The 61310-nt window shown below is 29.9% G+C and overlaps 1 protein-coding gene across 1 annotated transcript; it reads right to left on the bottom strand.

The window, feature by feature from the left end:
• Positions 1-634: 634 nt before the first annotated feature.
• LOC111626774 lies at positions 635-38184 on the bottom strand. The gene is made up of 4 exons (XM_023370272.1): positions 38068-38184; positions 2008-2124; positions 1833-1937; positions 635-1752 (listed from the first exon to the last, which is right to left on the bottom strand). The coding sequence occupies exons 1-4, from the start codon at positions 38182-38184 to the stop codon at positions 1513-1515; spliced, it is 579 nt and encodes a 192-aa protein (XP_023226040.1). The 3' UTR covers positions 635-1512.
• Positions 38185-61310: the final 23126 nt, after the last annotated feature.

The raw sequence follows: 61310 nt of genomic DNA, 5'->3' as shown, positions 1-61310 counted from the left end.
CATCGATCTTACGACCTATTACTGTTGGTTTGTAATTATTTATGTAAAATATAAACGATGATTGGTTTTGAAAAAGTTTGAGGTATTTTTAAAATTTCACAGTCATTGTTGTACCCCTTGCAAAGAGTATGTAGGCTACTCATAGCCATAAAATTTTATTCATTGCAGCAACTTCTAATTATTCGCCTTACTTTTCCATCCGATTATTTTCCTTTTTAATCAAAATTTATCTGGAGTCTTCTTATATTTCCAACGTTAGATAAAGAATGTCCTTTATCCACACGAATGGTACGAAATTGTAAAACAAAACATTTCTTAATTATGACATAATGACATATATTATGATAAAATACACATCGGATCAATTCATTTTATCTTAATTCATTCAATTATGTCAAGAAATTTTGAAGTTATTTAATATGAAAAATGTAAATGTCTTCGTTTGTTTATGGCATTACAATTTACATTATCCGACGGATATTTTGACAAAATATATATTTTAAAAATACTTTTTTTATATTTATACAAATTTATATAAAAATTTTGAATTTTTTTAAAATATTATACATATATAAGAAAGAATTCTTGCATCCNTGTCAACTGTATAAAACTATCCTAAAACATACCAGTAGGCTCTGAATGGTTGGGTTAGGTTATGTTATGAATTTACTTGCAATGAGACTTGATAGGTGCAGCCAAACATATGTAGCATGCAGATGGCTAACAGACCAAAACCAGCCCTGAATATGTATAGTGTACTAATTGCATGTTATATTACACACATACACTGATATATATAATTTACTACAAACTAAAACTTTTCCTGGTGATAGGTAATGAAAGAAGCATAGAAATCACTATATATAATAATTAATTCTTATAACAATAAAGAAACAAGACATCCAATAAAAAGAAAATAGTAATTTTCATACTTTTTCTTCCACTATTATACATAGGGATTGTCCATAAATTACATAATGCTATTTTTATACTTTTCAACTACCATCCCACCCCCTATAAAGCTCCATAATGCCATCAGACATACCCAACCATCTAAATTATATGATGCATATCCTTGATTGATCCCTTTGTGATAAGGAATAAAAATGGCACAAGGTACCAAATGTTACATCATTTTATTAATTAATGTAATATACTTTGTTTAAACAATGCATAAACAATACAGTTTACTATACAATACTTCAAAAATGAAGATGAATCATTGTTACTTGCTGATTGAGACCTTTCCATTACATAATGTTTTTGTAAACACTCTAACCTCCTTATAACACATTGTGACAATTACCTGCATACTCACCTACCCATATCTGAGTTATATAATTCATGGACACTCCATATAGTATAAAGCAAAATTGTATAAATTATCAAATTCAAATAAAAATAATCAAATTTTTTGCAATTTTGTATATTAATTTAAGTTTAGAAATAAACTGAATAAGAAATTTTAAGTGTAATTTTTAAAGAAAAGATATTTTAATTCTTTATTAATTATTACTTATTCATATTTAAAATGCCAATGCCAACACCAATATCAATTTTACTTACACCAAACTGTAACTGCATTTTTGAAAAGTTGCTAATAGATACAGGAAAATAAATGACAGTATTTTTAGATGCAGAAATTGAATCAGATATATCTTCAGTTTGTGGAAATGTTTTTACTTCGTGCACTTTTTCAAAATTTTCAATTAGATATTCTAATTTTTCATCATTCACTAATTTGTGAGAATTCTAAAAATTAAAAGTTTATGTGAATTTATATAAAAGTTAGAAATATTTAAGAATAAAATATGATTTGAATTTTCACAAACCTCTACACATCTGAATATATTATTTGCAAGTGTGGATAATATATTTAAATATGTTATTTCATCTTGCATATTTAACCAAATCTTATATAAAAGAATAAATGATGGCTGAAAATAAATATTATTAATAAATCAAATCTGATAATTACTTACTACCAATAAATGAGCTAAGAGATACCAAACATTGTTGAATAGGCTCAGCAGTTGCAGTTATGATCTGATGAAGATGAAACATGGTATTTTCCAACTCTTCAGAAAATTCTTGAGTTTTTTTATTACTTATATCAGTTTCTTTCTATGTGCAAAAGATTATATTNGGAAAATTTAATATCGATTTTTTAAATTTGATCAATAAAATTTAATTATATTTAGCTTAATTATAATACGATTTAATTATATTAAAAGTAACACAGACAAGAAACAATTCTGTCGTTTAATATTCTATCAGAAGGGAAATAAATACGATTTATTTACTGATAATGTTTGTATTTAATAAAACATGAGTACTGTTTACACATAAGGCACATAGGAACTTATTTATACCTTCTGTAACTAAATAATACTCATTTAATAAGTAGAAAATGCGATTGAAAAGGCGTTAAGGGCGCATTATAGATTCTTTAGACGTGCGGAAGATAGATTTTTCCCTGTAGAAATTTTATCTTTAATAAGAAAAAAAAAAATACTACATTTGAATGATTTTTCTCTCAGAATTTCTCAACGGTTGTCTTAGCAACCGGAGACAAGACAGAGGATACGAGAAAATAAAAAGTTTCAGCCTCTTGACACGCAATGATTCCTCATTTTTCTTCTAAGATACTATGAAAAAAAAAATATTTTTTTCCACTCTCTTCTTCTCGGATTCATTTTTCACAATAAATTTCCATTAAAGAATTTAATTTAGCATTAAATTTCATTTTGTTACTATATAAAAATATATAAAATATTTTCGAAAAAATTTTATATAAAGGAAACAATCTATCCTCTTCTCTCTTTCTCACTCTCCCTATTTTAAATTAAAGAAGAGCATTCAACAAAGAATATAATTTAAATACTGGATATTTCCTGTTCTACTTATCAACCTGTCAAATTAACTATGAAGACAAGCATAATGAAATTTGTCGAGAGGAATTTTTTAAAGAAGAAAGAAAAATCCATTCCAAATTTGATTGAAAGATGCTAAAATAATGAGGAAAATTTTATTAAATTTAGGAATCTTTCGCGCTTCAAATTGCATATATTTAAATTTCTATCGATTGTTATTCACGTTTATAAGCATCTTAAACACGTTTTCTTCTTGTTTTTTTTAACTTATTAAGCGTTAAAAATCGATCTAAATTTCGCCATTATCGAGAAAATCGTGTAGAATTTTAAGGTTAAAAGTAAAGATAAGAAATTACAGTCATTATTCAATTTTAAGAACGTATAGCAATTCAATCGGATAATATTTTATCAGAAATGAAAGTATTTTTGTACTTTTTTATGCCCGTTCTTCTTCCTCTTCCCCCTTTTTTTATATATATGATTACTATTTGGTTCGTATCAAATTCAGTATTTTCTCGTAGAGGGGTGGTCAGACGTCGTTAAAGTTATGTCAATTGGCATCCTGCCATCCTCCCGTTCTCTATCGTCTTGACATTTGTCTGTATTGCGACTTATTATTGACCAGTCTTGTCATTTAATCCCGTTGCTTGGCAACCGACTCCTACAATCAACCATCTTTCATCTTGCTCTTCTTCTATCGGAGCGCTCTATATGTGACTATATAAACTAATTGTATTAGGTCTTTGGTAAACCGAGATATCTATTATAGATAACGCGAATGAATGCTGTGGTAGAATATAAATTAATTGTTTATTTTAAAAATAAAAACAATGATATTAGATAAAATATAAATTGGACTTTTTAAATATATATTTATTTTTTAAATGCTTTTAAAATTTTATTAAAATTATAAAATTAAAATTTTTAATAAGAAAAGTTTTTGTTGTATAAAAATTGTTTTAAAACAAATTTAGGAAGAAAATTGAGATTTAAATTATTTTTGTCTCACCAGATGGCAATGCTGTTAAATTTTAAGATATTTTTGAAAATACATTTTTAAAAATATTAAAAATTTGCATTAATTAATATTCACTTTCTATACGTAGATTTGCGGCATTTGAACACTTTTAAGTGTTTAAATGCATAAAAATAGTATTATTTAAGTTTCGAGAAATCTCGATGAGGTAAGACCGAATTTAGACTAGTTGAGGCTTTAAGATAAGAAAGGCTTTTATTAAATAATAGTAAATGTAAAAGCATGAGAGTCTAAACCAAAGAGTGCGGCCCTAAGCCATAGTGTGATGTCCTAAGCAGTAAAATGAGGCCTTAAGCAATAAAATGAGATCCTAATCCACAGAGGCCTTAAGCCATAGAGTGAGGCCCTAAGCTATAATTTGTTTATCTTATATCGAGCCCTGAAGAGATTGTCAAAATAAGAAATATTTTAAGAGTGTAAACAATTTTATTTTTAAGTTTCTGGCTGTAATATTTCTCCACTCACGAAATAAGAACATTTTTAACCACACATTAAAAAATGTTTTAGTGTAACCCAAATATTTGGCATCTCTTCTCAGTCAGCATCTTTTCTCCTCACAAATGAAAAAAAAAAGAGAGAGAAAATTTTGCGAATTATAAAAAAAATATTTTCCCATATTTACTATTATTATATTATATTTATTTTTATTTATAAACAAGAGAACGAATTCATTTGTTATGATAGAGCGGATGTAATTAATAGTGATGGAAAGTATAGAGATAGGAGCATTTTTAATGAGGTCGGATCCTTCTTACCACCTCGTTAATGGAGTCTAGCAACAATAACATCTGTTTGGCAGGTAAAGATGTTGTTACTATAGTAACAAGAAGAAGAATTGATACTGTAGAAAACCCCTCGAATCAATTGTCAAGGTAAAACTTACAAGACTAGAAACTATTCCAAGCATCTCGATTTGTAATTAATTTCATTTTAAAGGATTTAAAGTATTTAGAAACTGAGAAATAACATTTTTTTCCTTTTTTGTAATTCGAGATAGAAAATTGCAATTACAGTGCAAATTTTTGAATGGAATTATTATAGTAAATAAGATGATGAAGATAATGTTATCGGTGAAAAGAGACGAAAAATTTAGATTTAAATTTAATTTTTTTATCAATTTTATTTTAAAAGTAGCATTTTTCTTCTTTATATTTTTTCTAGATTTTAATTTATTTTATTAATACAAATTTCTCCAGTTTGCACCCTCTACCTTGACTTCGATTAAGAAAAAAATTGAATAAAAAATGTACCCATTTTGATACGAAATAATTAAATTTAATTCAATTAAATTTAAAACTAGAAATTTCGAATTATGTTATAATTTTTCTAATTGAAACTCCATTCTTGTTCGCTGCTTATTTACAATTTTAATTATGCTAATCATGCGATTATGTACTTAAGTAACTTAAGTTGTGCGCGATTTAATGAAATTATTCGAATTTCTTCAATTTATTATGGCATAAATTCACACTATAAAAGTAATTAAAGTGTAGAAAATAATAACCTAACTTAGGAAAACTAAATTAGAATAATGATCAAGTAGAGATAAGAAGGAGTAAGAAGAAACAAATTAGTAGTGAGTAAGTAGCTTGCAGTACCTCAAATTTTCAGGATTCTGGAGTTATAGTCAAAGGAATCGACAATAAAAAAGTATCGTAACTTGGTTCTAAAAGTGTAAATCGGGGTTATAAAATGGAAATGGTACCATACAATATCGGAATTCATTTAAAACTAGATCAAAAGGGATTCTAAGTTGGATTTATCAAACGTTTAAGCGAATGAAACACATAAATAAAAGAAAATTGCATTAGAAATTCTGCAGTCTCTTCTCATAAAATCATCCAGTTTGACCTAGATACAGTTGAACCTTCAATAGCGGCCACCTCCCAACGACGACCACCACTAAACAGAGGCTATTTTTAAAAACAGATTTTTTTTTCTAAATAAAAATTCATACAAAATAACTTCCGAATGACGGTCATTTTTTAATGTTCCTCAATGGCAGTTGTTTAGAGATTTGTCTGTATAAATATTTGAAATTTTATTAAAACTGGAAAATATAATTAAACAGATCGAAATTAAAAATCTAGAATAAAAAAAATTATATTATTTTTTACTTTTATGTGCAATTTGTGTCTGTAATTTTCACATAATATAAAAGAATCTTAGTATAAAATTACAAGAAATTAATTAAAATTTATAAATATTTTTCAAATTTCACAGATTTTAGATTAAATTTTTAATTAAAAATTAATCACTTATAACAGAATAATTTTAAAATTATTTTATTCGAAATTATTAAATAATTTCATATATCAAAATTAAAGAGCTGCTGCATGTGAAAAATTAATTAATTAGGGAAGAATTTAAACGGAATTTAATTATCTTACATTCATTAATGTAAGCGTTACTAAATTTTATATATATTGTCCCTGTGAGCACTAAATATTCGAAAACTTACACCTAAATAGGATACGTTTTCTATAGAAAGGCCTTTCGGGAGACATCCCCTTAGCAAATCTCCTCAAGAGTTGAGATGCTTTATTCCATCAATCCTACACAATTCTATCGTGGGTTCGGCAAGACCCACAATGGGATGGCGAGGTACGTGGCTCAGCATATACGCTATTGAACGCCCATGAAAAAATTCCTGGGCCTCGAAACATTAATCGACTCGTCCATCCGACCGTCAATATAGACTATATATTCTTTATTTAAGTGTACGGGTTTGGTTTTAATTGAGGAATTTTCCTTGGGGGATGCTTCCCGGGAGGACTTTCTATGGGAAACTGGCCCCTATTTAGGAGTTAGACACGTGAAGAAATCCGGAAAACTCCAATCTGATGAAGCTTGAACCCGCGACCCACGATGGGCGTATGGAAAAAAGACTTTACTGCTCGTAGGACAGTAAGAAGATTGGATTGAACTGATGGTTTAAGATAAGGCAACATTTCATTTTTGCGATATGTCGAGGGGGAGGTGATTTCCGTGAGGACTTTTATCGGAAACTGTTCCTTATTTAGGCGCGAAGAAAATTCGGAAATCTCTAAGCATCCAGTCACTTGCTGAGGTGCGAACCCGCGACTAACTACCAGTGTTGAGGGTTTTATCCATTCGGCCACTGATTGCCACTTAAGAGAAAGGAAAACTTTGTTCTAGGTACAATAGTCGATTGACCAATAATCCGTTTCACAACTGCAATAAAAAAATATTAGATCACATTTTCCATTAACAGATTAAAACCAATTTTATCCAAAGAAATTCTAAAAAAACAAAACATTTTCAAATATACAACAGAATAGAAAAGGGAGCGAAGAGAATAAAAGAAAATCGATGAAATTCCTTAAAAATTCCTGTTGTTTTCAGAATAGTTTTGGTGGTAATCAAATTTTAAAGTATAAAAATGAAATGTGAATCATTCTGGAAAAATGATATCATTTCCGTGACCTTTTAACATACTTGCCGGAGAAATGCAATTTGATAGACGTATTCAAATAAAGCAACAAGTTTGTTTAAATTCGTTTGTTTGTTTTCATATTTTGACTTGTTTAAAGATAGAGTTTAATATCCAGATCGAATCTACTCCAGTTGTTTTTTTCAACCTTCCATCAATGATTGCTTTAGGGCAAAAGATCTTCAAGAAAATTTGCATTTTGCGCTTTTATAAATAATATAAGAGGTTATTGTCATAAATTATAATTTTGATTTTAATTCCAAATAAATATTTATATCATATAATAATGTGTTCCTGCCCTCTTAAAGTAAGGGAAGTTTATAGCCTAATTTTCATTTCGAATAACTCTTTTTAGTGATTAGCTATACAATAATTGAGTATATCAGCATTAATCTTGACGAATGAATAACTATGAAACTACAGAGGCATCTTTCTTCTGGTCCAGAGGATTGGGGTTCGAATCCAGAGCAGATTCTCAAAAAATCAGTCTATCATTCCGATAAACAGAGCTCGAATCCAGGTTTTATAAAACCTGGATTTCGAGCTCTATCGGAATCCAGGTTTTATAAAACCTGGATTCAATTTTATAAAACCGATCAGTCGCTTTGAAGATTTGTGTTTTAATCTAGATCATAACCTCAAATTTTTACGAGTGTTCTGACCCAGATATGATCTGTACCTGGCCATCTAACAGCCTCCACTGAGGGCATAGCCACCGTCATTACGAGCATAAAAATGGACCTTTTTAGAATCCATAAGGCAGAATCAAAATCTGAAAAAATAAATTAAGGAAAAGGAACTAAGGGAGGCTTTTAGTTGCATCCTCTTAATCAAGAAACAAGTCAAAAACAAAAAGTTTTGGAGACGAGAAAACAAATATTTCAAATTGATAGCAAATAAAATTGTTTATTAACTTTATTGTTAAGTTTTAATCCAACATTTTTTAATTTGTAGAAATATGGATTGTAAGGTTTTTAATTTGTAGAAATATGGATTGTAAGGATAAGGCAACGCGACACACGAGCGAGCTGCCAAGAGGGGTCCTCCCGGGAGTGCTTTCTACAGGAAACTGTCCCCTATTTGGTTAGACACAAATAAAACCGGAAAACTGAGGTCAGCTCGTAGGTCAGGTGCGAACTCGAGACCAATCGCTTTCAATGGTCATATCTGCTGAGTCAATTTGCGAAACGTGAGCATTTATACGTAAACGCCTAAATAAAATTTTAATGCATTTGTAATTTACTTCATGAAAAAAAATTATATTCTCATACATATTCAGAAGATGAATTAAGATTGACCACTTTAAAGTAAAATGAGAAATTAAATTAATTGTTAGTCCAAATGAAAAATATGATAATCACTCGCATTTTTATAGTATATTTAATCGAAAACTTTTATTATTTATTTACATTTATAATCAAGCGAGGTAAATAATGGATTAAGATCCAAGTTGCTTCGTATTAACAGAAACTAAATTTATGGTTGATTTATTAATCTCTACTTAATGTAAAATCCTAAATAAAAGCAAAATAAAACAATTTTTTCTTAATTTTTTTTAGTCGACAGTTTACTTTTTATGAAGGTTCAGTGAAATTAAAGTGCTTTCATCTCTTAATTAAATGCTTTCCAAGCGGTCTTCTTCTATAATGTTATTCTTATGAAATCAAATGCAGTTCTATTTATGAAGCTGTTTTTATAAAGAGTTTTCTTCGTATAACAAATAAAATGTATTGTTGTTGTAAAATTACTATTTTACTATCCCTGTTGTTATGTATAACAGAGGAAAAGTATGACGATCGGTCAAAAATGATTCCTCAAGATTTTTAATGTTTGGATTTTTGTACTAAGATGAGGGTTTTCTTTTTATGTACGTATGGATGTTAGTGTATATGTGTGGGGGAGAGCACGAGTTTGCTCACCCACTTTGAAGCTTAATAATTCTTGTATCTTTTGTCAAATATCTGAAATTTTGCAGGGAGATTTGTGTATTAGGGGATTAATGCTACTAGATTTTGGTAGTTAAAGTTCAAGAGGGTGGGGAAATAGAAGAGGATCGTGTGTCGTATTTCGAGTGGGGTCGGACTTAATGACGATTTTACTCGTTATTAGCATTTACAATTTTTTTTTTTTTATTAAACTCATTCCCACCCTCAAAATTAAGCTTTTTGCAATTTTATAATAATTAAAAATATAAAACTTTTTTTGAATAAAATGTCATAAGAGATGGCTCCAAACATAATTTTTAAACTTTTGCCGGAAAAATTAAGCAACTCGTTACGGATTTTTTTTTTTACCATTGCATTTCGAACTTAATTACAGAGTAATATATAGCAGTTTATTTTTAATTATTCCTAAGTTTTTATTCGTGATTTNCTTTCGCACTCTCCCTATTTTAAATTAAAGAAGAGCATTCAACAAAGAATATAATTTAAATACTGGATATTTCCTGTTCTACTTATCAACCTGTCAAATTAACTATGAAGACAAGCATAATGAAATTTGTCGAGAGGAATTTTTTAAAGAAGAAAGAAAAATCCATTCCAAATTTGATTGAAAGATGCTAAAATAATGAGGAAAATTTTATTAAATTTAGGAATCTTTCGCGCTTCAAATTGCATATATTTAAATTTCTATCGATTGTTATTCACGTTTATAAGCATCTTAAACACGTTTTCTTCTTGTTTTTTTTTTAACTTATTAAGCGTTAAAAATCGATCTAAATTTCGCCATTATCGAGAAAATCGTGTAGAATTTTAAGGTTAAAAGTAAAGATAAGAAATTACAGTCATTATTCAATTTTAAGAACGTATAGCAATTCAATCGGATAATATTTTATCAGAAATGAAAGTATTTTTGTACTTTTTTATGCCCGTTCTTCTTCCTCTTCCCCCTTTTTTTATATATATGATTACTATTTGGTTCGTATCAAATTCAGTATTTTCTCGTAGAGGGGTGGTCAGACGTCGTTAAAGTTATGTCAATTGGCATCCTGCCATCCTCCCGTTCTCTATCGTCTTGACATTTGTCTGTATTGCGACTTATTATTGACCAGTCTTGTCATTTAATCCCGTTGCTTGGCAACCGACTCCTACAATCAACCATCTTTCATCTTGCTCTTCTTCTATCGGAGCGCTCTATATGTGACTATATAAACTAATTGTATTAGGTCTTTGGTAAACCGAGATATCTATTATAGATAACGCGAATGAATGCTGTGGTAGAATATAAATTAATTGTTTATTTTAAAAATAAAAACAATGATATTAGATAAAATATAAATTGGACTTTTTAAATATATATTTATTTTTTAAATGCTTTTAAAATTTTATTAAAATTATAAAATTAAAATTTTTAATAAGAAAAGTTTTTGTTGTATAAAAATTGTTTTAAAACAAATTTAGGAAGAAAATTGAGATTTAAATTATTTTTGTCTCACCAGATGGCAATGCTGTTAAATTTTAAGATATTTTTGAAAATACATTTTTAAAAATATTAAAAATTTGCATTAATTAATATTCACTTTCTATACGTAGATTTGCGGCATTTGAACACTTTTAAGTGTTTAAATGCATAAAAATAGTATTATTTAAGTTTCGAGAAATCTCGATGAGGTAAGACCGAATTTAGACTAGTTGAGGCTTTAAGATAAGAAAGGCTTTTATTAAATAATAGTAAATGTAAAAGCATGAGAGTCTAAACCAAAGAGTGCGGCCCTAAGCCATAGTGTGATGTCCTAAGCAGTAAAATGAGGCCTTAAGCAATAAAATGAGATCCTAATCCACAGAGGCCTTAAGCCATAGAGTGAGGCCCTAAGCTATAATTTGTTTATCTTATATCGAGCCCTGAAGAGATTGTCAAAATAAGAAATATTTTAAGAGTGTAAACAATTTTATTTTTAAGTTTCTGGCTGTAATATTTCTCCACTCACGAAATAAGAACATTTTTAACCACACATTAAAAAATGTTTTAGTGTAACCCAAATATTTGGCATCTCTTCTCAGTCAGCATCTTTTCTCCTCACAAATGAAAAAAAAAAGAGAGAGAAAATTTTGCGAATTATAAAAAAAATATTTTCCCATATTTACTATTATTATATTATATTTATTTTTATTTATAAACAAGAGAACGAATTCATTTGTTATGATAGAGCGGATGTAATTAATAGTGATGGAAAGTATAGAGATAGGAGCATTTTTAATGAGGTCGGATCCTTCTTACCACCTCGTTAATGGAGTCTAGCAACAATAACATCTGTTTGGCAGGTAAAGATGTTGTTACTATAGTAACAAGAAGAAGAATTGATACTGTAGAAAACCCCTCGAATCAATTGTCAAGGTAAAACTTACAAGACTAGAAACTATTCCAAGCATCTCGATTTGTAATTAATTTCATTTTAAAGGATTTAAAGTATTTAGAAACTGAGAAATAACATTTTTTTCCTTTTTTGTAATTCGAGATAGAAAATTGCAATTACAGTGCAAATTTTTGAATGGAATTATTATAGTAAATAAGATGATGAAGATAATGTTATCGGTGAAAAGAGACGAAAAATTTAGATTTAAATTTAATTTTTTTATCAATTTTATTTTAAAAGTAGCATTTTTCTTCTTTATATTTTTTCTAGATTTTAATTTATTTTATTAATACAAATTTCTCCAGTTTGCACCCTCTACCTTGACTTCGATTAAGAAAAAAATTGAATAAAAAATGTACCCATTTTGATACGAAATAATTAAATTTAATTCAATTAAATTTAAAACTAGAAATTTCGAATTATGTTATAATTTTTCTAATTGAAACTCCATTCTTGTTCGCTGCTTATTTACAATTTTAATTATGCTAATCATGCGATTATGTACTTAAGTAACTTAAGTTGTGCGCGATTTAATGAAATTATTCGAATTTCTTCAATTTATTATGGCATAAATTCACACTATAAAAGTAATTAAAGTGTAGAAAATAATAACCTAACTTAGGAAAACTAAATTAGAATAATGATCAAGTAGAGATAAGAAGGAGTAAGAAGAAACAAATTAGTAGTGAGTAAGTAGCTTGCAGTACCTCAAATTTTCAGGATTCTGGAGTTATAGTCAAAGGAATCGACAATAAAAAAGTATCGTAACTTGGTTCTAAAAGTGTAAATCGGGGTTATAAAATGGAAATGGTACCATACAATATCGGAATTCATTTAAAACTAGATCAAAAGGGATTCTAAGTTGGATTTATCAAACGTTTAAGCGAATGAAACACATAAATAAAAGAAAATTGCATTAGAAATTCTGCAGTCTCTTCTCATAAAATCATCCAGTTTGACCTAGATACAGTTGAACCTTCAATAGCGGCCACCTCCCAACACGACCACCACTAAACAGAGGCTATTTTTAAAAACAGATTTTTTTTCTAAATAAAAATTCATACAAAATAACTTCCGAATGACGGTCATTTTTTAATGTTCCTCAATGGCAGTTGTTTAGAGATTTGTCTGTATAAATATTTGAAATTTTATTAAAACTGGAAAATATAATTAAACAGATCGAAATTAAAAATCTAGAATAAAAAAAATTATATTATTTTTTACTTTTATGTGCAATTTGTGTCTGTAATTTTCACATAATATAAAAGAATCTTAGTATAAAATTACAAGAAATTAATTAAAATTTATAAATATTTTTCAAATTTCACAGATTTTAGATTAAATTTTTAATTAAAAATTAATCACTTATAACAGAATAATTTTAAAATTATTTTATTCGAAATTATTAAATAATTTCATATATCAAAATTAAAGAGCTGCTGCATGTGAAAAATTAATTAATTAGGGAAGAATTTAAATGGAATTTAATTATCTTACATTCATTAATGTAAGCGTTACTAAATTTTATATATATTGTCCCTGTGAGCACTAATATTCGAAAACTTACACCTAAATAGGATACGTTTTCTATAGAAAGGCCTTTCGGGAGACATCCCCTTAGCAAATCTCCTCAAGAGTTGAGATGCTTTATTCCATCAATCCTACACAATTCTATCGTGGGTTCGGCAAGACCCACAATGGGATGGCGAGGTACGTGGCTCAGCATATACGCTATTGAACGCCCATGAAAAAATTCCTGGGCCTCGAAACATTAATCGACTCGTCCATCCGACCGTCAATAGACTATATATTCTTTATTTAAGTGTACGGGTTTGGTTTTAATTGAGGAATTTTCCTTGGGGGATGCTTCCCGGGAGGACTTTCTATGGGAAACTGGCCCCTATTTAGGAGTTAGACACGTGAAGAAATCCGGAAAACTCCAATCTGATGAAGCTTGAACACGCGACGGGCGTATGGAAAAAAGACTTTACTGCTCGTAGGACAGTAAGAAGATTGGATTGAACTGATGGTTTAAGATAAGGCAACATTTCATTTTTGCGATATGTCGAGGGGGAGGTGATTTCCGTGAGGACTTTTATCGGAAACTGTTCCTTATTTAGGCGCGAAGAAAATTCGGAAATCTCTAAGCATCCAGTCACTTGCTGAGGTGCGAACCCGCGACTAACTACCAGTGTTGAGGGTTTTATCCATTCGGCCACTGATTGCCACTTAAGAGAAAGGAAAACTTTGTTCTAGGTACAATAGTCGATTGACCAATAATCCGTTTCACAACTGCAATAAAAAAATATTAGATCACATTTTCCATTAACAGATTAAAACCAATTTTATCCAAAGAAATTCTAAAAAAACAAAACATTTTCAAATATACAACAGAATAGAAAAAGGAGCGAAGAGAATAAAAGAAAATCGATGAAATTCCTTAAAAATTCCTGTTGTTTTCAGAATAGTTTTGGTGGTAATCAAATTTTAAAGTATAAAAATGAAATGTGAATCATTCTGGAAAAATGATATCATTTCCGTGACCTTTTAACATACTTGCCGGAGAAATGCAATTTGATAGACGTATTCAAATAAAGCAACAAGTTTGTTTAAATTCGTTTGTTTGTTTTCATATTTTGACTTGTTTAAAGATAGAGTTTAATATCCAGATCGAATCTACTCCAGTTGTTTTTTTCAACCTTCCATCAATGATTGCTTTAGGGCAAAAGATCTTCAAGAAAATTTGCATTTTGCGCTTTTATAAATAATATAAGAGGTTATTGTCATAAATTATAATTTTGATTTTAATTCCAAATAAATATTTATATCATATAATAATGTGTTCCTGCCCTCTTAAAGTAAGGGAAGTTTATAGCCTAATTTTCATTTCGAATAACTCTTTTTAGTGATTAGCTATACAATAATTGAGTATATCAGCATTAATCTTGACGAATGAATAACTATGAAACTACAGAGGCATCTTTCTTCTGGTCCAGAGGATTGGGGTTCGAATCCAGAGCAGATTCTCAAAAAATCAGTCTATCATTCCGATAAACAGAGCTCGAATCCAGGTTTTATAAAACCTGGATTTCGAGCTCTATCGGAATCCAGGTTTTATAAAACCTGGATTCAATTTTATAAAACCGATCAGTCGCTTTGAAGATTTGTGTTTTAATCTAGATCATAACCTCAAATTTTTACGAGTGTTCTGACCCAGATATGAGTCTGTACCTGGCCATCTAACAGCCTCCACTGAGGGCATAGCCACCGTCATTACGAGCATAAAAATGGACCTTTTTAGAATCCATAAGGCAGAATCAAAATCTGAAAAAATAAATTAAGGAAAAGGAACTAAGGGAGGCTTTTAGTTGCATCCTCTTAATCAAGAAACAAGTCAAAAACAAAAAGTTTTGGAGACGAGAAAACAAATATTTCAAATTGATAGCAAATAAAATTGTTTATTAACTTTATTGTTAAGTTTTAATCCAACATTTTTTAATTTGTAGAAATATGGATTGTAAGGTTTTTAATTTGTAGAAATATGGATTGTAAGGATAAGGCAACGCGACACACGAGCGAGCTGCCAAGAGGGGTCCTCCCGGGAGTGCTTTCTACAGGAAACTGTCCCCTATTTGGTTAGACACAAATAAAACCGGAAAACTGAGGTCAGCTCGTAGGTCAGGTGCGAACTCGAGACCAATCGCTTTCAATGGTCATATCTGCTGAGTCAATTTGCGAAACGTGAGCATTTATACGTAAACGCCTAAATAAAATTTTAATGCATTTGTAATTTACTTCATGAAAAAAAATTATATTCTCATACATATTCAGAAGATGAATTAAGATTGACCACTTTAAAGTAAAATGAGAAATTAAATTAATTGTTAGTCCAAATGAAAAATATGATAATCACTCGCATTTTTATAGTATATTTAATCGAAAACTTTTATTATTTATTTACATTTATAATCAAGCGAGGTAAATAATGGATTAAGATCCAAGTTGCTTCGTATTAACAGAAACTAAATTTATGGTTGATTTATTAATCTCTACTTAATGTAAAATCCTAAATAAAAGCAAAATAAAACAATTTTTTCTTAATTTTTTTTAGTCGACAGTTTACTTTTTATGAAGGTTCAGTGAAATTAAAGTGCTTTCATCTCTTAATTAAATGCTTTCCAAGCGGTCTTCTTCTATAATGTTATTCTTATGAAATCAAATGCAGTTCTATTTATGAAGCTGTTTTTATAAAGAGTTTTCTTCGTATAACAAATAAAATGTATTGTTGTTGTAAAATTACTATTTTACTATCCCTGTTGTTATGTATAACAGAGGAAAAGTATGACGATCGGTCAAAAATGATTCCTCAAGATTTTTAATGTTTGGATTTTTGTACTAAGATGAGGGTTTTCTTTTTATGTACGTATGGATGTTAGTGTATATGTGTGGGGGAGAGCACGAGTTTGCTCACCCACTTTGAAGCTTAATAATTCTTGTATCTTTTGTCAAATATCTGAAATTTTGCAGGGAGATTTGTGTATTAGGGGATTAATGCTACTAGATTTTGGTAGTTAAAGTTCAAGAGGGTGGGGAAATAGAAGAGGATCGTGTGTCGTATTTCGAGTGGGGTCGGACTTAATGACGATTTTACTCGTTATTAGCATTTACAATTTTTTTTTTTTTATTAAACTCATTCCCACCCTCAAAATTAAGCTTTTTGCAATTTTATAATAATTAAAAATATAAAACTTTTTTTGAATAAAATGTCATAAGAGATGGCTCCAAACATAATTTTTAAACTTTTGCCGGAAAAATTAAGCAACTCGTTACGGATTTTTTTTTTTACCATTGCATTTCGAACTTAATTACAGAGTAATATATAGCAGTTTATTTTTAATTATTCCTAAGTTTTTATTCGTGATTTTAATTTAATGTACATACAGTTCTATAATTAAATGCTTTCGATCGGCCTTACGATTCGAGTCATTTTAACCTGTTCTATCCTTGAATTATTTTAACTGCATTTTATTCTAATAAAGTTAACCTATTAGATGTTCTTTCTCATCAATTATTATCATTTACTCACCTTTCAATTTTACTTGTACTTATGCATTTTTAATCTTTAGCATTCTTGTGCTTCTATAATACAAATTAACATACATCAACAATTCATTAAATCGCTAATGTAACTTTCCAATAATGGCTTGATTCTCGTCCATCCGACCGTCAATATAGACTATATATTCTTTATTTAAGTGTACGGGTTTGGTTTTAATTGAGGAATTTTCCTTGGGGGATGCTTCCCGGGAGGACTTTCTATGGGAAACTGGCCCCTATTTAGGAGTTAGACACGTGAAGAAATCCGGAAAACTCCAATCTGATGAAGCTTGAACCCGCGACCCACGATGGGCGTATGGAAAAAAGACTTTACTGCTCGTAGGACAGTAAGAANACACTATTCACAATAGACATTAAATCTTGCGGTTTACTGTATCATAGTCTACATTTCGTGAATTATATAGGATAATTATGGTTATTTTAAATAAAATTAAAGACGTTTTAAAAGTTTCCCATTAAAATAAAAAATAGACTGATGTAACTGACATAAGATTGAAAGTTACGATCATCGCAATTGTGAAATTATGATTAATGTTGATTGCATGATGTTTATTATTATGTTACTACATTAATAATACAGTACACAGCTGAACACTATTTTTTTTTTATTAATTAAATCAAAGTTTTCTAACTAATGGATTGTGATTCACATAGCGGAATAACGTCACGGTTTTTTAGTTTACTAAATGGAATTTACCAAGTAAAAACCACTTCTAAACACAAAAGTGGATCAATATTATCAAATTATCTTCCATATATCTCTAGCTGTACGATGCAAAAACAAATTACGCTTTTTTTTTAGTACTATTGAATTAAATTTATGCGCTTTTAGGGTCTCAGAGAGGCATAAATATATGTTTATCGACATTCAAACTGCGGTACTAATTAGATTATACTAGACCTTATATGATGTCTATATAATGACCTAATATGGGTTTTAAATTGTGTAAATTTATACAGTATAAAAGGATCTTGCAAGGGGGCTATGCTTGTCTAGGGCTATTATAGGGCCGAATTTACACATAAGCTAAACAAACTGCAGCTTATTGCCTCATGCTATGAGTCTATAGTTTTGGTCTCTATATTTTTACATATATTGTTATTTGGTGGAGGGAAGGACGTGTAAAACATTATAACTTAGTGTAGGGTGACCATACATCCCGGTTTGTCCAGAAAAATCCCGGATTTCTCTGTTTTTAATCCTCGAAAGTAGAATAAAATTATAAATAGTACTATTTATAGATCTTCGAATGCAACATAACCAATTTGTAGGTTAATATGTAAATAATTTTTAAAAACATAGTCTGAATTTAGTCAGTTTTAAAGCCTTTTTTCACCCAGTCTTCAAAATTGTCTCTGTTTTGTATGGTAAACAATGTTTACTCCAGCTTAGGGCCATAACAAGTCTAAGTCTACTGGTCACACACCAGTAGATAAAAACACTGAACATTGTCAGTTAGTCGCGAGTTTGTCTCACCAATAGGCTGACTGCGTGAAGTTTTATGTTTTCTTCCTGTATCTAATACTTAAATAAGGGGTCATTGTCCTATAGAAACTTCGCGAGTATGCTATAGAAATGTCACGTGGACAGCTAAATAGGGGCGAGTTGTCTACAGAAACTTACCCCTATTTAGAAACTTTTTCTATAACACTTAAATAGGAAAGATTCCTATTTAGGGTTTATAGGGAGCAGTTATCTATAGAAAGTCCTTCGGGTAGCATCCACTTTGGAAGATGGCCAAGTGTTGCGTTGCTTTATCTTATCAATCTAAAATGTAGGATCTCACAATGTAAAACATTAAAATTTTATTTTTAAATTAAAAAACAGAAGGGATTCTTTATGTAGGAGATAAAGAAAATTTTACAACATATTTTTTATATATATACAGTTATTTTTTTTTTGCTCCAATTCACTTCAGAGCTTATCAATTCAGTTCAATTAACGTTTAATCCAAAAAATGACAAACAGAGTATTAGACGTGGAAGAAAACAAGCATTGATGGATGACGTAGACCCCTACAACTGTATACGAACTAAATGATTTATGTGACAACAGATACAACAGTTCAGTTCAAGACAGATTAAAATTGACATCTGTTCTACTTCTGCCATTTTGACTTTTATCCCTCTCATGGGAATTGAACAAGTTCAAATCCTATAAGAGATCTCTCATTACCATGTAAAGTGATTTTAAAACGTTATATAAGTCTTCATATTAGCATAATTATTAACTGTAAATTCTCCTCACTCATTGTTACTAAAGGCAACTAGTGTTATCTATACTTAATTAAATTTGTATCGTGCAGAATCAGCAAGTTTTGTATACTTAAATCATATTCTAGGCTCTTGTTTTATGTTAAAATATAAGATAGTCTTCTATAATAATTAATCTATATTTTATGCATATTAATTAAGAATTATAGTGGAACCTCCGATTAAGGCCACCTGTTAAGAGCGGCCATTTTCAGAAACCATTGTTTTTATCAAACAAAAATGCATACAGAATAAACTCCAAACAACGGCCACCTATAAATAATGGTGATGTTTTTATGACTTTTTTGAAAAAAAACTGCATAGAAAATAACCTCCGAACAGTGATCATTTTTAAAATTTTTCCATTAGTGGATGTTGTTTAGATTTTCGAGTGTATTTATAAATTTAAATAGATTCATTAAGCGAATTAAATTAATCTAGATAATAAGAATTTAGCGAAAAAGTAGAAATTTAAAGTTTATTGTTATTAAGGACAGGATAAATAAATAAAAAAACAAAGATGATTTACTAAAGATTTGCAATTCAATGCTGTTAAGTAACACTTCTTCACTTCAGAATTTCAATCAAAATAACATGAATAATTCAGTTGTAGATTATAACTTCTTAATAAACTGTAAAAAATCGAATTTCTGAAAGTTATTTAATTAAAAATATTTAAAATATTAGAATAAAAAATCTCTATTTTTTATATTAGAATAGGGAAAAATGTGTGGGTAGCCCCAAGTGGTTTTCATCTCGATGTAATTTTCTGCAAGACAGACAGACGGCTTCAACTCTGGAAAATGCAATCAGTTAAGATTTTCCAACGAGTTCAATCTATCAGAATTGAATTTTTTATTTAGTTTTTTGATCAATTCGACAAGAAATAACAAATGGAATATTCTATTTTTATCAATAAAATGAAAGGAGATGTAATGTTTTATCATCCAAATCATCTTTACAAATGAACAATTTTGGATGAATTATGTAAAGAATTTATAATTATTATAATATGCAAAGTGAATAATTATATAATTTTGTAAGTGAAGATAATATTTTAACGATTTTATAAGAGTTTTAGAATATATTTATGAGGTTAAGCAAAGAAAAAGATCTGCCTTTATGGGAGGTCTTTCTATGAGAAACTGGCCCTTACTGGGCTGCAATCTGAAAACATTGTAGACCTATAAATTCCCACTGTCGTCCGTCTGTCTGTCCTTCCTTAATCTCGAGAAAGTGGTTAGATAGCTGAAAGACAAGACCAGATTTAGAAACCTTAAAGGCAAAAAGTCCCGATTAACTATATATGAATGTCCGATTTGAACCGGAAGTAGTGTTATTTAAATTCAAAAATTTATTCCCGAAAGGTGTTAAACAGATGACCAGCACGACTCTATTGCAAACAGGAGAAGTATGATGTAAAGGGGCAAGCCACTACTAATTTGAGATGGAGAGCATATATTTTTAATTAAATAGATTAAAAATTGCAGCCCGGCATTGTGACGATGTCACAATAAAATAATTGCTCGTTTATTAATTAGCTACGTGGAGAAAACTGTAAACTTCACAAGCTAGTCCGTTAGTCAAGGTGCTAACCCGCGACCAACTACTAACGTTCGGTGGCTTTATCCACTTAGTCACCGGCGAACTAAAGTTCTAGAAATTCTCTTTCAAGAATTATTCTGGTACGGATCGTTGTTTCATATTATAATTTCGTACATCATATAATAAAATTATATTAAGAATTTATAAGCAAAAAAGGAAAATTTTCAGATTTATTTCCTTTTAAGTTTTTTTTTTCCGATCAAAATTAAAAAAAATTTATTATTTAATTGAAATTATTTAATAAAGTGCACAATTCATTAACGATTTTTGAAGTTATCAGATGAAATATTGCTGCATAAAGTAATTTAGATTGACAAATAATAATCTTGAAAAAATATGTCAATGAGATATAATTAATGCTACGTAATAATTTTTTATTAGAAGTTTACTCTATTCGTTGGCTTATTTACGAAGTACTATCTTATAATCAATAGAGGCTAGTCCGTAGAAGCAGAGGGAGATTTATAAGAAAATTAAACAAGCCACAGGCTAGGCCTCGCGTTACAAAACTACTATACATAGAGCCTCACGCTTTTAAACTTAGTTATCATTTTATGAAGAGAAAAGGCTTGTTTAGTATAACAAGAATAATATATTTGGTTCTACATAGAAGTGATATGAACATTATATTTATACAGTAAACTTCTAATAGTGACAACCTCTAAACAACGGCCATTTTTTCAGGCATTTTTTAAAAACAAAAATAAACTTCAAAGTTCTATTGACAATTTTATAGACGAATTGAAAGATTGGAAAAAATTAGCCTATATTGTAAATATACATTTTTTATTTATGTTAAGATACAAGACCAACTGGATAAAACCACTGAACAGTGGTACTTGGTTGTGGGTTCGCGCCTCACTAACCGGTTGGCCAAGTGGAGTTCTCGGGATTTTCTTCACATTTATAACACCTAAATAGGGGCCAGTAGTAGGGGCCATAGTAGTAGGGTCTTTCCGGGAGGCAGTCCATCGACAGTCCATATGTCGCGTTGCCATAAACAAATAAACCACCCCAAACCATATAATAACAATAAAAGAGAACCTCTAATCTAACAGTCAATAAGAAACTGGTCCCTATTTATGTGTTAATTAAAAACATACGAAAAAAACCCGAAAAACTACGTCAGCCCACAACCAATCAATATGTTGTTTCGACTCTAACAATAGAAAATTTATTCAGGACATCTCTAGTTTTACTTCTGTTTTGAAGCCTTACAGTGTGCCTCTTGAAAGCTTAAACTTCGACGCCCCTAAGAGTATTATATTATTTTTTTATGTTTTACAGTGAGAAAAATAAATATATAGAGTAAACACGTGAAATATTTTCACGTGTTTACCATGTAGGCTATATTTTCTACCTGCTCTCTATCCGTCAACATACTTTGTCAAGTTGATATAATAGTAATTTATGTTCAAAGCAGCCGGGCATTAACTATGACTAATAATTATATGGTTTGTTAGTCACGAAAATATTAAAGAATAAAAGTTAAGATCTGTTATTTCAACATAATGCATAAAAAGTGAATTTTTAATGAGTTCTTACTCGTCTTAGATGATCATTTATGGCTGTGCGTGATGTGATAGAGATTTAATTAGATATATATTAGCATATGGCATCATACGAATCTCATTACGAGTTCATTCTGTCACAGTCACGAATCTATATTTTTATATTAAGACAATTCTTTCTTCAATTTACAATTGTGAGTTTAAAAAAAAATGAATAGAGTGAATCAGTCTTATCATCACCTTGACTTTATCTGATGTTTTGACGACACCCAGATATATTATTATCTTAATAACAACTTCACCAAATAATCTGTTCTTTATCAAGTTTCCAAAATAAGTCTGCATGTGACAAGATGAAAAAAATATCAACATTCTATGTTATGAAGCTATACATCAATGTTCCTTCTAATTTCTCACATATGAGTAACCAGAAATGGATAATTTAGCCATGAAAATTGATCTCATGACGAAAAGTTATAGTCTCTTTCATTGTTACAAAGGTTTAATTTGATTTGATGAGCAATTTGCAAGAAGAGATGCCCTCGAGAGGATTTTCCATACTAGGAAACTAGCACCTATTTAGGTATTAGACACGAGAATAAAACCCGGATAACTCCACTTGGCCATCCAGTTAATTAGGCGCGAACCCGCGACCAACTATCAGTGTTCAGTGATTTTATTGATGGGCTATTATAAAGAGACAAGCATTATCATGGCCGTATTTAGGCATTTATTGTTGGGGAGACTAAAAGCTTGACTTTTACCTATATCTGATATCGATAAACAAGAAGCTGGTCCCCCCATTCCTCATGCACCTCTATACTTCTGTATTTCCGTTAATTTCAAAAAAATATATTATTATGTTTTTGGTGGCATGATTACCGACTATTCAGCGGAATTTTCCGATATTGGTGGGCGAGATGATCCTATTATTGAGAATCTCTAGTAGGTTTTATTCTAGGCATTTGATGAGACCTTGTAGATTTAGCACTTATTTTCGATATACAATTAAAGATTTCAAGCTCACAACTTAAATTTTATACCGCGAATATTTTATAATTTATACTGGTCCTATACTGTATAGAAAAAATTAAACTGTAATCTATAAATGTAGAAGAGACTAAAAGTTAATGTTTTTTTATGACTAACCTGCTCTTTGTAGATATATTATACAGAATATACCGGCAAGGGATACAAATACTCGTTATCAACTCGGTAATCAGTATACTGTGATGCAACGGCACAGCAGTAATAAACAATGGAAGTTAACAGATGGTTTCAGGCAACGCCCGACTTACGAACATAATTCATTTTCAAAATTATCTGTAGCCAATCTGGAAACTTTGCATTTAAAGTTATTTCTTCAAAAAATCGATATTACGAGGAATTAACAAACATTTTGATTGGATTTTAAATTGTTACGTGAAGTCGATGAAGAAAATCTCATGTAAACAGGACGTAATTAGATTTGTTGTCACTCTAAGCTAATAACATATAACAGACTGTTTCCTTAAACATATAAAAATGTGAGGCCTTTAATTATAGACTCGTAACGCGAGGCCCTAAACTGCAGCTTGTTTAGTTTACGTGCAATGTAAAGGAACTTCTCTAAAACGGTTTCTCAAGGCACGAAGGCTTCACAATAGTGCGTGGTTAATGCAGGGATATCAATAGGACGGGTCAGCAACCAATCTCAAGGCATTAAATCTACAACGCTCGAGGAATTAGGAGAAACATTGAATAGACAGCGAAGGAAGATGAACTACTTGCAGCAACGGACAGTCTGATGTGTAAGAAGAGAAAGGAAGAAAAGAGTTATATTTTAATGATATTTAATGAAGAAGAATATTTGGTAATATTTACAGAATAAATATTTTGTTATGAATCGGTAAAGATATGCAACTGCTTTTGCTGTTTAATAATCAAATAACAACCAAGTTATAAATCCTAACGTATTAATCATATATCTCATGAAGAAGAAAATAACAGGTAATAGGATATGTGTTTTTGTTAAGAATTAAATCTATACCACAATATTATTATTGATATTTTCCTGTATTTTTCTATTAACAACATAATAAAATTGTTTATTAGTTAATTATAGAAGTTAACAATCGATATGTTTATAAATCTATTAAATGAACTGAAAAAATATTAAATATACCGGCATTATCAAGAGAAATGGTTTCCAAACTTATTATGCCAAAATATAAAATTAATAAATTTTTTATTTTATGTATTGAATTTTCATAGAAAAACATATTTTTGATCAAAATAAATAAATTGTTTATATATTTTTAGTCATTAAATAGTTTTTATAATTATGAAAAACAATCAATAATTATCACTGTTTTGGAAAGAAAAATTAAATAAATGTATAAAATTCTATAAACAAACAAATAAATTCTAAAATGTCATAATGTATGCAATAAATGAAGCACAGAGCCCATTTTCAAAATGGGCAAGCTTTAACTAGTATATATTTGATATTTAAAAAAATATTTTGTAATTCTTAAATTTCACCCCCCAAAAATACCTATCAGTTACCAAAATAATTGATTGAAATTTTTTTCCAGTAAAATATGTTATTAAAATTTATTAAATATTTTTACTCTTAATAAACTACATAATTTATATGATTAGTAATATAGTAAAGCTAACGATTTATTAATTTTCTACTATTTCAAAAGATTTACCAAACTACAATTATTTAATTTAAACGTTGACTAATAAATTTCGTTATTAAACCAATATGTACATTGAAGAAAAAAAAAGAAAGAAAGAAATAATAATAGATAAAAAAATTCCTACTTCCCACAGTACAGAAAGTAGACTAGAGAAACAATTTAAAATATTAAAAACAGATGTATTGTATTTTTCATAGTGAATTTAATATGGTAAAGTTAAATGACTTTCACCTCTGTGTTAAAACAAAAACAAAAAACCCAACTGATGAAGGGGTCTAGATTAACGTGTCTAGATTATAATAATAAGTATAAAAACTTTGTCACGAAAAGGATATTTAAAAAAAAATTACTTTTACAGACCCTTTCAATTTTTATTTAGAAGTAGTTTTTGTCTCTTTTATAATACATAATTTATTCAAAAATGTAAATATTTGTTTTATTTGGGTCTATACTTAATAAAAAGAATGAAACACTATTCTAGAGTGCAAGTTATTCAAATAATATATTTATAAATAAATATGCAGCCAAGTCAAATTTATGTAGCCCAAAAAGTAGCCAATGCGCTAAATAATATTTTTTATGTCAAACTAAAAGAAAGTAGCCAAATCTGGTAACACTGACCTGATAGATAGGCGACCGCGGTCGGCCCGGCTCCCATTCATGCAATGCTTGTCATTACATGTATTTTATGTACAGTACTTATCTACACTTCTATTATACTCAGGACGTAATAAATAAATTTGATAGTCATTTCTACTATTTATTTTTAACTTTCATAGTAATGAAAATGTGTCACAATTATTTTACTTTTTATTTAATCTTTTGCGGATCCATGCACCCCCAAATTAATTTTAATTTGCCATGGTTCTCATCACCGGTTCCAAGGACTCCAGAGGTCCGTAGGAAGCACTTTGAGAAACATTGATCAAGAAGAACTACTACATAATTTCCCAAAAATTAACTTTAGTAAAAAAAATTAGAATTAAACTCTTTTTTAAAAATTAACTTTGGTTTGGTTGATGGAATAAGGCGATACACGGGTATTTGGCAAGGAAATGACTCCTAGTAGGACTTTTTATAAGAAATTACCTCTTTAGACATTTGAAGAAAACCCGGGGCGAGGTACGAACCAGCGACCAAGAACTAATATTCTATGATTTTATCCATTTCGGGCTTTATCAAATTTCATTTAAATATAATAGTGACACAAATTTTGTGTTTTTAAGTACTTTTTTTACTTTAAATTAATGTTAATCCCTACCAAACTTAATTCCTGGCTAGCCATTGTTTATTAAATGAATATAAGTTCGGGACGGATTTGCATATAAGCTAAATAAAGTGCAATTTTGGGCTTCACGTTGTGAGTCTATAACAGGGGTGGGCAAGCAAGAGTTCAGTGGGAGCTGAAATGTAGGTTTTGCAAAATGCATGGGAGCCGCAGTTCTGTACTTTTTTATTCTGTACCGCAGTTCTGTACCGCGATTTTATTATATAATATAAATATAATATAAAACAAATATTGAATTTTTTAATAAGCATATTTTCACAAAATTGTGGAAATAAAATTGTAAAAATAATAATAAAAAGCAGAAATTAACACTTTCAGCAAGAGCCGCATTTGCCCATGTCTGGTCTATAACAATACCTCAGTTTATATGTAACATTATTTGATGGAAAGGAAGAGCCTTTTATATGTTTTACCTTAAGCCAACAGCCTGATATAAGTATTATTCCTTCTAATTTAAAAAATAAAGTTTTAAATTATATAAAAGTATCTAAATTTTTAACTTTTTATTTTCTTTCATATGTTTACATGTTATTTCTTTATCAAATACAAAATTTTGAATTTCTTCCAGATGAATCTCTGACTTATCTTAAAAGTAATATCTTTCCAATATAGAATTTATGCAGTATATGTTATGAAATATATATATATTTAAAGTAAAATACAGTACTTTTAATTATCATTTTTATTATAAACTTTACAAAACTAATCTTCAAATAATTGTTTATATTGCCTCAAGGTGGAAGTAATCTCTTTATTTTTACTCTAGACGTCATTTGTTCTTCCACTTGGTTTCTTATTTAGCGCTTATTTAACGTTAGGATTAAATTATTTTTTTCTGTTTATTTACTAAGCTTCAGTTATGAATATGAATTATTATTTTTTCTATTCTTTTTTAATAATTGTTTCTAGTTATTTCATAGTTTAAGCTTGAAACACGTGTCATAGAATATTCCGTGTTATTGAAGTGATAAAACTAATTAAGATTATTTACTAAAAGTAGAAAAACAGTAAACTAAAAAACATTTAAAAATGTGAAATGAGTTAATGTTACTTTGTAAATTGTAAAAAAGTAATGAAATATTATATAATCAGCCGGAATTTATGTAAATCGAAAGTATAATAATGAATTTTTAAAGCTATTTTTTAGAATTTATCAACAAAATAGCTTTGAAATATTACATAGAATGAAAATTACATATTACATATTATATGTAAATATTTATACGTATAAAAATAAATAAATGAAATAAAATAGATTTTTTAAACTTTTTGTCTCTTTCTTCACTAAAAAGGCTTTTTAGTCATATCCATTGTGAATTTAGTCAGGCCCACAATGAGAATAGGATTCGACATATCCGGGAAACTTTGGGACTTGCTCGATGGAATTCGATTCCGGATCGCAGAATGGTAGTTACGTTTGGTTTGACGGGCGTAACTCACGGGTAATCTACCATCCAGGGAAAAATTTGAGAAACTTATCCCTATTTAGGTGTTAGATAAGTGAAGAAAACTCGGAAAACTCTCCGTGATCATGTAGTAAATTGGCTCTTATTTATATGTTAGATGCGTGAGGAAAACCCAGTAAACTTCACACTGCCACCCATTGGTGATATGTGAATTCGCGACAAACTATTAGTATTCAGTTGTTTTATGCACACGGTCACTGGTGAGCCCCAGAATAGCCAGATACATTAACTAATTCATCCATCCGATCGTCGAAGAGAACTTTGTATATACTATTTCGAGTGCATTTTACGCAATTTTATCCCTCCAATATTCATGCTTCACTTGCAAAAGTTTTAAAGTACGAATCCTAATTTTTATTCTCGATAACATCTGTTTTCGGGACTGATTATTTTCTTTATTCTTTCGTTATATTTCTTGCTGTGGTCTTTATTTTTAGTTGATAATGTTAGTTCTTTCGTTCTACATTTCTACATATCGATTTAGTTCTTTGAATTATTACTTCACTTTCTCTTAATGTAGTTCACTGTTTCATTTCACGAGTTCGATTTCTTTTTCTTTCATTCTATTTTATAAAAATGGAATGATTCGCAGAAAAAATTCGGAAAGTTTTAAACGTTTATTCACTTTAATAAATATCTTCTGAAATTATCATTTGTTTTCTTATATGTTTGTTAATAACACCACATTTACAATGATATATGATTACCCTTAACCTCTTCTTCAAACAGTTTTATATATCCTTGATTAGTTTTTAATTCCTCGTTAATTATCAAACAATAATTATCGATTAGTGCTTCAAATTTTCAATTTACTTATGATTTTTATTCAAAACATTAATAATATTTTCTAATTATAAAGTGTATTTATTTTTAAAATCATTCATCTATTGAATATTTTTACAATGTGAACTCAACAGTGGCCGAGTGGATAAAACTATCGTAGTTAATCGCTGGTTCGCGTCTCGCCAACGGGTAACCACGTGGCGTTTTCTGGGTTTTCTTCTTCCCCTAAATTGAAGCCAGTTTTCCATAGAGGTCCATCCGTTAGGCATCTTTCCTTGGCAGATCACTTGTGTTGAGTTGTCTTATTTCATTTATCCTTTCTTCGACTATTTTCATGCTGTAAGCACTAAGAGAGCCGTTTTTAAATTACAGTAGCCCTTCGTTATAACGCGCTTGTCAGGAAACAAAGAAAAAGCACGATATAACCAAGCACTAAAAATTCTGGGCTTAGGCCTATACTAAACAGATTATACATACTGTGGAATCTCTATCCTCTCTTCTTTTATAAGTAAGTGTTTCTGATATAAAATAAGTTTAGTTTCGCAATATTTAATTTTATTCGTGTTTATATCGTATTAATTGACGTTCACGTAAACATCGATACCACGAACACCCATTTAGCATTACTGTTTCTTTAAAAATGACATTTAAAGATAAATACTATCGATATAAAAACGAATATCATTTGCGATTTTATTATACATAAATCGCTTATTAAAAATTGATGTGTTTAGAAAAAAAATCTTTTCCTTACACATTACGCGGTAAATTCGAAATTTCACAGAAACTTGTAAATAAGGAGACAGTACATAAAACTAATAAATAAACAACTTTTAATATCAAAAGGAAATAAATAATAATTGACCTGCCCAACTGTTTTGCTTATTTAGATCTTGACAGATTTATTGTTTCATCTATAGTGGTAGTTTCAAAGACAATCATAGAAATAAAATACCGTATTTCGTTGCAAAAATAAATACAACGGTAATTAATAATTTAAATTTTATTGACTCGAGTGCTTTTAAAATTTAGGGAACCAAAAAAAAGTTCGATATATCTGAATCCGCTATATAAGGAAAAACTACTGTATTTCCAGATGGCAGAGTATTGAGGGACGGCGCCCAAATAGCCTTCTCTAAAAAATTTTTCGGCAACCAATTTCTGAGAAATTTTTTAGAGAATTTTATTTTTAGAGAAGGAAATTTTCAGATTGGGCGAGCAGATTGGAAAACATCCTTCTAAAGTGTTTATTATTTTTTGAATCTCTGTACAGTACCTGTACATTTATACATTGACTGATTCTAGCATTAAAGCATCAGTGCACATAACCGACGATACACAAAATATATAATGAGTACTTTCGCTTGTCACTTAAGCTTCATTAAAACATTAAAAAAAAAATTGGATTGGATTACTTGGATAAGTTAACGCAGGGGTTATCTGTCTCAAAAGAAAGGACTTTCTATGAGTAACCAGAAATGGATAATTTAGCCATGANAATAAACAACTTTTAATATCAAAAGGAAATAAATAATAATTGACCTGCCCAACTGTTTTGCTTATTTAGATCTTGACAGATTTATTGTTTCATCTATAGTGGTAGTTTCAAAGACAATCATAGAAATAAAATACCGTATTTCGTTGCAAAAATAAATACAACGGTAATTAATAATTTAAATTTTATTGACTCGAGTGCTTTTAAAATTTAGGGAACCAAAAAAAAGTTCGATATATCTGAATCCGCTATATAAGGAAAAACTACTGTATTTCCAGATGGCAGAGTATTGAGGGACGGCGCCCAAATAGCCTTCTCTAAAAAATTTTTCGGCAACCAATTTCTGAGAAATTTTTTAGAGAATTTTATTTTTAGAGAAGGAAATTTTCAGATTGGGCGAGCAGATTGGAAAACATCCTTCTAAAGTGTTTATTATTTTTTGAATCTCTGTACAGTACCTGTACATTTATACATTGACTGATTCTAGCATTAAAGCATCAGTGCACATAACCGACGATACACAAAATATATAATGAGTACTTTCGCTTGTCACTTAAGCTTCATTAAAACATTAAAAAAAAAATTGGATTGGATTACTTGGATAAGTTAACGCAGGGGTTATCTGTCTCAAAAGAAAGGACTTTCTATGAGATATTGGCCCTTAATTAGATGTTAGACACGTGAATAAAACTCGGAAAACTCCATGGGAAGGTCAGGCGCGAACCCGCGACCAACACTGAACTTTTATTTTCCTTGTTATGCTTCTGAAGTGTGAAAAGGGGCATCTTTTAAATTATTTTATTTTTGGTAAATTTTCTAAATTTTGAAATAAATTAAACAAAATTTAATCTTACTGATTACTAATCTCTGACGTTATAAAGAAATTACGATCTGTTTGTTTCTAGATGATAATTCATCACAGACAAAGAAAAATAGGAGAAATTCATCCAGGAAAGTAATTCTGACATTGATCCAGAATTTAAAAAAATTGTTTTATTATATAAAAGCAAAATTTTAGGACATTTTGAATCGGTTAATACATTTTTCCTTCAGTTTTCGTGTAAAATATACAATAACATTTAATAGGCCTATACGAAATTTAATTCAAGATAAGAAATTTTGAAATTTTTAAAAACTTATTAGCATTAATTTTGTTATTAACTAATTTAGAAGGAAACTTATAAATAATTTTACGTTAAATCTTCTTTAAATTTTAAAGTTTTTTTTAACCTCTATTTGTGTAAATAGTTTCAAAGTCATTAGTTCTAAAGTAAGATGAAAAAGAATCGGAACTGAACTTAGTTTCTGAACAAACCACTGAAAAAGTTTCTCTTAAAGTTACTTCATCTAAAAAAGTAAGAGAGATCAGAAGAAATTACTATTCTCTAATAATCTTTTTTATATTAAGGAACAGCAATTTTTCAGAAGTCACTTTGATAGAAACTTTTCCAGCGATCTACCAGTGTTACTCAACATCTGTTATCATCACATAATTCAAAATTAAATTTTAAATAATATAAAAGAACAACATTAATTAATAATTATTTCCTTCTTAATTACATAAAACATTAATTTAATTAGTGCTAGGATCGGGTGACAGTTTACTTAGCAACGTGTAATACTCAAAAATATGAGGTTGATAGAAGAATACGGAGAAGTGTGTCGTGACAATAGGTAGGGTAGGATTTAGATATAAGCTTAGGTCCTCACACTTTCAAATTTATTAGAAAGGAAGAACTTCTTGTTATTTATTGTTAATTTATTATTATTATTAATTGTTAATTATTGTTAATTAATTGTTATTTATTAAAAAGAAAGAACTTCTCACACGTTATAGCTTAGGGCCACAACAAACCTAAATATGGCTCTGATAACAGATGTGGTCTTAATAGTCGGAAGCATGGAATATTTTCGAAATTATGGTGGATAGCCAGGGCCGCAAGAATGCTTGTATGGGGAGTAGAACATGCCCTTTTTGCCTCTGAGTGGTCGGTTCTTTTAGCCTTTCTTTAACAAATTAAACACATTGAATGGTTCGTTATTAAATCAATAAAAACGATGTCTTAAATATTTTATTTTCTGTCGTAAAAATAACATCAATTTTATAGAGATAGGCAGGAATCACTAAAGGCTTAGGCCGGTTTATTTAGGCCGGGGAAAAATTTCCAACTCCTCTCTCTCTCTCTACTGCCCTGTGGGTGACAGTACAGAAAAATGTAAAGGTATGCAGATAAATGTTAAAGTGTGAAACGTAGGAAACTTAGTAGGCGATAGTGAAGAAGGATGTGGATCGGGTGACTGTATTGAATAACAATGGAAGTAGAAGTCAATGAAAAATCAAGACACTTGATGGAAAAGTAAAAGAAGAAATCATTCTCAATGTAGAAAATAAATAATTTTTGAGCTTTTAATTTATCCAATTTTTTAAATAAATAAATATTATAAAACATCCAGAAAACAGCTGCTTCCCTGAAAAAATTAAAAATTGTGATGGCGTCATCCGTTATAATGTTATATTTTTTAAAAAACTGTGTTATATCATTAATTATTATAAAATGGCAAAATGCTCAATTTTGAGTTTTATAAGAAAAAAAATTGCAATTGCTAATGAGTAAAATTTTAATTAAGTCTGACCCCACTCGAGATATGATCCCCTTTATCTCCCCATCATGTTGATCTTTAAGCATTAAAATTTAATAGTATCAATCCCCCTCATACACAAACCTCCCTGAAAACTTCAGAAATTTTTGACAAAGGCAAAGGAGTTGTTGAGCATCAAACTGTGTGATCAAAATTGTGCACCACGCATACACATTCACACTCACACTTCACTTACACACACAAAAATTTTCCATTATTTCTTTTTTTTTATTACATTTTCTGACGTTTCAAGGTTCCTGAGTCCAAAAATGTAAACCTCACGGGGGTCATTTTTGATTGATCGCGATACTTTTTCTCTGTTATATAGGCCTATAACAGTCAGAAAAGCAATATTATAAACGAATTCTTAAAACTAATTAAGAATAAATTTATAAATAAGTGTAAAAAGTGTAGAACAAAGAATAAATTTAAATTAATTAAGGATAAAAGTTATAATCAATACTATTTTGTTATAAAATAACCATTTCTATGTCAAATTCCATATTTTCAGTAAAGATTTCATCCACAGAAAACTTCTATATATATATATATATTGGAAAATTTCTTATTTTACGCATTTATTTTCTATACACTACAATAAATAATTTACTATTTTTTTGAATAATTTATTAAATTTGCCATTTTATATTCGAAAAAAAATTTGTAATTTATTAAAAGCTCTGGCTCTATTACAATAGCATAAACAAGAAGCCCAGGTGGTCCGGATCCCTCTTACCTTTTTAAATGAATAAATGAAAAAAAAATCAAATAGGTATAGGAGAAATATATGAATGTGACAAATACACTCGTAAACATGGTATACACAAGCTTGGTGTGGGACCAGGAATTAGAGGGGAAAATATTCTCTACGTATTCATATAAAAAAAGGGGAAATAGGGATTCCCCTTTTTTATATGAAATACGTAGAGAATATTTCTTTATTAATAAAAAGCAAAATTATTTTATAGGGATAAGAACCATTACGAGCTTTAAGTTTTCTGCAGACGTGTGGAAAAATCCTCAGCCCCCCTTTTTCAATAGGTATGCTTATACACACACATACACTCACACACCATATATACAATATATAGGAGTCATCCATAGCATCACATCATTCTTCATTCACAGCTACAGTAGCTGTGAATGAAGAATGGGATACATGGATGTAATTTTGCACGTTCTAATTCGATCTCCTCTGTAGTTCTATAAATTACAGAAGGTAACAGAAGAAATCCTTAACTATCTTCAAAAATTTAGAGAAACAATTTTCCAAGAATTTAATACAATCTCCTACCTTCGAAGATTTAATAAAAAGAAATTCTTTAGTTTTTCGAGGAAACACAACAATAATATTATTTTTAGTGAAATTTCAAATTTTCTTTCTACTCCTGTGATATATAAGTAATGTTATGAGAATGTATGACTATAAGCTGAAACGAACATATTTCATGTTAAAATTTCGCTACGCAATCTCAACTTGCGGGGTTACTTGAGACTCTAGAGAATTATAAATAACACGTATAAAGAGTTACAATATTTATAGCATTTATAAAATAGGAAACATTTTATTCTAGATAACAATTTTATAAATCATATGTCAGGCCTTGTCATCCGGCAGTTCCCATTGTGTGCCTGGCCAAACTCACGAAGGGTCTAGAAAAAAGACCCTAGTATTCCACAGTACACTGAACGACTGGGTCGTCGCGAGTGGAAAGCTGGGGAGTTTTCCCCGGTCCTGTGAAAAATTAGAGAGGCCCGTAATAATTTCTACCGCCTATAAAATTAACGTTATTTTTACTATTAGAAAATAACATTTTTTAAAGACTGTTTCTTACTAATAAAGAAATATTCTATGTATTTCATTTGTTCAAAACACAAACGACTGAAGGGATTCGCTAAGAGGTAAAAGGAACCGCTCTTTTTCGGATCCCATACGACACCGTTGCAGAATTATCTTATAGTGAAAGAAATGTCAAAAGGATTTTGCTATCAAGATAAAATATACTTATTTTATCTTCACATAAAGCTTGTTATTTTATATATAAATACTCTTTTTAAGCTATAAAAGTTGTTATTAATAATAAGACAAACTGTTATCGATTTTAAAAATTCCTAGTTACAACAAAATTAGTATTAAAATTCTTAAGAAGTCTATCAATGTTAATTATTTTAATAAATTCAAAAATACTAATTTTAAAGTTTAATTTAGTTTATTGTAGCTCTAAGCTTAAGTATGTAAAAAGCTCTCTCTCTCTCTATATCAAATAATAACTTGTGAAAATCTTGCTGTAAGTTGTTTAATTTATATGTAATTTATATACTGGCTAATTAATTTATATAATTATCTCTAATATACAACTTGGTAAAAGCAACGATGATTTTCGACATAGGGAATTTAAGCTTTTCGTCTGTCCTCGAACAGACACAAGTACAGTATATGTTTGCGTCTATCTTATTCTAGTAGGCCTACTTGGAATTTTGTACTAACTAGCTTGATTCCTATAGCTTATGCAATAACAGGTATTTCAGGATGTGGGTTTTATATCACAGAAACTTGCATTAAAAAGGTGTACAGTACGTGTTTACGCTTTACAAGACTTCTCAAAACCTAAAACCACTGACAAATTAGTAAACAAATAAAATTTTTATTATTTTATATAACTTAATTACTCTAGCATTCACAAATTAAAAGTCAAATACTCTATCTTAAAAGTGTGCTTTTTAAATTACTAAAGTCATATTTTGTAAAATAATTTAAATAAATTTTTTAACCAACTGAACTGTTTAAAATAATGCAAGAAAGAAAGAATGCCCAAAAATTTTCCATACAGGTATATTTCCTATTGCAAGAAAAGTATATAAAAATATTCTTGCAAATAATACAATAGAATCCACTTATTTTAATCACGTAGGCTTATATCTTTATCAGTCGTTTAATGTTATCAGAATTAGCACGTCTCAAAACATAAAATCAGAGTTCGGTTATTACTATCGTTATCTGTATGTAAATAGGTTTAAGCTGTCTTTTCTCAATATGAGAAAGTCTTAACCAGTACTTTAAAAATTTTTATTACCGTTTTCTTGTAACAGCTATTGTTGCTATTTCAACTTGTAGAAATAAAATAGCAACAGTACTTGTTTCAAGAAAGCGATAATTCAATCTTTTAAACTCTATCTATTTAACTTCTATTGTTTAGAGACGTTATTGAAAGAAAACAGCGAACAAACGATACTAGATGAATAAAATATTAATAAATCTTCAAATTGCATATACTTGTATGTTTAAATGTTTTAATACGTTATTTTAATGTTGGAGTCGATAAAAGCCAGAGTGTGTTTTTTACTTCTTGGGAGAAATCTGTAAAGTTTCTGATATGGAAATTCCCGGGAATCCTGGAAAATTTCTGAAGGTTGATTTCCTGGAAAAATGAACTCAAATCCTGGGAATTTTTTTAAACTTTTAAAATTTGACATTTTAAGTTTTCTGACGGAAAATATTTTATACACATTTTTGCAACTAATAGTTATTTTCATTCTTGAACTAAAATTTTCATGTAAGCTACTGTTCGTGCAGAAAAAGGCTATAAGAGACTTTTGGGATGATTTGACTGTGATGTTTTATTCACAGAATATTCTTAATATATCTGTATAAAAGTTTAATATTTCGTTTATAACAAACTTTTCTATAGTTTTTATATATTTTTCGAAGTATTACATTGCCATAATATTTTTTAAGATACGAGTAAAGTCCAAAAATATTTAAAATTTTTAAGGTCTATATTTTTTAATAAAAATTTCCGCTTTGCGGACATTAACAAGGAGTGTTTGTGATTGTAAAAACTAATAATAACTTTGTTATTTTTTACAGGATCCTAATAGAACGGACGGATGGCCGAGCAGTTTGGCTGACATCCTACCACTCTGGAAATTCGAGATTCGACCCGTCAGGATTTGTTTTGAGGGTCGAAAAACCCCAGGAATTTTTTAGAAGGGTAGTCCTCCCGGATACTTCGGTCACGTCCCTCGCAACCCAGCACCCCATTGTGGACCTAACCTATCCCACGATGGGATTGATGAAAACAAGCCCATAGGAGAAAAGTGTTCAAAATAAAAAGAAGAAAAATATGTCAATTATGTTTGTTGTTGCGTAAAATGTGAAATTTAATAATATTCATCAATACATTGATATAATAATAGGTAAAAACCATTTTCTAATTATTTTCTTCAATTTAATTAAAATTTTTTTCCTACTAATCCATTAAATTCATAATAAATTTATAAAAAGCAAAAATATTTCAATTATTTTTTCTAAATTTTACTGGCAGATATTTTTTCAAACTTATTCTGCCTTGTGGGCACTAGGGGAACTTTCTTTTTAGCAAGCTCATTATGGGTACTGACAGATATTAATTTTAGTTAAAGACGAATATAGAGGCTAGAGCACGTGGAAATATTGCGGGAGTGATCTTTTTGTCGTTCATTTCAAAACTCATTTTTATCTACAAAACTATTTAATCAGATTTAACTTTTTTGCAATACAGTACTGTAGTTTGGAAAATTCAATCTTCGAATTCCGGTATTTCCCGTTCAATGGCGCTTCTCGTTTCCAGAAAATATAAAATCTGTATAATCCAGAAACTCCAAAAATAATCCAGCACTGAAGCCTGAAAAGCCTATTGTGCCGGGATCGACCGGACGCTGAGAGGCGACAAGTGGCCTATCCAGTACCCATCCTACCTGTGAATTCACTCTGCCTCGTGAATTTTCAGGGGCTCTCTCAGTCTCTTCAACTAAATCCAGTTGCAGTCACACAACCCCAGAATCCCAAGAGGGTCTCTTATTTTCTAGTAAATAATGTAAGATTAATACAATATCGGATTCATACATTTTTAGAGGGTGATGCAAAAAAATATACCTTACAACAGCGATGTGATCGTGCCAGGGCGTCACCCTGGTGCTTTTTTTAAGCAGGACGAAGCCCTTGAAATTTGTGAACATCTTGGTTGACTTTAAACTATTGTGTATACTTCGGCCAAAAAACAGAAAATTTCTTCTTATACAGTTTTTTTTTTTTTTGTTATACGAATATATGGATTATTTTGGCGCATTTTTTAAAGCTTTTTGCAGATATTACGCCACAAAGTTAATCTTTGCCCATACAAAACTCCATAGACAGTCACGATTCAAATTGAAAAGGCAGATGGTATATTAACAATATAAAAACAACAGAAGAATCGAAGTCGTCTTCCTTTTCATCCTGTCCAATCAAAACCTTTTGTTCCTGGTGATTGGTTAGGACGAAAAGAAAGACGACTTAGATTCTTCTTTTAATAATGTTTTATTATCTCAGGTATCCGACTTTACCCCGGAAAAACCCCCAGAAGTTGCAGCTGTGCCCTGAAGATCCCTTAAATTCATCCCCGGAAAAATGCATAGAAAACATTCAAAATTCTAAGTATTTAAATTACATATTAACATAGTTCTTGAAATAAGTTCTGTCTCACCCTTTTTTTCTTTTTTTGCGGATATTCTTCAGCATTTTTTCCTGTGTGATCAATAGTAACAGGATCGATTGTAACTGGACGAGCAATTGCTTGGAGAACAAACGTTACAGATAGCATCCCATTACAAAGCAAATAAATATTGATAAATAATTGTTACGAAATTAATTCAATAACTAATTTTAAATATTCTCTTCTATAATTTATACAATTTATTTATAAAATTTTAAATGTACCAGTAAATATATTAACGACTTTTTACTTGATTTATATAATTAAAAACTAATTTAACGAAGAAAAACATTTAAAATGACAATTTAAAAATATAATTTTTTTACTCTTTCTTTTCACTATTTTTCGTTTAAATTTGCTTATTTTTCTTTTTAAAATTTACTTTCGAAGCGGTATATTTGTATTGGATTCACGTAAAGATGGTTATTGAACACCCCTTCGATATAAATGTACTGTTCTAAAACAGTTACGTCAGTCAGTATAAATAAGTTGGTCGCACAATAGTTCATTGTGCATTCTTACCTGCATAACAAATTCAATTGAAATTCTGTTATATCCATTGTTATAAAGGTACGACAAACATATGCAAATAGTTGAATAGTGTAGTTTGATGATGAAATAAAAAATGTCAAAGTCTTTATTCCACTGCATGAATTCATAAATTGTTCAATGAAAACATACAAGCATTTGCAGAGCATTTGTTTTGTAAAAGACGGATCTGGCAAATTAGCGAATATATAATTTGCTATTTCATCTAATTTCTTTTTTACAATGGGAATAAATTCCATGATGTGTTATAATTCCAGTAATATTCCGTTAACTGATCAGTAGCATAAATAGAATCGATATTACGAGTCCCTAAATTAGAATGTGCAAATCTACATTTACCTCCTGTCCCATTGTGGATGCAGGCACTAGCACTACGAATGAAGAGTAAATTCTTATATATTGTTATACATATGTATAAGTGCACTTGTCACATTTAAATCTAACTAACCAGTAGCCGAGTAGATGAAACTATTGAACACTTTTGCGAGGGCTGCCACGTAGAGTTTTTCTGGTTTTCGTTACTTTTTAACATTTTTTTTTTTTCAGATTTTACTGTTTATTTGTAGAAATGTTTGTCGTTTCTGTTGTTATATTCCTACCGACATTGAAATACTGTTTTGTTCATATGAGTTAATGGTGGAAGCACTAATATTGAAATAATTTTAAAAGGGATGGGACTAAAATGTTTGTGTAAATCTGTTGTAAAATTAATTAAATAAAATTTAATTGTGCATATTCTTATTTTTGATTTAGAAAATTTTTGATAAAGTTTCTTTAACTACTGGAACATTGATTTAAAATCTGATGATAAAAATAGCCTAAACATTACAGTTACAAAGTTATAATTTTTAACACTTAAATTAACTGAAACTCGTTTTATTTAGTTAAAAAATTCCTTATTATCTAGTTATTGTAATAACAGAAATATTTCCAGTAAATATTACATCGTAACAATGTTACAAAATTAAAGATTATCTCATAACACTTACTTGACGCAAAGTATTATAAATTATCGATGCAAATAAACACGAGTTAATGCAAAATGAACGTGTTTATTAGCCTGTGAGCAATTTTAAGCTGATATTAAGTGGTCTACACGGTAAATGCTGATCATTTAGTATCTTAGAAGATGCTTTATAGTAAGGTCAATACACTGTGTTTCTAGTTTGTAACTCTATTATGAAGCTTCAGGCACGCACAAATGTATGCTTATCGATATAGCTAGAATTCTAGACCTTGTACAGTACAATATCAAGTTTCATGACACGTGAGATGAAATAGATAAAAAGATCCTCGCATATGCATGTTTGTCTACAGCCTCCAACAACATAAGACTATTACTGTGTACAGTGCACTTAGAACTATTTTTTTGAAACATGAAATTTTTCTCTTTATTCAAATATACATGGCGGGCATACAGCTTTTCCTTTATTGTAAAATTTTATTAATAAATTTCTACACTTAACCCTCAATATAATGGTGCACTATCTTGTTGGAAAATTACTGGCAAGCATTACAAAAAGCTTCAACGTGTTCAAGTATGTGCTAGCTTTTGCTGATTCTTCAAAAAGAAAGAAAGAAAAAAAAATGGAAAGAGGGAAAAAATTTAACATTTCTTTATCTTTTGGTGAAACCAAATGCTGATAGTTTTAACGGATTTGAAAAAGAAAATTTTATAATAAGGGAAAGATCTTATACCCAATCTGAATATCTGTTATTTATTATGTTAGATTATGCAATGGCCCCACCAGTGGCCGAGTGAATGACTGACCATGCGAACTGACTGACCATGGGCATACTGACCGTAGGGGGTTGGTGTTTCACCAACGGCTGGCTACGTGAAATTTTCTGAGTTTTCACGTGTCTAACACCTAAATAGGGGCCAGTTTCTCATACAAAGTTCTTCTGGAAGGAAGGACTTTGTATGTCCTTCCTATGGATCCTCTCTTGTCAGATTGCCCATATATTGCGTTGCCATATTTCTTCAAATCAAACCTAGATTATGCAATGGGTATTTTGCCTAACTCAGATAAAGATAATCCATTACCTAATCTATTTAGTTCTATGTCTATATATTGCATAAATATATGTTCTATATAAAATCCATCATTTCATATTTAAACGATGTTTCGAGAGATCAAAATAATAATGATATGCAATCTTTGAATTAATAATTCATAATTGTTAAATTGATCTTTTGCATTTCGTGATTAATTGCATCGCGTGATGATCGCAAAGTTTCAGTTTATTACCAAAATTCATATTGAAATTTTGTAGTCTCATCACAAAAGAAACTTGATATAGTCACTAAATTAGATCACAAAGTAAAATATCCTAGAATCATGCAAGTAAATTGGTTTACTCACTTCAAATAAATTATAGATAATATAATAAAAGAGAAATGGAAGTAATTATGAAGATAAATATGCATTAAATTACAAGAGAAATGTAAAGAAAAATTAGAATAAACGAATAGCATTAATATTTAATCTAAACACTTCTATATTTTTGAAATAATGAATTGTAGCAGAATATGTTTATTCAAGTAATTAGTATAATACATTTCCATTTCTCTGATTATAGAATATGAAAATTTATATAATTGAAACAGTAAACATTAATCTAGTTTTAATCAAAACTTACCTTTAATTATAGCGTCCAATGTTTACAGAACTTCAGGTATCTAGAAATCCGTAGGGTATTTATTTTTTGAGGACCCTACTATATTAAAAAATAAAACAAAAATTGTATATTTTTGAAATAATAAAATTTGACAAAAAGTCAAAGATATTTTCTTACGAATAATTTATAACAAAAGTTTTGAGCATTCTATAAATGTGAGGCCTAAACCAAATGGCTCTGCTGCTCAGGCTATTGTAGTCTGAAGTTTTATACATTTATTTATGTTTGCATAATTTATGCTGATATAGATACTTTATACTATAGAGTAGGCCCACATCTAAGTCTATATTAACATAAATAGTGTTTTATTCTTGCCAGAGAGTGTAAGCCTTGTCAGAAGCAGTAGTCCTTGCCATACGGTATAGCCTTTACATCAATTATTATAAATAGTAAAATAAACATTGTTCATTTATTAGAATCATGTCATGAATATTTACAAATGTTATAGCCTCTATATATATGAATGCCTATAGGCCTATATATATAGAGGCATTAATAATCTTCAAATATAATTTCTGAAGTGAATGATAAATCTGTTTAATGCTTGTTAATGGCAAATATTTTGTTTATAAAATCGGCTTACTTATCTGAAATTTTGATTATATTGTTTATCATTTTAATAAAATAAACGTGAAGTATATAATTTCATAATAAATAATAGAACGTAATGTAATTTCTTCGTGATTTTAGTTATGAAATAATTGAGAAATAGCAGATGGCGTATCAAAATAAAAATTTTCTTTAGATTTTATATACAGTCAAATCCCTGAACGATGGTCACTGACAGAAACAGAAGAAACAGTTTCTTCTACGTATTTTTTTACTGTGTAAATATCATCGGCTATTTTTAATTAATAGAAAAAATAGTCATTGTTTGCAGATTATTTTCTGTCTGTTCAAAAAAGTTCGTGAAAAATGATCGCTGTTTAGAGGTGGCCGTTATTGGAGATTCGACTGCACTTAGGCTAACTGTTTAAAAGTTTTATATACAGTATTTTTATACTGANACGTAATTTATCATGCATTAATTAATTATTTTATTAAATTAAATAATTAAATTTGCAGAGGAAAACATTAATAACATATTTTTTAAAGAACTGTACAATAAAATATTCAGTTTTAATCTTTTATTTAGGAATAGCCTAAAGGGTGGCTCAAAAGCCAGTTAACCGAAAGACACTTTAATAATAAATTTCGGCTAACTTATTTTTGAGCCAACATTTATTTTACACTAAAGATATACAGAAATGATAGCATTTCATTCATAATTGTAACAGAAATACATTATTTTTCTTAAGAAATAATTAAATGAATATTATAAATAATTTCATTATACATCTATAATTGAAAAATGTATGAAAATATTTACTTAAAAACAAAGAAAACGAAAAAGTAATCTTGAGAAATTGGTGGAATTAATAGAAAGTAAACTGATTTAAATGAAAATTGTATAGAAACTGTATAAAAATCGATAGATATATTTTATTTCTTTTCTTTCTCTGCATGAGGGAAAATAATAACAAATGGAGAAGACACAACAACATTATTATGTAAGAACTTTCAGGTCACGCCTGTAAATTATTCATATAGAGAAATTCAGTATAAAAAATAAAATGCAATTTATAATATCGTTACATTTATTATTTCTCATCAAACGAAATGATTTAAATTAAATTCACAAACTGATGTCGTCATACTTATTTTACTCTTTCCGCCCTGTAACGCTAAGAACTTTTTAAAATCAAATCCATCGTGGATTCGACCAGCCCCACAAAAGAATTGGCCCGACAGCCCATGAAAAATTCCTGGGGTTATTTGACCAATCCCGATCCAGGATACTCCAGTACGGTAGTGTGTCACTGACATTACATTTAGAATATTTTCATCTTTTAGTTAATAAATAGAAATAGAATTGCTAAAAGTCAATGTAATTAATTCAGAGACTGAAAACATTGCTTTTCTAAGACAGAAACATTTTTTTTTACTTTTTATTTTCTCTTAAGAAGGTTAAAGCATCAGTATACCGCTTTGAAAGATCCGATATCGAATTTGGGCGATAAAAATCCCCAGGAATTTTTCGGCCTGTCCTTTACCATCCTTTGTCTACATTGTGGACCTGATCGAACCCACGATGGTATGATTAGAAGGCTCTTTTAGTATACATTGACTGGAAAGATCAAATAAAATGACATGTTCTATTTAATTTTATTCTTTGTATATATAATATACAATATTAATATTAATCAATTCTGCAAGCTAATATAACCTATACACTGAACATAGAAGCGAATAAAAATAAGAGCATATATTCCAGAACAATTTCTAAAAATTGCTTTGGAATTTACACTTGAAAAGCCGTATTAATAAAGATTAATGGATTTGTTTTTAACAACGTTTTGTTTTATGACTTTACTTGTTTTATCTGCTTAAAATTTTTACTCGTTTTAATTCTGCAGCATTAGATAACTTTAATTCAGTCTAGAAAAGAAAGGATTAAAGATTATACATACAAAACTTTGTTACCTTTAAATACAATAAAGCCGGAATTACAAAAGACTGTAAAACTTTCCGGCTTAAGCAGATTTTCCGTTTTTAGTCAGGATATTTCGTGGGAAAGAGTTGACAGTAATTTCTGGCTTTCACATGTTTCTATCTCAGATTTTATTGTGTAACTTTGTTGGGTAACTTTCGTACTTTAAATACAATTTTGAAACTATTTATTAGCTTTTAATATAATTTATAAATTAAAAACTTTTATTTAAATTAATCTATTTTTCAAAAAATAATATAAAAATTTCAGAAAGTATTTTAAAAATTTAGTCTTCTATTAATTTAGATTTAAAATAGATGTATTCAATTCTTTACATTAATATAAACATGAAATTTTTGAATGAATTTAAATGAAATTTGAGTTAAATATGTATATTTTGTAATTATTGTATAAACTAATTAACATTAATTACAATTATTATTAACGATAATTTGTTTATTTGTTTGACTCTTTTCGCCCTTGGTGTTCTAAGGTCTTTTTTTCAAGTCCACTGAAGGTTAGGCCATATCCACAATGGGAGCGTCCAAGGTAATGGGACCCAATATGTACAGATCAGACCGTTCATGAAAAATTTCTGGGGTTGCTTGCCTGTATTCTATCCCGGGACATTCAGAACGCTAGGTTGACAGCAATTATACATCGCAGATATTTATGAAACAGTCCAAAAACGAAATCATCAGAACATTGAGTTGTGGAAGCAGGAAAAGATCAACAAATGAAGCCTCAAGAGGATAAATTAAGAGGATATCAAACACTTACGCAGGTAATTCGATAATTTATACAGTGCAGTCAGGATTGTTTTAATTATTAGACACACTAGGCCTACGGCCCGGGAAGATGTGAAAATAGAAATAATACCATTTTATAAAAATATACAAAAATAGGTGTACGTACTGAGGTCAAGGTAACACATGTATCGCACCAAGGTTAGACTGTCAGTTGTACTGGGGTGGAAGATTGAAGTGCTGAACGGTACCCGAAATATCTAAAAGTCGGGTCATGGTTCATACGCCTTGATTGTGGCCCATCAGTGACGAAATGGAAATTGCTTTCAGCAGTTTTATCCGTTTCAGCAGTTTTTCCGTCGTGGGTTTATGCATCACCAGTAGGCTGGCTACATGGAGTTTTCTGAGTTTTTCTCATGTATTGATATATGACACCTAAGCAGGGACCGGTTTTCTATAGAAAGTCCTCCAGAATGGCAGTCCTCTTGGTATATTACTCATGTGTTGCATTGCCTTATCTCATCAAACCAACAACTAACCAAATCTGTTATCTAGCATTTTCGATAATCCGATACCATTTTTTCAGTTTCGTAGGTGCCGGATTAACAAACTTCTACAGTAACTTAAATAGATAAAAAAATATTGAACATATTTTGTAATCGAGCATATATATAAAGGTTTCTTTCAAATTTTTATTTAATTGTTTCAATTAAAATTAAATATATTGAACTGAATAATGTCATGTGTTAGAATAATAGGTTTAATAATGCATAGAAACTTTTCCTAAAGAAATTTTTCAGTAGAATAATTAGCAACAAAGGAAAATATTACAAATAGGGAAAAATACTTTCTATTCAATTATTTCAAGTGTTATACAACGAGAAACTTGATTAATTAGATGCAAGTTAAGCATATATTATAATGATCAAATCTTTTAATTCTTAGCATTCGGTTAGATTTGGCATACTAGTGCAAGAATAATTATTATGATTCGCCGTTATTTATTTCATACAAATTCAAATTAATCAAGCAGTTTAAAATGTCATTTGGTTTTCAATAAGCTTCGCCCGAATCACGTGACCTTCAAATGTATTACGTTTATGGCTTGTGCCGAAACAAAATTGAAGATTTGGAATTATTGATGTTTAAGTCTTTTCATTCATAAAAGTAAAGAAAGAATAATATATTTGATATTACCTATTGCAGGTAAATTGGATTTATGGAATCAGCAACGAAACAGTTTGGCAATCGCCCGAAGATAGTGCAACTTGGACTTTCTATTGGAAACAGGTGCCTATTTATATACTAATTAGACAGGCGAAAAACCCGGAAAAATTGCCCGTGGCCTGCCTGTCGATCAGACTAATCAGCGACCAAGTACAGTACCATTGTTCAATGATTTCATTCCCTTAGATTCCCTTTAGTACCTGGACGGATAAAACAACAGAACACTAGTAGTTACTAGTGGAGTTTGCCCGGTATTCTTCAAGTCTGCAATATGTAAATATGGGGTCAGTTACCTATAAAAGCCCTTCTTGGAGGCTCTTCTTCCTTGGCAGATCGTCAATGTGTTGCATTTCCTTATATCATCGATCTAATTATTCATTCACTTAGTCATTGGTAGGCGTAGGAAAATAGATCATTATTAGAGACATATCTTTTGAACTATCCAACAATAAACTATTACAGTTAAAACATCGAATCTAAAGTGGTTAAAGTGTAAAAAATAAAACTTTATCATCACTCTAATTATAATGATAATTGATGTAGCTAAATATTTAAAATATTTGTAAGCTGGATCTAACTGATGAAGTAAATTCCTATTGCTATGAAGGTCCAATTTGAATCTGAATCTCCATAATTTTCCGTGAACATCCTGATCCGAAACATATTCGGATCAGGATGTTCTGTATCTATATGTTGTCATATCTATAGATTTTCTCGTAATTGGCAAACTTGAGAACGACTGTGTACATCATATATGCCGATGCCCCAAGAAAACTTTAAATCAAAATTCGAACAGAATATTTCTTACCTACCGTATCTGTTATTTATGGCATTGTAAAAGGTGTACAAATTCTGATAAAAATACTTGATTTTTTTTCTTTTATTTAATTAGAGGAGAAAGAATTGGATGTGACAAATGTATTTATATATATATATATACACACACATATATATATATATGAATATAGAATTTACTCTTTATTCCCCACAGCAATGGTAGCTACATTTACAGTTCTACAAGGGTAATTGTAGGTTTGCATGTTTTAACTCGGACTCCTCCTCTAATACCGGTTCTAGTTACGCTATCCGTTGTGTCATGAGACGACTAATTGAGACTCTAAGCAAGTTTCGACTACTCAAGGACTTTCACACTCTTTAAGTATATTTGTTTTTAGTAAGATTCTAGTCCTAGATAGAAAATTTGTTGATAAAGTAAGCGTGAATAATTTTGTAATCTGAATAAGTCCAAATTTCAGCTTATTTGAGAAACGAGTTTTTATGTTAATTGTTGAAATATTTTGCAAAGTCTTATAAATAAAACCGGGGTGGTTGGAGTGATTGGATAAGTCAACGTCACCTACCGAGGAGAGGTGCTTCTTTATAGGACTTTTTATGGAAAACTAAGTTATTTACCCTATTTAGGTGTTAGAGAGGTGAAGAAAAGACTCATCAGTGGCTAAGTGGATAATCCTTTCCTCACATGTATGACTGTAATCTTAAAATTGTTAATACTATTTAACTAAATTAATTTAATCTATATTATGGAAAAAATTTCAATATACTAAATTAAAAATGCGTAAGATATGTCACACAGAACACGAAATGCCAGCTCCATTATAAAAGCGTTCTTCTCTTTTCTTGCAAAAACTACAACATGACAGTTTCTGAAAGAAGAGATCGACTGTTATATGACAATTTTTGACTGAAAATACTGAAGAAATCTACACTCGGCTGTGACTTTTAGTCTTTTTTCTCCACTTCTTAAACTGAGTTTACTGTGAAAGAATTTTTAGTATAAAGATCGCATCCGAATGAATATATTAAACTTAATATCAACATTAAAAATGACAAAACAATTAATAATAAAATATTTATGCTTATATCAGACACTATGATATTTTGAATTAATGTTTTATTTTTTCAGTGTTTTTTTCATATCGTTCAATATAAAATTTAAGTCATTATTCAAATCTTTCATCATTAAAAATAATTTTATTATATTACAGCTTTAAGAAATGTTACTTTTAATGATATAAAATAATTTGAATAATGACTTTTAACGATATAAAAATTTTCATAATGATTTTCATAATTTAATATTAAGTCCTCAATGCTTAATTTTTTTTCACAGTGACTGCTCTTGTTCTTCTATTGATTTAATTCTTAAAATAATTATTTAAATAATATAAAAGCAATACAGTATTTTATTCTTAATAATCATGAGATTAATTTTTCATTTTTAACTTTTTCTGCCCTGTTGGCAAGAGCCTATTTTGCATACCCATCGGGTTCGACCAAGGCCATAATGGGTTGTGGGGTCTCAATATGTAACCGGTTGAAAAACCGTTATTCTGGAGTTGTAGGGTAGTAAGAGATTGGATCGATGAAATAAGGCAACGCAATTCATGGGTGATCTGCCAAGGAGATGTCTCCCGGGAGAACTTTCTATGCTAAACTGATCTCCATTTAGGTGTTAGATACGTGAGAAAACCTGAAAAACTCTATGAAGCCAGCCTTTGAGGAGGTGCGCACTCGCGACCGTCAGTGTTCAGTGATTTTATAAAGCAACGCAACACTTGGAAGATCTACCAAAATGGATGTGCCTCCCACGAGAATATTCTACGGGAAACTGCCCCTGTTTAGGTGTTAGACGCGTAAAGAAAACATGCAAAACTTTACGAGGTTCGTCGGCCAGGAGCGAACCCTCCACCAACTAGTAGTGTTCGGTGGTTTTACCCGCTGATGGACGCTTGAGAAAAATGTAAAATGTTAATAGAGCAGTATTATTTTGGAGTGTAAGATTTATTTGTTTCAATTTTCTAAATCAGTGTTTTTCAAATTGAAGACTCTTCTAGAGGGCCCGTGAAGGGCTCAGAAGACAACCAGTAACGTGTCTTTATTTTCTTAAAATATACTAGTAGAATCACAATATGTTTCGTAACAACACGTTCATACTGATCATATAGCAGAGAGTACTCAATTTTCACCAATAATTCATGCTTACGTTTATGCGTGGATAAATCACTTACGCTCTCAGACAACGAAAAATACTAAACTTTTGGAGCAACGAGCTAGATAAATACTGCTGTTTTACGGCTTGTGCATTATTTAATTTGTACGGTACTTATACATAGACACATAAACATATAGGAGTCCGTATTGTTTTGATTGTTAAAGAGGTCCTTAGATCTTAGTAATTTGGAAAATGCTGTTCTAGATTATTTGAAACTTAATGATCAGCAGATTCAGATTCGATTCTACTGATTTTTTTAGTTCTGTTCGGTTTTATTCGATTATAGCAAAGCGACAACATGGGCGATCTGCCTCCCAGGAGGTCTTTTATGAGAAACTGGCCCCTATTTAGGTAATACTAACGTGAAGAAAACCTGGAAAACTCCATGTGCCAGCCCGTTGGCGAGGTACGAACCCATGACCAGTGTTCAGTGGTTTTATCCACTCGGCCACTGGTGGGCCTGACCCTTTCAGATCTCTCAAGAATCAAAATTTTCTCTTCCTCATATATACTGATCGAGTCTATTTCGAATCAGTCAGACTTTAAAGCAGACTTATTTCTACCTGGAAGTATGTACTGAACATTATTGTATAATTAAAAAAAGTTATATTTATCAGAACTAAACTCATACAGTATATATTTATAATATTTTTACATTTAAATTTTATAAAATAAATTACAGAATTTTAAGAATATCTTTCGGTTTGTATTATATAGCGGTCATTCTCGTCTTTTAGTAATTTATTATGAAGTTTATGAAAGCTTAAATAAAATAAATACTCTTGGTTCGGATTAAAATAAATTAAATTTTTCTATCCAAGTCTTATTATTACAGAGGGCTATGGTCTGTGCTCCAAATTTAGGATATATATCTGAAAAACATTTGCTACAAATTATTTATTGCATTTATTGTATATTAAACTTGGAGTTGGTTACTTAAAATGAGATAGAATTGTATCATTTGGGGGCTGTTTATAAATTACACAACGTAGATTTAGTTGTGGATATGCAGGTAATTGTTACGATGTGTTACAGGGAGGTGGGATTGTCTACAAAAATGTTAAGTAATGCTGGAGTCTCAACCCTTGAGTCAGTAGCGTAACGTAGTGGGGGCGGCAAAATTTCACAATAAATAATAATAATATCTCGTAAAAATTTGAACCATTTTATTTCATATTTTCGTGCACCTAAGATTCGGACCGATTGAAATGAGCACGGGATACCATCCGGATGGTCCGGGAATCGACTCGCCGTCCGGGGATATCGTGCGCAACCTGTCGACCGGTTTTTTTTTTTAGCTTGTACGATTTATTCGTATATATATTATATACACCTTCTATATCCAATGAGCTAGGTCACTTGCGTTACTCCTATCCAAGTCTCCCTAGTCGCTAACTGTAACTGATTTAGAACCAGCATGCACTGCAAATTATTCTTTGCATTGCAAAATGACATACGCATGCGTCAGGAACTTCCGTTCGAACAAACCTCACCTGCCTTCCGGGTCAGCGATTTTAAAAAAGTGGCAACACTAGCACGGAATTTTTCATTACTTATTCTGTGACGAAACTGAATTTTAGTCTTTTAAATTAAGATACCTAAATAAGGGGACGGCGAAATTTTCCTCCGCCCCGGGCGGCTGACACCGCCACTGCCTTGAGTAGCAGGACAATTAATTTTTGTTTTTTAAGTGTTACACAGTGAACCGTACTGCTCGTCGCTGCTTTGTGGGTTAGAAGTATAATTAATAAAATATATAATGTTCGGCACCGAGTGCTGTGTACTATTTCTTAGTACAACTAAGGGAGGATCGAGGATATGCGTTACGTAAATTTTAGAGACGAGTATTGCAACTGGGTTATGGGGCATTATGGAGCGTACGGGGATGGAATGAGTAGTTGAAAAGTATAAAAATAGCATTACTTAATTTATGGACGATTCCTTAAAAATCGATAGATTACATTCTTATGTAAAATTTATACATGCTATTTTTTCAATTTTTATAACGTTTTATGATATGGTAAATTTTTGTTAAATTAAAATTAAATAAAACGAACTTGGATGGAGTAAACTCAATGCTCCAGAAAGGTAAGGTACCCGGGCTCTCCGATTAGCCTTATTTTCTATCTTTTCTTTAAATTGTTTTAATTAGCAAATCAGAATATCAAATATTTTAAAAATATAATTTTTTTACTCTTTCTTTTCACTATTTTTCGTTTAAATTTGCTTATTTTTCTTTTTAAAATTTACTTTCGAAGCGGTATATTTGTATTGGATTCACGTAAAGATGGTTATTGAACACCCCTTCGATATAAATGTACTGTTCTAAAACAGTTACGTCAGTCAGTATAAATAAGTTGGTCGCACAATAGTTCATTGTGCATTCTTACCTGCATAACAAATTCAATTGAAATTCTGTTATATCCATTGTTATAAAGGTACGACAAACATATGCAAATAGTTGAATAGTGTAGTTTGATGATGAAATAAAAAATGTCAAAGTCTTTATTCCACTGCATGAATTCATAAATTGTTCAATGAAAACATACAAGCATTTGCAGAGCATTTGTTTTGTAAAAGACGGATCTGGCAAATTAGCGAATATATAATTTGCTATTTCATCTAATTTCTTTTTTACAATGGGAATAAATTCCATGATGTGTTATAATTCCAGTAATATTCCGTTAACTGATCAGTAGCATAAATAGAATCGATATTACGAGTCCCTAAATTAGAATGTGCAAATCTACATTTACCTCCTGTCCCATTGTGGATGCAGGCACTAGCACTACGAATGAAGAGTAAATTCTTATATATTGTTATACATATGTATAAGTGCACTTGTCACATTTAAATCTAACTAACCAGTAGCCGAGTAGATGAAACTATTGAACACTTTTGCGAGGGCTGCCACGTAGAGTTTTTCTGGTTTTCGTTACTTTTTAACATTTTTTTTTTTTCAGATTTTACTGTTTATTTGTAGAAATGTTTGTCGTTTCTGTTGTTATATTCCTACCGACATTGAAATACTGTTTTGTTCATATGAGTTAATGGTGGAAGCACTAATATTGAAATAATTTTAAAAGGGATGGGACTAAAATGTTTGTGTAAATCTGTTGTAAAATTAATTAAATAAAATTTAATTGTGCATATTCTTATTTTTGATTTAGAAAATTTTTGATAAAGTTTCTTTAACTACTGGAACATTGATTTAAAATCTGATGATAAAAATAGCCTAAACATTACAGTTACAAAGTTATAATTTTTAACACTTAAATTAACTGAAACTCGTTTTATTTAGTTAAAAAATTCCTTATTATCTAGTTATTGTAATAACAGAAATATTTCCAGTAAATATTACATCGTAACAATGTTACAAAATTAAAGATTATCTCATAACACTTACTTGACGCAAAGTATTATAAATTATCGATGCAAATAAACACGAGTTAATGCAAAATGAACGTGTTTATTAGCCTGTGAGCAATTTTAAGCTGATATTAAGTGGTCTACACGGTAAATGCTGATCATTTAGTATCTTAGAAGATGCTTTATAGTAAGGTCAATACACTGTGTTTCTAGTTTGTAACTCTATTATGAAGCTTCAGGCACGCACAAATGTATGCTTATCGATATAGCTAGAATTCTAGACCTTGTACAGTACAATATCAAGTTTCATGACACGTGAGATGAAATAGATAAAAAGATCCTCGCATATGCATGTTTGTCTACAGCCTCCAACAACATAAGACTATTACTGTGTACAGTGCACTTAGAACTATTTTTTTGAAACATGAAATTTTTCTCTTTATTCAAATATACATGGCGGGCATACAGCTTTTCCTTTATTGTAAAATTTTATTAATAAATTTCTACACTTAACCCTCAATATAATGGTGCACTATCTTGTTGGAAAATTACTGGCAAGCATTACAAAAAGCTTCAACGTGTTCAAGTATGTGCTAGCTTTTGCTGATTCTTCAAAAAGAAAGAAAGAAAAAAAAATGGAAAGAGGGAAAAAATTTAACATTTCTTTATCTTTTGGTGAAACCAAATGCTGATAGTTTTAACGGATTTGAAAAAGAAAATTTTATAATAAGGGAAAGATCTTATACCCAATCTGAATATCTGTTATTTATTATGTTAGATTATGCAATGGCCCCACCAGTGGCCGAGTGAATGACTGACCATGCGAACTGACTGACCATGGGCATACTGACCGTAGGGGGTTGGTGTTTCACCAACGGCTGGCTACGTGAAATTTTCTGAGTTTTCACGTGTCTAACACCTAAATAGGGGCCAGTTTCTCATACAAAGTTCTTCTGGAAGGAAGGACTTTGTATGTCCTTCCTATGGATCCTCTCTTGTCAGATTGCCCATATATTGCGTTGCCATATTTCTTCAAATCAAACCTAGATTATGCAATGGGTATTTTGCCTAACTCAGATAAAGATAATCCATTACCTAATCTATTTAGTTCTATGTCTATATATTGCATAAATATATGTTCTATATAAAATCCATCATTTCATATTTAAACGATGTTTCGAGAGATCAAAATAATAATGATATGCAATCTTTGAATTAATAATTCATAATTGTTAAATTGATCTTTTGCATTTCGTGATTAATTGCATCGCGTGATGATCGCAAAGTTTCAGTTTATTACCAAAATTCATATTGAAATTTTGTAGTCTCATCACAAAAGAAACTTGATATAGTCACTAAATTAGATCACAAAGTAAAATATCCTAGAATCATGCAAGTAAATTGGTTTACTCACTTCAAATAAATTATAGATAATATAATAAAAGAGAAATGGAAGTAATTATGAAGATAAATATGCATTAAATTACAAGAGAAATGTAAAGAAAAATTAGAATAAACGAATAGCATTAATATTTAATCTAAACACTTCTATATTTTTGAAATAATGAATTGTAGCAGAATATGTTTATTCAAGTAATTAGTATAATACATTTCCATTTCTCTGATTATAGAATATGAAAATTTATATAATTGAAACAGTAAACATTAATCTAGTTTTAATCAAAACTTACCTTTAATTATAGCGTCCAATGTTTACAGAACTTCAGGTATCTAGAAATCCGTAGGGTATTTATTTTTTGAGGACCCCACTATATTAAAAAATAAAACAAAAATTGTATATTTTTGAAATAATAAAATTTGACAAAAAGTCAAAGATATTTTCTTACGAATAATTTATAACAAAAGTTTTGAGCATTCTATAAATGTGAGGCCTAAACCAAATGGCTCTGCTGCTCAGGCTATTGTAGTCTGAAGTTTTATACATTTATTTATGTTTGCATAATTTATGCTGATATAGATACTTTATACTATAGAGTAGGCCCACATCTAAGTCTATATTAACATAAATAGTGTTTTATTCTTGCCAGAGAGTGTAAGCCTTGTCAGAAGCAGTAGTCCTTGCCATACGGTATAGCCTTTACATCAATTATTATAAATAGTAAAATAAACATTGTTCATTTATTAGAATCATGTCATGAATATTTACAAATGTTATAGCCTCTATATATATGAATGCCTATAGGCCTATATATATAGAGGCATTAATAATCTTCAAATATAATTTCTGAAGTGAATGATAAATCTGTTTAATGCTTGTTAATGGCAAATATTTTGTTTATAAAATCGGCTTACTTATCTGAAATTTTGATTATATTGTTTATCATTTTAATAAAATAAACGTGAAGTATATAATTTCATAATAAATAATAGAACGTAATGTAATTTCTTCGTGATTTTAGTTATGAAATAATTGAGAAATAGCAGATGGCGTATCAAAATAAAAATTTTCTTTAGATTTTATATACAGTCAAATCCCTGAACGATGGTCACTGACAGAAACAGAAGAAACAGTTTCTTCTACGTATTTTTTTACTGTGTAAATATCATCGGCTATTTTTAATTAATAGAAAAAATAGTCATTGTTTGCAGATTATTTTCTGTCTGTTCAAAAAAGTTCGTGAAAAATGATCGCTGTTTAGAGGTGGCCGTTATTGGAGATTCGACTGCACTTAGGCTAACTGTTTAAAAGTTTTATATACAGTATTTTNCGGCTATTTTTAATTAATAGAAAAAATAGTCATTGTTTGCAGATTATTTTCTGTCTGTTCAAAAAAGTTCGTGAAAAATGATCGCTGTTTAGAGGTGGCCGTTATTGGAGATTCGACTGCACTTAGGCTAACTGTTTAAAAGTTTTATATACAGTATTTTTATACTGAATAATTAACTTTTAATCATCTTTTGAAGTTTAATTTTACAGTAAATTTTATGATGGAGAATTAAAAGATTTTTAAAGTAATACAGTAAAACTGTGTAAACCGGAATTGCACAGTATTTTTTTCCGGTTTGACAGGCTTCCGTTTTGAACAGTTTTTTAAACAGAAAATCGTTCCTTTTGGAAGACATTTTTTGTTTAGGCAAGTTCCGTTTTATTTAGTTTCGTTTTAGATAGGTTTTACTGTAAATGAAAGTACAGTACAGTAAGACCCCGCTTAACGCGGGGGATGCGTTCCTAGACGACAAAGCGCTAAACGAAACAGAGTTAATTTAAACGAAGTCATTTTAACATAGAGTAAATAGAAATAGGGGAACACGCGACAGAAAATTAAAAAAAATTACTTTAATTTTAAGTTATTTTAATTTGTATAATATATGTTAAATAACACATAAACATATGCATACAGAAATGTATAATAATATATTAATAGTTCATTTTTTGTGACGAAGGTCCTGACTTTTCTGAAATTGTTGTTTTTTTTTCAATAAAGTCGTGAAGTTTCATTTGTCGCTCTTTTCTTTCCTTAAGCAAATGTCGGTAGCAGAAGATCGCATCCAAAACGCCTCGTTTTGCTTTTGCACTTCTTTCAAAACCTGGATCATTCGCTACAATTTGATCAACGATTTCGGTTATCTTACCAAACTTTTACCAAGGAAATCTGTAGAGAAATTTTTTGTGTTCTTCGTTTCAGAATCACTATTTTCCAATTCTACATGGATTCCTTGTTCTGCCAATTCTTGAAGGTCGTCGTTGATAAGACTCTTACCAGAAACCTGCGGTAATTCCTCAATATCCTGTTCGTCTACATCCCTAGTCCTGCTGTATCGATTAGGTTGAGTTTGATCACCCTAACGATACAGCGATAGGCAGTGGCGTACCGTAGTGAGGGCGGCAAAATTACCTTTTAGGGAACGGCAAAATTTCACAATAAATAATAATAATAATAATATATGTATAATTAAATTACTAATTTGTATTTAATAAAAAGCTTGTTAAAAGAGATAACAAATTTTTCTTGAATCATTTAAAACAAACAAAAATGCAATAAGAAACACAAATTAGCAGCAATTAATTAATTAATATTTGACATAAATCCCAAAAAATTATACAAGTCAGCTTAACAAAGTGTACAGGGTGTTTCATAACGCTCTGTAACTCTATCGCACATACCCACCATCTAAAATTACGCATATCATTGATAGATCTCCTAATTGTACTAAGGAATACGGGGTACCGAACGTTACTTTATTTTATTAATTACACGTGTAACGTACAAAAACAGTGACAGTACGTTTGCTACATAACACTTCGGAAACATAACTGAATCGTCCTGTTACCCAAGGATTGAGATCCTTGGGTAACAGGACGATTCAGTTATGTTTCCGAAGTGTTATGTGGCGAACGAATCTCAATTCCAGCACTACGTAACGTTTTTGTAAACACACACCGCACCCTCTTGCAACTCATCGTTACGATTACCTGCAACGTCTACGTTACGTAGTTTATGGACAGGCTTTAGTATGTGTAGAAAAACCGAAAATGATGAGCGAAGACTAAAAACATTTGATATTATTTGTTAAATGTTTAATTAAAGATTCGGATTGAAAATTCTGTTATTACTTCCTAAATAATTTTTATATGTACAAATAACCAATTCTGTCCTACATATGACTTACTAATTTTACTCAGCAGGGCCATCGAGAAGCAGAAACGGGAATTTTTCTCCTGACCGGAGAAAACTTAGGAAAACGTAATGGTTCATATCCTAATAAATTAATGTTATAGATTTTATTTTTATTAGTAAAAAGACTGCTATTTATTAATAAAGAAAAATTACATATTTTAAAAAAAAGCAAAAGGGGCCTATTAAGAGGCCCACTTTACGTCCGATATACTTCTAAAACTTGCATTTAGCACATCTGTTTCGACCAAGCTTTCGACAGACCTACTAAATGCGTTTTAGAAGTACTGTACAGTATATAGAAGTTACTACATGTTATTAATACTTATAAAACTGCTGATCGGAAATTTTAAAACGTGTACATTATGTATAATTTCATTTGTACAAGTAACACGTACTAATTTTGATATACTTCTAAAACTTGCATTTATTATTTATTTAACACAAATTTAAATATTCCAGAAATTATTATAAGATTTTTTTCTTCTTTTGTAATTCAATTTATAAGTTGAGTAATAAACATATGTAACATTTAATTAAGTTTATGTTCAAACGCTGTCTTAAATTTGATAAAAGTTTGCTATTATCTCACATTGCAAATTTCCGTATAAAAATACACAAGAAACATCAATTTTTTAAAATAAAAATTTCTTAAAATATGGTGATAAAATCGATGCTACTTATCTACATGACGCTGTTGAACAGACACCATTTGTTTCAACTCTAATTATTTTTATAACAAAATAAATAAACTTACATATATTTTTAAGCCTTTTAAAATGACTTAATTTCTGTTTTTAATCATGATAATGGCCGCTTAGTTCTATTTTACAGCACATATCTATAGATTTTTCCATGTAGCTTCTTGGTTAAAGTCAATTAAATATGCTGTAAAATGAAACTTTAAGTTTTAATAAAACAATATTTTTAACGAATTTCAAATGTATGCATATAAATAAATGGATATTTTGACATAAATACATGCTATTATTAGTTTATTTCCTGGAAATAAAAAGTTTAGTAGCTTTTTAATACTTAAACAAGTAACATTTGCTGTTATCTAATATTGATATTCAGCTACTATAAATACAAACTATCTTGAACGGGTAAATTCTTATTGCCACTGGTGGCCATATCCGGGAGAGACCGCTCAATTTAGAAAATTATTTTAAAATATAAAAATGCAAAATAAATTGTTATTTTTATAATAATTTATTGTATTTTTTATTATTTATCTTGTACAAAAATATTTAAATAATATATGTAATTATATTATCTACAAGACATTAGGAAACATTATCTTTAACTTTAAATAATTTGGAAGCTTTCAAGAACAATTTTATTAAAGAATTTAGAATATTTATTGTTATATTTTCAGGTTACTTTCCATTGTAAGAAAGGGTGTTAAACTTTAAAGAAATATATTTATTTTTCTATTCTTGAAATTTCTTTTCCAACGTTTGACAAACGTTGAAAAGAATGAAAAAATACGCAATACCAGGAAAAGAAATAGGAATTTCTCTCCCATCCATCACTATATTTTTTATTTTTTTATTTTTTGCTCTTTCCACCCTGCGGACACTTGGAGGGCCTTTCTTTCATACTCATCGTTGGTTCGACCAGGCCTACAATGGGGTGTCTGGTAGTGAAAGATAGGACCGTCAACAGGAAGAGATGGGATTTTTTCCTGGGCCTGGAGAAAACGTAGGGGCCCGAAGTAGTTCCGACTATTATAAATTAACGTTATTTTCAGTAACAAAAATTAAAATCTTTTAGACTGTGTTTTATTAATAAAGAAACACTTCTACACATTTCATTTATTCAAAAATCATGGCAAAAAGAGCACGTTTTACTCCTGCGCCCCCATACAAGCCTCTCGACGGCCCTGGTGAAGGACGGGACCCGATATGGTCCTGGATTGAATTGAAATGATGGAATAAGGCAACGCAGCGCTTGGACAATTTGCTAAGGGAGAATGCTTCTCGGAAGACTTTCTATGGAAAACTGGTCCCCATTTAGGTGAAAAAAATCCGGAAAACGTCACGTTGCCAGCTCGTTGGTGATGTGCGAAACTGTGACCTGGTATTATGCTTTTATCCGCTCAGACACTGGAGGACATATCTAGGTCAGGCTGCGCATGAAAAATTTCTGTTGTTTCTCGTCTGGATTCAATTCTGCTTTCTCCAGAATGATAAGTTGACGTCTTAATTACTTCGGCCATCGTTTTCAGCATATTTGGGTTAGTTCAACAGTAGCCGAATGGATAAAACCACTAAAAACTAGTAGTTGGCTGCGAGTTCGCATCGTACCAAGGGACTGGACACAGTTTTCAGGAATCTTCACGTGTCTAACGTCTAAATAGAAGCCAATTTACCTTAAAAAGTCCTCCAGGAAGGCAACTCCTACAAGATCGCTCATGTGTTTCTTATCCCATTAATTTTACATTCCTACACTTCCGGATTAGATAACTTTAGACTTCGAAAACAATGGTAGATCCGATTATGGAATATGATTTGTGTCATTTAAATAATGCAAATTTACAAAATAAACACGCACTCTAATTAATACGTCATATAAATTTTAACTCGATAATTTAATAAGAATGCTGAACATTGATATGTCTCGCAACTGGTTAAATATTCCTAATTGAATGTCATCAGTTTAAAAATCAATGTAGATAAATTGTTAATTATTATTAAAATTATTCTCCAGCATCACAGAATTCAAATATAATTATGATAAATATACACAATATGATTTAACGGTTAATCCATGGTGAGTTCAACATGACGACATCATTACTCTAATGAACAATTAATAATGACACCAACACTGGATTATATTAGTTTCTGTTGTAAATAATGTCTTTTCTTTTGACAAGTATGACAAATTGAAAGAAATTTTCAGAATAGCAAACTAATCGATCAATTTATCTTTTAGAACTTTTATTGAGTGACACAAATTTGTCATAATGTGAACATTTGTTTCACGTGAAATTTTATGATGCAAAGATTTTCAATGCAATGTTTAAAAAGTAATTTCTTTATAAATTTCTGAAACTCTTTCTTATACACTATTATTCTCATGCAAACCTCCCAACAACGGCCGTCAGTGGCCGTCGTTGGGAGGTGGACATTATTGGAGATTATTTTGTATGCATTTTTTATTCAACCTTTCTGAAAGTATAGCCTTTGCTGGGAGGTAACTACTATTAAATTATGAAAATATGATAATATTATATATTTTAAAAATGTTTATTAGAAATTATTTATTAATGTCATAAAACATTAATAGAATTTCTTATTCTGTAATTCTATTGTTGTCATAATTAAAGAATTAAATAACATATTGTCAAATTTAAAATTTTAAAGGAAAATAACTTCACAATTCATTTTATTAAGTTTATTAGAAGGCAGCATTTTTAAATATTCCTTTTTTCTAATAAATAAACTTTGTACAGTTTTCAGAGAAGAACTCTTTCGACAAGGCTTGGATCACTTGCCTTTTTGTTTGAAGCCATCAATGATTTAAAAAATAGTGTTAAAATTATATTTTTATATAATAAAATTTAAAAAGAAACGTTTTAGCTCTTAATATATAAGAAATTCGATAAAATACTTTTGTGGTGGTCTGATAAATGTGAGACCTGAACCAAACCTGTTCGTAAGGTTAAATTCTAAATTCGATTGAATTATGAATAAGGCATTGCAAAGTAAGGACGATTTACCAAGGGGATGCCTCCAGGGAGGACTTTCTATAAGGAATTGGCCCTATTTAGGTATTAGATAAGTGAAGAAACCTGGAAAACGCCACGCAGCTAGTCCGTTTGGGGTTTGAACCCGCGACCAACTACGTGTGCAGTGGTTTTATTTACTCGGAAACTGAAGGGCGGCTATATTTGAATAAAAATAATTATTATATTCTAAATATTTTAAATATATAATTATAATTTAATATTATTTCCATACTCTAAAAATTAATTAAAATGAAAAAATCATTTACACGTAAAATAAATGCCATTAAATATGTTATTTTTCTATGTTTTTTAATTAAATAGAATAAATTAAATTTAAAAAAAATTAATATCTATCAATATAATTTTTATATAGTAACAGTTTAAATAAGTTAAAATTCAATTTAAAATCACACTCTTTGCCCTTATGACATGAATTTTTCATAAGTAAGTGATTTATATAACCTTCTCTAGAATCTACGCTTAAGAACTGAGTAATGAATATTGTGGAAACTTAAAATGTAAAACGTATTTTATAAAGCATCACCCTTTAAAGATAAAAAATATTCTCGGAGGAATTTTGAAAATTTATATATGCCTATATATTTAGATGAAGGATATCTTTTATCTTCTAAAGTATTTGTGAAAATTCTCTTAAGTGAGATCTTAAAACCCCAGAGACGGATCAAAAAACCCCAGGAATTTTTTGGTGATATGTTTCGGATAAGCTCTGGCTATCCCTATTGTG

The sequence above is a fragment of the Centruroides sculpturatus genome, unplaced genomic scaffold (genome assembly GCF_000671375.1).
Source record: "Centruroides sculpturatus isolate CEXI.00-Female unplaced genomic scaffold, Cexi_2.0 scaffold542, whole genome shotgun sequence".
Classification (NCBI taxonomy): domain Eukaryota; kingdom Metazoa; phylum Arthropoda; class Arachnida; order Scorpiones; family Buthidae; genus Centruroides; species Centruroides sculpturatus.
The sequence above is the reverse complement of the archived record's forward strand: the minus strand, read 5'-3'. Positions and strand labels throughout refer to the sequence as shown.

Coding starts and splice junctions, on each gene's coding strand:
- LOC111626774 (XM_023370272.1), bottom strand. CDS start 38,184: ATGCTATCTGTAACGTTTGTTCTCCAAGCAATTGCTCGTCCAGTTACA. Junction 2,125..38,067: donor CGCAAAAAAAGAAAAAAAGG/GTGAGACAGAAC, acceptor TTTTGCACATAG/AAAGAAACTGATATAAGTAA. Junction 1,753..1,832: donor ATATATTCAGATGTGTAGAG/GTTTGTGAAAAT, acceptor TTTAATTTTTAG/AATTCTCACAAATTAGTGAA.